A 72089-nucleotide genomic window follows, 5' to 3' on the forward strand; every position below is an offset into this window, starting at 1 on the left:
CATATACACGGCATAGTTAACCAAAAATAAGGTCACCGCCCACCACGAATAGCATAATATATAGTCATGCGATATTTACAATCCAGCGGAGTAAGAGGGAAACAAAGTAGCTATAAAAAGTTCTAAATCGTCTAGTAGCCGATCAAAGTTTTTAGGCATAGAGGGTTTGCAAAGCTGCCAGATCTAAGTCTGCCAAACTTGGATGGTAGGTAATGTATCTAGTAACACCTAACACCACAAAGCGTCATCTACAAAATGACCCCCTTCAACTACTTCATTATGTATTAATCTCAAGTAATAAAAGTAGTCCTGGTAGACTATAACATACTGATTCTGGGTCGAATCTATGTGTCTACCGAGCTCAATAATCTCCTAGAAGACACTGTTATAGTTTTTGAATTCATTCATTACCAACAATGGCCTCTTCTTGATTGGTAGATCCTTAGTCTTGATCTGTTCTGGCTTCACAATCTGGATAGGCACTGCCCTGATGGCACTGGGACCCACCTTGTCAGGATGTGGCTAAGGTCTTGTGGTACTTTAGGCATCCCTTTTCTCTAATCTGATTAGGTCATTAGAGTTCTCTTCTGAAATTATGTCCTCTATCTCCTAGAGAGGTTGGTAGTATCCGAGTGGTGGAGTCAAGTCATCAGGGTCAAAAACATGTGGATGGTACCAATCCGGGTACGTTTCCCCTGGCATCCTTTGGTTTACCGTTTCCTCGGAGTCATCACTACAGCAGGCCATGACTTATCCTGCACTCAACTCAGTCTATAACATACCATTCTACCTAGATATAATCCAACTAGAAGCATTCAGTCAATAATCAAGTAAACAGTTCACAATCAATCAACAATATTCAATTATTGTGCACAATACATAACAGTCAATATAGTGCACAGAAACAAAGCCAGAAGCTTTACTCTGATACCAAAAAGTGTCACACCTCTCTTTATAACCCATTATACATCAATTAGAACTAATATAAGTCGTTTTGTAACATTTCCAGATGAAAAATTAGAAATTTAGGATTTCACTGTTCATCCTGTCCATACATTGTTCATCCGAAAACGGGCTAATTTTGAAAATTCATAACTAAATCCAAAAAAATCAAAGCAAAGTGTTTCCAATTTTCACGTGAGGCTTGCTAAGAGTTCTATGGAGAAAAAAATAATCATTAGGTCCAATTCCATCCAGAATAATTCTAGGAAATTCATCAAAGTATACTGTTCATTTGGTAAATTTTTTAATTTTCAGTATTTTTGTCCAATTTTGGAAGGGCATAACTCTTAGCACACAACTCCAAATTTAATGAATTACCCATTGTTTTAAAGCTAAAAATGAGATCTATTTTCTTGTAAAATTTTATGTCCAAACTCCCACAATTGCTCATTATTTTATGTGCTACAAGTTTGGCACTTTTGAGGGAATTTCTATTCCTTAATTACCGTTTTCTTGATTTATTTCTCCTTTTTCCTTCAACCACATTCCTTCCACAATGCCTCAAGTATAATTCCAACATTGGAACATGGGATAAAAATATAATTTACATCAAAGTGTTATCCATAACTTATTACAAAATCCATGTAAGGTTCATTATACATTGCAAAAGTTTCTAACATAACATAATATTCATAAAGCCATTTCATGCCAAGGCCAATGTCTTCTCTTGATCCATGCTTGGTCCACTTCCTAATTAGGACATAAAATAACATAGAAGGAATGAGATTTCAAAGAAATCTTAGTAGCATATGAATTATAATTGTCATGTAAATCAATGCAAGTTTAATGTGACATGTCATGCAATCCAAACCATTCCCTATTCATAGGAATTTATACAAAATATTATGCAAGGAAAGGAACATTATATTATCCACATTGACATACCACAAAGCATTTAGCCAAAGCATAACCAATGTCAATCAAAAAATCAATATCATCACAAAGTTCCTCCAATCCAAGCAACAACATTCACAACAAACAAGCAAGATAAACAATCAAATTATAATTCAAAGCTACCTTTGCAAAGCTTGTCCACTTAATCCTCCAAGGAGGAATGCTTCTCCTTAGTTCCTCCTCTCAATGCCTATTAAACCAAGCACAATTATAGGCCATATTAATCACAAAACAACCTTAATGCCAATACTTAAACCTTAACTCAACAATTTCCCCCCTTTTTCTTTGATTTTTAACAAATTGATTCCTTCTTTAGAATCAATCATCTCATGACTCAATCCTACACAATTTTTCATGAGGAATCCAATGGTGTAATCAGATTTTTGAAAATCACACTCCTTCCCCATGAACCTGGTTTGGCCGAATAGGGGTCTTTAGTTTTTCAAAAATTCTATTTTTGATTCCAATGATTTTAAACACTTTCCAACATCATATCCCTACACAAAAACATGTTTTAAAGCCATTGGAATCATCAAATCAAGCAAAGTCAATCAGCTCCTGCATGAACAGTGCTGGACGAAAATTCTCCCCTTAAACCCTCACTTTGATTTCATCCAAAAATCAATCCATACACCACTTAATCTTCCTTATTCCACTTTACTATTAAAATTTCTATCCTTTCCTAAGCATCACATATCTCAACCGAGCTTCTCAGAATTTTTCAGCATTTTTCCAGTATTTTCCCAAGCAAAAATCCTTGTCTAATCAATGTAAAACTTAGGAATAGTGATGCTTGGACATACCTTAGTGTTTCCTTGAAGTAAGTTGGATGATTTCTTGCCTAAAAATCCTCAAGAATTTCGTGCAACAGGGCTGGATGAATAGTGTCAGAGTTTCCCCTTATTTTTTCCAATTTTCTAACATTTTCTTTGTATTTTCAAGGGGTATTTATAGACCAAAAATTCTGCCACTCTCTCTCCCAGTTAGCACACCCAAATGACAGATAAGGAGGTGTGTTGGCAGCAATCAAGTGCCCCAAACCTTCAGATTTGAACAAGTGTACATTTGCTAGATTTTTCCAAGCATTTTCCATGATTTTTCACTTTTTATTTAATAAAAATGGTGGAATCTGGAAAGTGCACGAAATTCAGCCTTTAATAGGTCCATTGTGGGCCCTACAAATGGTTTGGAGTGGCTTAAAAATATAGCCCACAAACCACATCACTATCTCAAAACAATTAGAAACTTTATCAGTGACCATTCACTAGTAACATTCCATAATTTTTTTAGACCTCAAAAAATTCATTTCTCTCCATGATAATTCACCTTTTAATATGAGAATATGATCTGAAAATGTTCAGAATTTTTCATCACCTCTAGATATTTATTTTGAATTTTCTCCGATTAGACTTTTATTGGTAAATCTAAGGAAAAATAAATTCTCTAAAATTAATTCCTAAGTTTCCAAGGCCTAAAACCAATTTTATAAATTCAAATAAACATTGAGATGAATTTTTTTATCAATCTTCCAAATTTATTGAGGCCTCTAACTCATTAAAATAATTATTTTCCTTCATTTTCCCAATAATTTTCCGAAAAACCTCTGTTTGCGGGAAATTCCGTAATAATTCATTTTCACCGAAATTCTACCTTTTGGGCCTCAACCAAGTTTCCAAAACCTCTACTCTATATTTTTCCATTTTTCAGGAAATTTCTAGAATTTTTCTCAAATTTTCCTGTTTTACCCTTCCAAGACCGATAATTATGAAAATGTCAGTCCGGACCTTTTCGGGGTTCCATATCAAAAGTTGTTTCATCTCTCCGTCTAGTTTTTACATTGACCATCATTACAATTTTTTATTCTTTATTACTAGATGAAAATTTATGAGATGTGACAGAGCTCACTCAATAGATAATCAGGTTCGCATGCTGCATCAAGTACATGCCAACTGTAAAAGTATGGTTATGGAAGAGACCCGAATGGAGTCGACGGGAAGGTTTCCTACTAACTGTTAGGATTTTAGTTTTCTTTTGATCAAGCTCTAGCTTACCGTTTACATTCCAAGAAAAAAAAAGAATTAAACATTGAATTTCTTTCTCCCTGAATTCCTCTCTTATTCTTTGTTTGTTCGCTATTCTTCCCCCCTCTCCCTTTCCCCTTCACCGTTTTACATCCCTTCTATATGAAAACACTTTGAAAAAAATATGATAGATAGATAAATATTCCCTTCGTCCTTCATGATAAAAAAAAAAACAATTATTAAAATCGATTAATTAGTTCATAAGAGTTAGCTAAATGTAGTTTAAAACAGTAAATATATAAGATGTATATACTTTTTTTTTTCAGTTATATCCTTATTTATAAACAGAGTGTATGAAAAATAATGAGCAAAAATTTGTTGTAAAAAGATAATAAATTGCATATAATTAAGAGTAAAATATATCGATCATCCTTTTATTTTATCTCAATTACAAAAATCTCTCCTCTATTTTGAAAACGCATATAAACCTTCCTTACAATTAAAACATATGTTACACAAACCTTCATTCTATATTTAAGATTCTATTTTCGTCCATCCAAATCATTGGTTGACCATTAAGTTTGACTTTAAATTATTTTGTTGACCAAAATGCTCTTTTTTAACTTAATAATTATCTAGACATTCATATCTTCCAAAAAATATTCTTTATAAAATCAAAAAATAATTCTAATACATATATTTTTAAAATTTGTAATATGCTATAAAAGTTTTTATCTAAATCATAAAAATTTGTAATTTTAATATTTTACCACATTCATTAGAAATTATTTACTTTAATTACTTTTGAATTGTAAAAACATATTTCAAATACATAATTTTTGTTTATAGTAAAATTTAAATGATATAAGTTTGAAAGATTTTATAAATTATTTAAGTTTATAACTCAAAACTTCTAAACACATTTTCTGTTACAAAAATTTATAAACGTATTTAGTCAAGTACATATATTTATTGAAAAAATTAGTAAGTTTTTAATCAATAAAATTCATATAACTGTAAAAATATAATTTAACAATTTATTAGAATGAGGGATAAAATAGTAGATAAAATTTATTTTAATATAAATTTCACTTAAAAATAATATCTATAGAATCTTTTTAGAATATCTCTAACAATGTTAACTGATTGGACTAAACTGTATGTTTTTAAAGTAAAGAAGAGGACTGCATGATTGATGAAAATTAAAAGAGTAGTCAGAGTATTCTACTCTGTAACATCCTAATTTTAATCTCTAAGACTTAAGTAAATTTGTGAGCAATATTTATTGACATCACTTTAATAGTGGTTAATTATATATATAAACAATTAAAATATTTATGATTATATGTGTGTGTGTATATAACTATTTATATATGAACTGATAAATAAAAAAAAAGGTTAAGAAGTCCCACATCGACTAAATGATATGAAGATGGGACTCTATGAGCCTATAAGTAGGTAGTAGTAGGGAAGAATTAAGAATAAGTTAACTATCTTGGCACAAAACTGAGACTGTCTCAGTAAAGTGCCATGTACAAGTCCGTAGACCATTGGATTGGGCCAGAATTTGGTCTTCAAGTTCGAGACATCTATTTTGTCAATTTCAACGGTTGGATTAGTGGTCAAATATCTGAGGTATGAGTTACTAGATATGCATTAAACTCTTTATTTTCAGATTTTATGGATAGGACACTGAGTAGTAAAGTATCATTTTTAAATTTGTTCACTGTTAGATCAAGCCAAAATTTGGAGAATAGACTCAAGACATATAATATTCTAATTTCAATGGTTAGATTAATAATTAAACATCTGTAGTGAGAATAATTTAACTTATATTAAATATGTTTTTCTAAGTTTTTGAAAATAGAACATAGGCTATAAGTTGAAGGTTTTGTACTTCGGTTATGAATAAATTATAATGATATGATTTAGAAATTTAAAGATAATACAAGCTAAAGAAACTTAAGAATTGAATCTAAAGCATAGTATCCATGTTCTTACTCCAGATCTTAGAAAAATTGTAAGAGCTAGAATTCTGAGTAAATTCAGAAACCTTAAAGAGGGAGTTATGGGTTAAAATTTGATACGTAGCTTACCCATAAGATACTGTAGTAATGTATATTTTCTGTTTGTAGATATGATAATTGGTTTGATGATCCTAAGTTCATGGTCTTAATCTTTAACTTGTAAGCACTTGTTAGACACCAGGTAACGTGAATTCTTACTTGTTTTCTCCTATCGGCTCCTCTAAGAGGAGTTTTTAATTAAATTGAACCCTTTAGGATAGGCTTAAATAATATGGAATAGGAAAGCTGTTTTGAAACTATCAGAAAACTTTATAGACATTTGGAAGTTGCTTGATGGGAGTGATTTGTGAAAAATGAATGAATTGCTACAACTTTAGGACTGGATAGGAGCCTGATGAGTGATTTTTGGATGAAATTGTGGACTTGGGATGTACTGTGTAGTCTGTTGTGGCGAAAGGTTATTTGTTGACCAAGGCGATTTATCCAAGTTGCTATTTTATTTGATTGTGTTTTATATGTTAGCATGAGCTTCTGGAATGATATGTTTATGCCCTTGATTATCTAAGAATGCTATTGTATGGTATGATATTAAGTATCTTATATGGTTAATGTATGTTTTGAATCTCTTAAGATACATGTTCTTGAGATACCTGATGAGAATTTAGAACTGTCATGACTGTGATTAATTCGTTTAATATTCGGGAAGAGGTGTGGTGATGGAGCTTGATATACACATATTACCACATGGTTTGCCTCCATAGCACGCACTATGGTTGGCCTATTAGAGAGGGCAGTATCCCCTCATTTGCGACACTCCAGGAGTATCCAGAGGCAGTATCCCCTGAGGGCAGCATCCCCGTTAGGATATTGGGCAGTAAACCCATTGGGGCAGAATCCCCCTTTTCTAGAGGAACCCATGGCTCGCGTGTGCTCTGCCGACTTTGGCCGGTCCGCATCACACGCGTGGGAAGCTTGTCAGAGTCATCAGTCACATGATTAAGACTTAGCCCGTGGGTTCAAGTCGGAGGATATAAGGTAGGAATCGAATGATGAATAATGATAATAAATGACGAGTAAAGCAAGCACATATGTTGATATTTTCTTTTAGCTTATATGTTTATGATATCTGGTATCTGTTATGTGATAGTAACATATTTAATGATTATCTTAATTGTTAGTCCCACTTGGCGCCTCTTAAGGGTGCTGGTAGGTGAGGTAGGTAGGAGTTTTCGTTACTAAGACGGTAGTCTCATTCCGTTACATATACAATTTTTAGGTAAGCGTAACAGAGGAGCCGCGGCAGGGAAGGAATCGGAGGTGTGAGGTCACCTTCATTGGTGATCACACCCCGAACACTGGTTATGTTTAGTTATTAGTTATTGGCCACCTAGGATATCATTATGCATCTCTTTTTATATTATCAATGTTGAAACATTTATAATTATACATTTATGAGGATGTCTTTGAAATGAGTTAAACTTAATTTTGTTAGATTAATTGTGACAAACTGTGTCAATTAGGCATATGAAAGGCTTTTTATAAACATGTTAGGGGTATAATCCTTTCCTAACATGGTTATGCATAATGAGTAAGTATAATCCTTTTATAACCATGATATGTTATATTGGTAACTGTATCTCCCATTCTTTTATATCATGGTTATGACATAATAAGTAAAAAAATTTTGAAATAAAGTTTGTAACCTGTTTTCTTTAATTACCATGGTAATAGTGTTGATATCACACCTTACTTATATAGTACCTTAGCATTCATTTAGAACCATTCCAGACCATGTTGGATGGTCTTACACTTAAAAATTTCAATTTGGACGTTAATTTTCGAAAAATTACTGTTCACTGTCCAGTTTCCAAATTACAGGTCCAACTTTGAAAAATCATAACTAATTCTAGAAAATTGTATGGAGGTGTTCCAAAATTCTATAGAAAGCTCTTTCAATGCTCTTTAAGGGAAAAATATTCAACTGAACTCACCCTCACTGAAAACGTACAATTTATTAGATTAAGATTACTATTCGTTTGGTAAAATCTGGACTTTCCAGATTCTCCGCCTTAATTTTGAAAATTCATACCTCTTCGTATACACATCCAAATGAGATGATTCACCACTCATTTTAAAGCTTGGGATGTGTACTATAAGTATACCAAATTTCGTAGCTTAACTCATTCATATGATAGGTCAAACTGAAGCTCGAAACTAACTGCTCTATGACCTACGTTTTATCCCTTAACATCTCTTTACTTTAAGTCTTTTTATTTCTTTGGCATACCTAACATGGGCTTACTTTTTCCCATTCATGCTCATACATTCCTATACATGCCATAAGCTTTATAATTAAATACATGGCATTCACAACATAATTATAACATAGGAGAATTATACATTGAATATTAGTATCAATCATTAGCATCAATAATTCTCCACTTCTTCTCCTTGCTTCTCATGCCATTAGTGCCCATCATTGATTGACCTAAGTGGTTGGTTACAAAGGGGTGAGATTCGAGGGAATCTCAGTAGCAAACATTACCACATACATGCACAAGATGAATGCTAGTGTATGGTATGTAGTTTTTCATAAACTTAAGTTAACTAATGACATGCCATCATGCTTTATGCTTGGTATAAAAATGCATGGCCATGGGAACATATTAAAAACAGCATTTCCAGCAACAATCATCATGTCACAACATCATTCAAACAACAAATATAAACCAACACATGAGCATACCATGTCAAGCACATAAAGGGTAAGTTCACTACCTTGCACCTCAAGCTTTCCTCTTACTTTTCCTTTGACTCGCTTGACTTTCCAAGCATGTGGGCATTCGGTCAACATCACCAAATATCCTCTTGGATATTCCAAAGGTCCTAAACATAACCATAATGATCACACAATCCTTTAGGATCATTAGATTACATAAAGTTCAAGACTAGCTTTCTTGAACCTCAACCCTTTCTCTTAGTCTTAGGGGTTTCTTTCTAACTTTTCTAATGTAAATCTTATCATTTCCCATTCTTAAGATTCATTTCTTGTCAATTAGGACCACTTTAGATGGTCTTAGATTCAAGAATACCAAATCTGAAAATGTTGGTTCGCGGGTACTGTTCACGCAGAAACTCCAGAATTTTTGCTCAACTTTGAAAATTCATAATTAAATCTATAAAAATACAAATTGAGTGCTTCCAAGTCTCACTGAAAGCTCCTTAAGTTAGCTTTAAATGAAAAATAGTTTTAGGAACCAATTCTATTTCAAACAGTACCGGAATTGTATGGAACTCGAAACTCTTCCAAAAGTTCAACACTGTTTCCAGATTTCAAACCCTAACTTTGAAAAATCACCATAAATAGTACACATATCCAAATGAAGTTTTCTACCCATGGATTTAAATATTATAGAGTGTACTTTAAGCATGAAAAATTTCAGAATTAGATACACACAATAACTAATTCGAAATAGGTATCAAATCAGATGCTACAGCTACCACATACCTTAATCTTGAAGCTTGAACTTAGGTGGACTTTCTCTCACCAGAAATAGCTCTTTCTCTCTCTAGATGCAAGGGCAGCAGAGTTTTCCCTAGTGTTCATCAGCTTGGCTGAATTGGGGGGAAGAAGAGTGCCTATTTATAGTCAAAAAGTTGGTTTGAATGGACCAAAATGCCCTTGGTAGCTAGAAGAAGGAATAAGGGCAATTTTGGAAGTTCAAGTGGACTTTTGCATCATCATTGCATCACCTTATTACATCATCCTTGTATCATGCTTCTAGAAGAGGCCACGTGTCGTAAAAATGGTGGAGGAGAAGGAAGATTAGATCATAACTGTCGGATCTAAACTTAGCCCTTAAGTTTTCTCCTATTTTACTTGGCCCACATTTCTCTGACTCTCTTTATGGCCTTCCAGGGTTTAGAAAATTCTTCTGTCTACTCCATAAATTCCTCTTCATTCTAGAAAGTATCTATGAATTTTCTCAGGCAATAACACTTCCTTTAAGCCTTGTATAAAAATCATGTACTAAAATACCTTTTTATCGGTATAATCTGCTCTTTAATTTATTAAAGCCATTCCACTGGCCTTTTGATTGCGGGACTAATTTTATAAATTAGTATAACCTTTCAACCAATTAATCCTTATTTTTACATACATTTTTGAGGTCTCTTACTGTTTTAAATAATTACCTCAAACAGTGTACTTTTTACTAGCCATAACCTCATAAATTCCATTTAAGCTATCTCAGGGGTATTTTCATCTTTTCTCTTCATGGAAGAGTCTTAGAATATTATTTCCCATTTTCTAGAATTTTCTTGAAATTTTCTGTACACTCTTCCATGTTTGCCCTTGCTGGTCATAACTTTTGAATTTACAGTTTAGTCCCTACTTGGAATTAACTTCATATAATCCTCTCTTTGAGGCTTCTAACTTAACCTTTGGCATATATCTAGTCTCTTTTCTCTCTCTGGGCCTTCGAGACTTTACTGGAGTTTCTGACCTTGATTATACTGAAGCCCCTGAAAAACTTTTACTTTGCAGTTTAGTCCCTGAAACTGTTTTGATTTCCTTTCTCATCTTTGGGACTTCTGTTCAAAAAGGGTTTGGTAGCCTATTCAATTCAAGCTACTTTTGATGCTTCTAGGCCTAAAAGTCTGGATGTTACAGTTGACATTCCTATATTGTATTAGATATGGCAAGTTTCTAAATAGGGTGTTACATACTCTATATTTAATGGGAGTAAAAGTATGAAAAAACAAGTTTAAAATTTTAGACAAAGGTAATTTGTTTCTTATATTTAAAAATACTACCGTGAAAGAAATCGTTTTTTAAATTTAAATTTAAAATCGACATAGTTGCTCTCCAAAGCGTTGGCGAAAGAGGAGGAAATACGGGAAAGCATACCTACTGAATTGTCATCCTTGGAAATTTACTATGCTGTTAACCCTTCGTCATTCGCAAGTTTCAAATTTCATTCTCTTGCTTTCTGTAACTCTTTCATGCCAGTTTGCAGGGACGACCAGATTTTATTATTTGGACTTGATGTACACCTAATTTACATGATATTTCTTGAGGTTTCTCATCACTTAACCCTATCGGATATGGGAAAGGGACTGTTAGCTCCTCTACGGGGGTTAATAGTACTGACAAAACGAAGTTATATTACATTTTATCTTTAATATAAGAGTCAGATGACTAATTTTTTAATATTAAGAAAATTATTTAAATTAATAATTTGTAATAAATGAGAGTTATCTTTATTAAAATAATACTTTTATTAATCATGTGTATTAGAATAAAAACCATTTAATATGTGCAATTACTATAAGAATTACTTTGAAAAAAATAAATAAATATGAAAAACAAAGTAGATTGGGGTTTTATATATAGAACTAAATTGAATTTCCAACTAGTTCTTATATTTAAGACTGAAAGTACCAGTAATTAACAGTGCTAATAGTTTAATTAAAAATGTGAAAATGTACTAAATTAAGAATTAAGGAAAAACTACGTGCACCGCAAAATGGTTTTCCTATCTTCTTTATAACTTGGAAAGGAACTGATTCAACTTCTATGTCACCCCGATGGGCTGATGCCTAATAACTGATCATTAAATCATTTGGACTTTTGCCATAAAAAATCTTGGGGGGTTGTTAGGAACTCGATTTACTTGCTTTTTGTGAGTGCTCAAAAATCAAAGCAAAAGAATTTCATCCAAATTTATAAGACAGTTTTATATAAAGTGTGCGTCTATATGAAGTTAAACTTCTAACCCATCAGATTTTTCAAAAAGATTTAAACACAAACTTGGAATTTCATTTATAAAATATACCTACTTATATTGAGTGTGTCCCTAACAAAAAATCAAGTTATGAACTATATTACTCAATATGTTCGTGAGCTGAAAACTTCCACCAAGCATTAATTAAGTGGGGTCAAAGGAGAAGGCGGCAGAACTAGGTGGGGATGGGGGGGCTGGGGGTGGCGGGACGTAGGTAGGGGGGCTGGTAAAGATGAAGCGTGGGGGTGTAGAGGGTATTCAACTTATCCTATTTTGGTCCCATTTAATTCGGGACTGGACGGAATATAACCCAAAAAAACAAAAAATTCCAGACGGGATGAGATGGAACAGTAATTAGGATGGGACAGGTATTTATTTTAAAAAGAGAAAAATTATTTAATAATAATAATAATTAGATTATTCAATTCACTTAATAATAATGATAATAAATTTTTATAGTGATTTTTAATTCGTAAATTACAGTGTTATCTCAACAAAATTTTCTTTCTCAATAAAATAATTTATAAAACCATTGTATATAAAGTGTTTCTTTTACGGTATCTTTTTACAGTATTGTTTTTACATTTTTTTATATTATATAATTGATTTTTTTGCATAATATTTTTGTATATTTTTTAATCTGTAAAAGCCCAATAAAAAAAACAAACATCATAACATTAAAAGTTTTATACATAAAATTACAATGTTTGTTTTTTTTAAAAAAAAAAACAGAGAATGTGACTTACCAGTCAGGACCGGGACGATCTCGGAGCAAGACATGACACGAGACGAAAATCCCATCCTGTTCCTGTTCAATGGGACAGGTCCAAAACGGACTAGTCCCGATCTCATCTCGTCTCATGAACAACCTTATGTGTAGAGATTGCAGGTTTGGAAAGAAAGGAAAAAGGAGAGAAAACTAAAAGAAAAATGGAGGGTATGGGTTTGGGTACGATTTTAGAAACCCCTCGTGTGGCGTTTCATCAGGAGAGCGCTCTAGGATGCATTTTTAAAGAAGAGATTGAACACTTACAGTGCTTACAAGAGTTCTATTTAACGGAATGCTATAAGATCTCAATTTGTTCAAGGGGAAAAAAGACTCATATGCGTTATTAAAGAAAAAAATGAACACTTATAGCACTTACAAGTTGTAAGAATTCGGTTTAATCTGAGTGAAATGCTATACGATTACAAAAAAGCTATGCAGGTGCTCAATTTTTTCAGGAAAAGAACACATTCATTCTGTAGCGCTTCTCTATTTAAAAGAATCTGAAAAGAAAACAAAACAATTTTTTGTAGACAATTGTAGCAATTTATTCACACAAAAAAATTGAGTAAGCCATTCAGGTCTTTTTTTTTTCCAGAAAAAAAATGCTTCCTGTAGTTCTTTCTAAAGGGATAGTCTCCATTATTTTTTTTGAAAAATAAATCAAATCAAATAAATTAAATGAAAAATTAAATTTATTTTCCAAAAATACCCTTTTATGGAAAAGCTGGCTAGGAAAGAGAATGAGTGGAAAAAGATACGAAAGATAATGAGTGGAAAAAGGAGAAGAGAAAGATTTGTAGTTAAATGAGGGATAAAATGAAAAAATGGTATGAAATGTCTAAACATCTTCAAAGTGTAATTTATCAAAAGGAATATACCCATATACCCACATAGTTGAGGATATGTTGCGCCTAATTGAAGAAAAGTTGCACATGTTGAAGATAGTTGCACTTGTTGAAATTTAAGTCCTTTTAGCTAATAAAATTTTCAACTAGGTACTTTTTACCTATTTTTCCTTCAAAAAGTTATATTACCTCTAGTGTTTAATATAAGAACTACTTAAATAATTTTTATAGGTTAAAGTAAATTAGTTAAATTCTTTGTAACATAGTATTGATTGACTTCAACTACTGTTTATAATCATAACTATCATTGGATAGAAACTCCTCAATATATTTAAACACCAATAATACTTTAGATAATATATTATAAATTTAAAAGACAAAATAAACTAGATCTCATATTTAAAATAAATCTAAATTTCAAGTAACTTTTATATTAAGGGTAAAGGTTGTAGCTCATAAGAAAAGGGAGGGAGTATTTTGTTTGGCGTGGACACCATATACCATACGATATGCATCAAGCACACTAAATGCACCTCGCCTATAATAATCAAGGAGAAAAAAAGGGGACCGGATCGGTCGGTTTAACTGGAAAACCGGTGAACTAGTCTGAGGTCTGGTCTGGTTTAGCTTAAAAACCGGCCTCAAGTCAAACCAAAACAACTCAGAATCGGAATAAACCGATAAAAACCAGGCAAACCGCTAGCTTGACTAGTTTGGCTGATTGCTTTTTTTCCCCTTCTTGCTTGCACTCACCGTTTGTCAGACGTCTCACTGTTTGCAGAGACCATGGACACTGCAGAGAGAATTGGTAGAAGTAGAGGAGATCATTGAGGTGAATGAAGATAGAACTTTGTTTGTGCCATTTTGAAGCACACTTGTAAAAGATTGGAAGGCAAGCAAAAAAAATAATAGAAAGAGTAGGATGAATGAATAAAGTGTAGAGAGGAAAAATGGTGCCAGTGTTCGTTGTTTCTCCATTTGAGAAAGAAAGAGAAGTGAGGAAGGCAGGAAGCACTTTGAGAGAAAGAAAGGAGAAATGAATATGCGTGCTCAAGGAGGCAAGAGGAGCTGCCCACTGCATATTCTACTCTGCTACTCTACTTGTTCAATGTCCAAGGAGGAAAGAGGATAGAAGAATTGCTTGTGACGCCTAACATAGGGAGGAAAATGAAAATGAGGAGTGCACGTGGAGAGGGGAGAAATGGTAAAAACAATTAAAAAAAACGAAAGATTTTGTTGGGTCAAGTGAGAGAAAAGGAAAGAAAAAAAAAAAAGACAAGTAAAAAAATTTCATATACATGAATATTTTGCATGATTACCTATTGAAAAATCAAATATTATTTTTTATAATTTGAATGTGAATATTTTTACTAATTTTAACTAAATTTTATTATTTTAATTATTACCGGTTTGATCTATTCTAATCCTGATCTGAACCATTAATCCTTGGACCAATGTCTCGACCGGTTCATTATCCGGTCCGGTTTTTTGTTCCTTGATAATAATGCTCTCTACCACTCTGCTTTCTAGCTATAAGTGTGGTCACGCCTGGTGATTTGATCGAAAGCTGCTCATATTTAATTAAGTAGATTAAAAGTGTTTCAAGTAATGGTTCCTATTATATTATAAGTTACTTTAAGCTAATTCTCATAAATTAAAAAAAATGATAGTTGAACTCATTAAATATGTCTTAAATTAGAAAACAATTTTCAAGTTGTATTACATTTTCTTCTCTCTCTCTCTGTTTTTTTTATGAGTATTTTCTTCTCTCTCTATACATTCATTCTCACGTCTTTTTTCTCTATCTCTCTTTTCAACATGAATTAAATGAAAATAAAATTAAAAAAATTTATTAATTTTTAATAATATTCTAAATGAATTATATTTGGAATGGAATTTTTTTGTCTGGCAAAAAAAAGAGAAAGGAATAAAATTTTTTTTCTAAGAAACATTTTTCTCCGTCGAATTCAAAGCACCCCCCTTACGCTAGAAAATGGACTTCTCAGTGCATATTGGGACAGGGGTCTCTCTACTTCCCTCTCCCTCTATTTTCCTTCTCTTCCCACTTCCCATCTCAACTGTGAGATTACAATTTGAATGGTCAAAATTTCATATTTTATAAAATTATAAATAAAATGTAAAATTGTTTTAAAAAATAAATAAATAAAATTAAAACTAGTTTTTGTCATGATGATTTAAAACAACAATAAAAAGTATTTTATTTATAAATTTATAAAATATAAAATTTGAACCATTCAATTCATAATTTTAATAATTGAGATAGGAAGTGAATGGAAATGGGGGCCTCTCCCCTTGTATATTAGTTAGGTTCAAGTAGGGTGAAACACGCTTGAATGGCTAGGCGTTCAGGCATTGTACCACTCCGGTCCTAGTAAGTCAGTCTCAATCAGTTAATAAATCGTTAAATATATTTTAATTGATAAATTTTCTAAATTTGTAATTATCAAAATTTTCTCCCACTACATTGACAAATCATTCTGACATAAAATGAATTAAATGGAAATAAAATTCAAAAATAATTATTAATAATCCTCTAAATGACTTATATTTGGGAACAAAATTTTCTTTTTAGAAGCAACCTATAATAGGAATCCACGTGGTATAATCAAATTTTGGTTTGTTAGATATTATTTCTCACACTTTATTAATGCATGTAGTGCACACCTAATTTAAAATAATATGACAGATGCCAACAAGTTAGTCTAATTGATAAGGAATGGACTCATAACTCATGACATCATGAGTTCGAATTCCACTGCTGATGTAAGGATCATGTTGGTGGGTAATCTATAAGTACCTTTGCAAATGCTTTCTGAACCTAGAAGCATGCCTGATCCTTGTGCACTCCCCTGACCCAACTCACATATTTTTTTTTATCCAAAAAATAAAAAATAATATGACAGATGCATAAATAACGATACTGAAACTTAAGCAAGCTCCAGTGAAATGCAATGGAGTGCAGACTGAATTTAGTTTTTTGGTCATAAAAAAGAGTAACGATATTTACAACGTTCAACTTTTATGTGAACTTCAGTTGTTTCTTTTCTTACAAAAAGTCTTATTTGAATTTGTTATATCATACATTATACTACCGTTAACATAAAATACTGAAATGTTAATAATACAATAAAATAAAACCTAGTGTTAGAAATTTTCAGTTCATCCCTTAATTTTAAAGAATACTTTTTCAGTCCTCTCACTAAGACCAAATGATTTGTTTTAACAATCATTTTTATTTTGGGAATTAAAGTTAACATATCAATATTGTTGGGAAAAAAATTTCAACATTTAAAATTTAAATATAAACATGGTTAATATAATTTTTGGTCTCTCAAGTTTGCATAAATTTTGGTTTTAGTCCCTCAACTTTCGAACCATGATTTTGGTTCCTCAAGAGGCAAAATGATTTAATTTTTTATTAAATTATAGAGACTAATGTTTTAAACAGAAAGAAACTCTAAGGACTAAAACCTATACTTTAAAACTTGAAGAACCAAAATCAAAATAAAAGAAAACTTGAGGGACTAAAAATTATATTAACCTATAAGCATTTATTGTTAATCGCTTTAGGGTGAAGAATTGAAATGGCATTTTATGAAATGGATTAATATAATTTTTTATTTCTGAAATCTGACTTCATTGGTTTTCATTCATAAAATTTGAAACCATTGATTTTGGTTACTGAAATTTGATCTTATTTTAATTCACCTAAAGATTTTTTGTCCTAGAGTAGTGTTTCTGGTTTTTGAAAAAAGGTATCAAGAGCCAAAATCACCAGTTTTAAATTTGAATAACCAAAATAAAAATGATGTCAAATTTTAAGGACTAAAGATGATATTAACTGTTATAAAATCAAGGGTATACTTTTTCCCAATAAACTAACACCTAAATCGTTAGAATTTTTCCGAATGAATAAATTTTTTGCGATATCATCACATAGAATCTTAGTCAAACTCTAGCTCTGGCCATTGGTTGTTGTAATGCATTTATTGCTAAAAGGGTTACGGGCAAGTAAGTCAATCAGAAAAATCTCTATATAAAGCTATAAACCCTCTGATCGAATTCATATTTATGCATTATAACCACTCACATTCATAGCTTCCAGATATACATATGGCGACAAAACCAGGCAATCTCTCAGATTGGCCTTGGAAGCCTCTTGGCAGCTTCAAGGTTCTTTTTTATTATTATTATTATTTCTCATTCCTTAATATGATCCTACTTCTTCATTATATTATATATTCTTAATTGTTACTGATATTTCATCTTTATTTATCTTCTTCGCTTGACCTTGACTCAATCAATTGGATTCATTTGTCCTATCAGATTCATGTGTTATATATTCTGACGTCATCTTTCTCATTGCTGCAATGCTTGATTTAACTTGTTTAGTCCGCTTCTTAACCATTTATTTAGCCTGAGTTCGAGATGAGTTCTATTCTTGTATATGTTTTATAAGAGTGATATTGCTGATAAAGGAATTATAGCTCTCAAATAATATTAATTATGTTAGTTCATTATTTAATAATTGATGATTAATAAAAAAGCGATATATCACGAAATTATCTTCACATCTATTAAATTTTAAGGAAATTATCTGCGCTAAAATAAATCTTTGAGCAAGAAACTAGAAAGGGAATATTGCTAAAAAATCCCCCATTACAAAATTTATTACCCCACGGCACTTAAAGACCCTGGTTTTTGAGCAAGTGCAACCCATACGTCGTCGGTGAATCCAACTCTTTTTTCTTTAATGTAACATATTTTCAGTTATGTACACTTGCCATTTCACACACACACACATATAGTTAAAGACATGTTACACATTTAAAAGAGAATTATACCGACGGAAGACAAGTTATACCTAGGTCCTTAAATAAATTTTAAGAATACTTGGGAAATAAATTAGCAATCAGATTTTTCAGCAATTTTCCCCATCGGAAATTAATTATTACTATATTTGGTGCTACACATGCTTGTGCAACTAAAATAACATATTGCATGAAACAAAAACTTGTACAAATTTTGCAGTTAAATATTGATGATTCAAGGTTCCAAGATTATTCATATTATTAAACTGACACATTATTTTGCCTTTTTGTTTTCATGATATGTATGTATGATGATGGATGATGGAATTGCTAAAGTACCTGATATTGGTCCCATGGGTTAGCCATAGCCTATACTCTGTCACGTGCACTGAGCGTGACCCATATTACTTTCTGATATTCCCAATTCTTTTGGTCAGAGTTCTACACATTCTGATCTGGAATTCTGTTTCTCGCTATCAAACTGCTAAAGGCACCAACAAGATCGTTGATAAAGGTCTTGAGTTCGACCAGGTTGACAGAGAAAGCACTGGTACAACTCAAAATATGATTAAAAACACCACTTGAATTCGATTTTTTAAAATCAATAGGAAATATAAGTCTTTTTAGTTTTACCTAATTTTTAATAAAATCCTTGTAATGTTTTTTTTTTAACTCTTTTGATCCATATAGTTTGAACTAATTTTAATCATATAGTTTTTTTATTAGATTCTTATACTTTCCCTTAATTTTTAATCAGGTCCCAGAGTTTGTTTTTTCCTTTTTGTCAATCACTTGAAACTACAAAAACCTCAACCTAATAATAAAAAAATAAAAACAGTAAAGCATGATTAGAACTAGGTGAAACTATAAGGACTTGGTAAAAAAAAAAAAACTATATTAATTTTTCCCTTTCAGTTATTGGGTGGATATTTTCTTTTTACATTTTTGGTATGGTTGTCATTATAAAATGGGAGAATTTCTATGAAGTCCCAAAGAAAGAACAAAATTATTAGAAAGTCCCAATGACAACAGAGCAATTTACAATAACAAGTTCTAGTATAGGAAATGATAATTACTCAATTGTTATTAGGACTTTTTAATAATTATCTTCTTTCTTGGCGACCCCACCAGTGGCTAGTCACCAGAGCTCTGGTGATATGTCACTGGAACTTCGATGACCAATCATTGGAGCTTCGGTGACTATTTTTTCTTATATATTGACTACTCTGTTTAGCTATTAACTACATTTGTTTTTATAACTCCGATGACTACTCTTGTTTACCTACTAACTACTCTAGTATTGTGATTGACTACTTTTATTTTTAAAATTTTGGTGACTATTTTTATTTAGCTATTGACTACTCTAATTTTGGTATTGACTACTTTTATTTCAAAAATTCAAAAAATGCATCAAGTGTTGTGAGAGATCTAGTAACTACTTTTTGTTTAGTTATTTACTATTCTTGTGTAGTCAATAACTATATGAAAATAGTCACCAGAATTTTGAAAGTAGTCATCAAGAATAAGAACAATATTGTCATTTCACATTATTTTAAAATTCCAAAATAGTACAGAGGTTCTAATTTGGAATTTTGAAATTCACTCATCCTAATTTGTCCTTTAACATTTTTAAGGGTATTTCAGTATCTTTTTCCCAAAATATTTTCTCATTGATTTTCTCTCCATTTTTTGCTCATCATCCAAACAAAGCCTAGAGGCGGGTATCCTTAGAAAAAACTGAAGTTGAAACAAGGCTTTGTTATGATTAAAAATATTCAAATTTCATTCTCTTCATTTCTATAACTCTTTCATGTCAATTTGCAGGGATGACCAGATCTTATTATCTGGACTTGTTTTATACCTAATTTACATGTTATTTCCTGGGGCTTCTCATCACTTACCCTATTGGAGAACAAACGGTATAGTTCTTACAGCTTTATTGCATGCTGGTCCAGTGGAGTTTCTTTATTACTGGCTTCACAGAGCTCTTCATCAGCATTTTCTTTATTCTCGCTATCATTCTTCCATTGTCACTGAGCCTATTACTTGTGAGTCCCTTTATCTCATCTTCATATTTCGATATACGTATTGTTTGAAACTTATTAATATTGTACAGTTTGCAGATGATGAGACTAGCCCAATATTCCCAGGAATGTCTTTTCATTTGTGATGTCTTCTGGCACATGTACGTACTACATCCTATTCTTAATTAAAAAAAAAAACCTAGATGACTAATTTGCAAATTAAATATTAAGAAAACTAAGTTATTTATTTGTAACAAATGTACATTGATTTCTTTTAATATGTGCGATTATTAAGAGTACTTTGTAAAAAAAATTATGAATTTAGAAGGAAAAAAGATTGACCTGTTATATTTAGTATTGAACTAAACTCCTTATCTAACTTTTATATCTAAGATTAGAGAGAGTATGTATGTACCTATATGATGCGCCATTGGCTTCAGTAAATGATATTTTGATAAAAGAATGTTACAAATGAGATCATACTTCTAATCGAAAGCTTCTTTCTATATGCATACTTAATTATATATATCAGATTAATTCGCTTCTTCTATTGAGAAATGGTTTGAATAATTTTTTGAATATGAGATCATTTTAAAAGATGATGAATTGAAAAGGTTTTGTTCTAATTTCAAAAACCTTATTCTTTACTGAATATTATAAGATTGCTGGCGTCTTTATGATTTGTTTTCATAATCATATGTATTTATATGAGTGCTAACGGACTAAATTAATACTCTAATAAAAGTATTAAACTGCATCAAAATATTATATTCTTTCAAATGCATGCATTCCTTATAAAATATTATTGACTATAACTCGTATGACGTTTGTTATTGCCAAATATTTGATAATATTTAAAGATAGTAGGAAGATATGCATGGCATTCATACACTTGAAAACGATCATTTCCCATTATGTCTCCAACACATAAACACTTTAACATTTTGAGAATATTATATGTACTATATGACTTCTTTTTTTATAGTGCTATATATATATATATATATATATCTGTGTGATATTTTCTTCACTCACGCTGTCGTGCAAATGAATAATATCATATCTATATATTATTGGAGAAATTAATTTGACGGTTTTTCTTATCTTTATGGCAGTTGTGATTCATCCATTTTCTGAACTCTTCTCATATTTCACGATGTTCTTAATACCAATAGTTACACTACTGTCGACAAGAACAGCCTCCATCGTATCCATATTTGGTTACATATTTTATATCGATTTCATGAACTACATTGGACACTGCAACTTTGAGTTCTTCCCAAAGAAGCTTTTCGCTCTCTTTCCCTGGTTCAAGTATTTCTGCTACACGCCATCGTAAGTCTCTATTCTGGACCAATATTGTAATCTTAATTTATTCTTTTTTTCCAATATATTTTATATAAAAATAAAGGTTGATAAATTCTATATTTTATCATGGATATATAATACTCATCCAATCCTGATTATAAGTAGGAGAGAGAAATTTTTTTATCATATTGATAAATCACATCATTAAATTTTTATATAAATGTTACATTTTTATCTTTTATTTATTATTGTGTAATCTGTTATTTTCTTGAAAAATATAAAATTAATTAAAGATGAGTAAATTTGGTAAGTTATTAAATGTTAATAAAAATTTAATGAGATTTAAAGTTTTTTTTAGTTCCAGTCAAACATACTAAAAGTGACTTATAAAGAGGATTAGAAGATCATGTTGTAAACAATGATATATTTCTATGATCGTTTTAGAAGGGTTGCTCACATCTAGAGTTACCTAGAGTTGAAGTATTCTCTTCGGAATCAATAAAAGTTAGTTGCATCATCAAAGATTTTAGAATATCTTGAATGTTTGTTTTTACACCTAATAAATAGTTAAATACCATAAATTTAAAAACATAACGCCTGTTTGATTATTTTTTAGTTTATTTTTATGTTTTTAAAATGGTTTTTTCAGAATTACTTTTTCTTTTTCCTATACAAAGAATGGGGGGGCAAATGAAACTTTTGTCCGCTGTTTCTTTTCATGGATATAGACTCACAATAATAACAAAGTCAGGATTGGTACAGGTTTCATTCGTTGCATCACACCAAATTTAGGACAAATTACTCTCTATTCTTGCCAATATATGATTACATGTATGGCACAGTGGATGAATCCACGGATGAAACTTTTGAGGCATGTTTGAAGAGACCAAAGGATTCCGCAGATGTGGTTCACTTGACCCACCTGACAACGTCGGACTCTATCTATCATCTTCCATTAGGGTTTGCTTCTTTAGCCTCAAACCCTCAAACCTCAAAATGGTATCTTCGTTTGATGTGGCCCTTCACTTTTGTTATTAACTTAATGGCTTGGATATATGGTCATACCTTTGTCTCCGAAAGGAACAGTTTGGAAAAGCTTAATTTTCAATCATGGGTTGTACCAAGATTTACAAGACAAATAAGAATTTGGCCTTAGTTTAACATAATTAAACATCATATTGTAACTCACTTTACGTTTTATCATGGTCACATTCTCCTTCTGTATGATACAGTATCTCCCAGAAAGGCAAACGAAAAGACTGAACAAGATCATTGAAGGGGTAATTCTTGAGGCTGATTCATCTGGCGTTAAGGTGCTTAGTCTAGGGCTTCTTAATTAGGTTAGTTTACATCATTTTCCATCTGTTAAAATTTTACATTTTTTTTTTGAAATGTTTAAGCCAATTGTGTGATTATATGCAGAAAGAAGAGCTGAATGCATATGGTGAATTATAAATCAAAAAGTTCCCAAAACTAAAGGTAAAGATTGTAGATGGAAGTAGCTTAGCCGCTGCTATTGTTGTGAACAGCATTCCCAAAGGTACAGGTCAGGTGCTTCTGCGTGGCAACTTTGATAATGTTTCCTTCTCTATAGCCAAGTCTTTATGTGAAGCAAATGTGCAGGTAGCCATGTCTTAAACTTCTATTTAATTTTAACTTCATATGACAGAGGAACCATGCAAAGCCCAGTAAACTTTATGAAACTGGTGGGATTAATCTAATTTATTAAGATCTCAAGATTTGGTGAGCAGGTGACTATGTTATATCAAGATGAGTTAACTAACACTACCAGAAAAAAGGCTTTTAACAGTGGTTAAAAGTGGTTTTTCACGGCGGTTTTGAAGACGAGGTTGATAAAGGCGATATTGAAAGGTAAACAAAACATGGCGGTTGAAAACCGCTGTGGAACCGCCATGGAAAATTAAAATTTGATGGCGGTTATTTGTATAACCGCCATTAAAAAAATCTTTTTTTTTTTTTGAATTCTGCTTGATTTTCATTTTTACCACTTTGCAGTTTACAGGTCCAAATACATGTAGGCAGTGCAGAATACGTAGAACAAGATCAATTAGTTAGTTAATATATACATCATTGAAATTTCTTTTACACAAAGCAAAAATAGAGAAACCAATAGAACTAAGGGGAACCTAAGACCAAAGAACACGTATAGGCTAGGAACCAAGAGAACCAGCAATTCTGAAAACAAAAGTAACTACTTCTGTCTGTACAATAGAAATCATGAACATGTATAAGAGGGAACCAAGAGAAAATATCTAACAATGAATTTTTTGGGAAATGACCTAACTATTTGAAAGCTAAGTTTCAATATTTTGTACCAATGTTGTTGACAAAGTGTCCTCATCAAGTTGATATCATCCATGGGATATGGTGCAGTATTTTGAAATACCTGTTAATAAAAAATAACATAGTAAACTTAGTCAAAAATGTAAAATAAATTGAAGAATGTCATGCAACGTAACTCATCTTTACCTTGTCTAATTTCTCAGTCACTCCTATTTCAATGATGTCATTCATGTAGCGGATAACATAATATCCACATTCAACATGTCCTTGTTGACAACGGTACTAACAAAATGAAATATAAAATTGAATATTAGACGTTATTGATTATATACATTAACTTTAATTCATCTAAAAAGGTTTAAAAGTTAGTTCAAAACGACATACCTTTGGAAGAATCCATATTGGTAGTTGTCTATTTTGTTTAATTGCTATAACATTAAAATCATGAAAATCCCTATTAACAGTATAAAAGAAAATGATATTAGAGCATGTTTTAATAAACTTCACAAGTAATAAATATATAAACATAAACTAACATGTCGATGACATCTTTGGTTTTTTCGGATGGACTTCTACAGAGTGAATCGAACTAGTAAACTTCGTTATCAAAAGGAGCACAAACAATTAGAGTCCAATGATAACTGCAAAAGACAAACCATGTTAATTATAATCCTACACATACAACTTGTGTATCTCAAATACAATAATACACTTATCCTTCCACGTAAGGTACAAAATATATTGGCTTTCTGGTCTAAGTCATTGTGGTTATCATGTAGATCGACCTCGCTTCCACAGTATTAAGCTCTTTCTGCACCCTTTGAGGACACATAAAACCATATGTTCCTCCAAGTCCTCTGGTTCGACAGATTTGAGTAAAGTGCCTGTTGTTCAAATAAGAAACATTAGGACATGCATAAAGTATAACATGAAATAAGAAAATGATATTGTAACTTACAAAATAACGAGCTGCATGAAGACTATATCAAGCCCCTCAAAGTTGAGGAACTGAACGAGGTCCTTCTTGTCAACGGTGAAGTCATATGCTATATCTAAACCCACAATCTCCAACGGCATCTTAAAAGTAACAGGCTTATCTATGTTTGGCACTACGGAATGAAGAACCTCCAAACTGGAATACATAAGCGCAACATCACTAGGAAAAGGCAAGAGTACAGGATCTGATGATGCGCTCGCTGTGGCCTTCTTCGCTGCCGCCTTCTTCACCATTGGCTTTACAATAAGTCTCTTTGGCCACAAAATGAAATGTCCTTTAGCTTGGGCTAAGAGTCAAACCTCATCAGTAGGATTGGGCATTGGTGTAACCCCCTAACCATGAACAATTCTCTCTACTGTCATCCTTGCTTGATCGCTCGGAATTGTGTTGCCGTGAATCGTTATGCCCACGAATGCTTGACCACTACCGATATGAATAGGTGAATTTTCATAATCCACATAGAGAGTACATGGCAGCCCATTGTCTTCGACAGGTCAGGGCTAGGGTCAGGGTCAGACACTGTCAATTGCTGTGTCTGATTATTACTGCCCTTCCCGTTTTTTATTACAAGTGAACCCTGAAACATAATATGAAATTAGTTAAGGCACATTAAATAAGTTTAAATGGATCAAATGAACCTTTAGAAGATTTGAAAAGATGTGTGATTATTACTTAGGAAGGTTCAGATACTCGGGGCATCTGGAATCCACTCGTGGCCATCATCATCAGAGTCTATTGAAACTTAGCATCAAATTCGTCACATATCTTTTGCATCTCTACCATGTGTTGTTGACTAAGTTCAGCTCGAACTCTCTTTGTTTCTTCCTGTACTCGTTGGTCGAGCTCCTTTTTGGATACCATGTTAGTAGAGGATGATCTAGTGCTTCTTCGTGAAGCAAAGCCAAAAAATTCTTTAATACCAATCCCTTTAAGGGTCCCTCTGACTCTGCCGGGATGGTCAGCCTTTCCAATGGCAGTAGCCAAGATATCCATCCGTCCTTGAGGGATGAATGTACCTTGGGATAATTGCTCCTCAAGTGTATCCTGTAACATTAAAGCAACAAATTCAATTTAAGATAATTGAAAAAAGCAATTAATGAAACATAATTCTTAAATATTACTTACAATCCTCTCAGCAACAGCAGTAGACTGTGGAGTAATGTATTGACCCTTTTAATCCTCACCGCCTTCCATTTGTCTTGGCGAGAAGGACGCTCAATGGGTGAAATGTAGCCAGTAGGATCTGAAGCAGTAGCCATTTGTGCATTCTTCATCCGTTCCTCCATCATACTTCTTTCCAACCCACCATACCCTGCACAAGACATGGTATGTGGATACACATTCTGCTTAGATATTTGTTTGTTCTTCTGACTCAATGCCTATGACAATGAAACAAATTCGACAAAGTTAGTTTAGTTAAATAAAATATGACCTGATTAAAAACTAAGTTTGAAGAAACCAAACCTGAAATGCAGGGTCTTTATGTTGCTTCACAAAACTCTCCAATGCCTCGTCACTAATAAACGAATATCTTTCCTTAGGATGCTCACCCTTTCTTTTTCCACAAATATAATGTTTTGTAAGCGTGGCTTTAAAATCCCTCCATCATTTATCAAGTTGCTTAAATAGACGGTCTCTCTTTTGCTCAGTGGCAGGAATATCAAATGTCAGCTACAATACAATAATAGCATAGAGTTATAAAGTAAATAAGCAATTATAATTGAAACAAGTAGAGAAAACAATTCATAATATACCAATATATCCTCCCAAATATTTTGCTTCAAATCTTTATCCACCTTCTTCCAGCTAAGAATGTGAATGCCAATCTTACTGCGTGCGACATAACCCACATAACTAGTAAATTGAGCCCCAGCCTTTCCTATAGGCTTCAAATCATCATCAAACTCCACTGTAATCCTCATAGGCTATGTGGTCTTATCATGTAAAGCTAAATGCCTCATACAGGTTGACCCTCTACCCTTTCTCTAGCTAGTAAAAGAGTTGTCATCGCCAAAACCCTGTTGACCGGATCCGTCCATTTCCTGTTTAAAGAACAACAAATTAATAAATGTAAGAATAAGAAATATCAAGTTAATATAAAACATTATTAAGTATATTTAACAAAAAACATCAAATAATTCATTTAAGCCTTACAACGATTATCCTCCCAAATTCCTTCACAATGATCATCTCTAACAGCATAGTCATCATCTACCAAATCTAATTCAACTGTTTTAGGTCGAGTAGCTATGAAAGGCAGGGTTTCATCAAGATTAAGCTCTAAGTCACCATCATCTCCACCAACTCCTTGCTTTTTACCTTGAAGCACGATAGACAATTTCTTTTTTCCTAGATCGGAAACAAAAAACACTTGTTTTGCTTGACTTGCCAAAATAAATGGCTCGTCTCTATATCCAAACCTCTCAAGATCGACCGAAACAAATCTAAATTCTTCATCCACTTGCATAGCATTACTATTAACCCACTTACATTTGACGACGGGAACTTTAAACTTGGTATAGCTAACCACCCATATCTCTTCTATTATTTCATAATAGGATATTGCTGCCAACGTTGGGTTTCTATCTTTAGAACTAGCAAAATACATAGCTTCTGCTACTACCATCACCCCACTATTCTGCATGGTACTCTTATCGTCTTGGGTTTTTGTGTAAAAAGAATAACCATTTATGTCATATCCGCCCCAACACAAAACCTCAAAAGAAGGCCTTGCAGCTAGCCTCTGTTTTGTCTTAGAAGGATTGCTATCTTTTAACACTTCTTGCTTGAACCACTCTACAATGACTTATTATGTTCATTAGTTAGTTGCATATCGTTCTTTCTTGGTTCAAGTTCTTCAGCATATTCTTGTGAGCATTCAAGTAAGGCAAAACTTCATCCGTGTTGTTTAAAATGTATAGATGTGCCTGCATTACAACTTGACATAGACCTCATTATGACACCCCATGTTCCCTTGCTTCTTCTCCCTTGATCATGTTGAGATTGAGGAAGACCAACTGCCTTTACCCTGTCAATATATGCGTTATAAAACTCAACTGCCTCCTTAGCTACATATCTCTCAACAATTAATGCCTCAGGCCGATAAGGATTCTTAGAGTACCCTTTTAGGATTTTCATGTATCTCTTAAAAGGGTACATCCATCTTAAACACACAGGGCCACAAAGTCTTATCTCTTGCACAAGATGAGCTATCAAGTAGACCATAATATCAAAAATGATGGAAGAAAATGCATTTCCAATTGGGAGAGGATCACATAATCTTCATTTTCTAATTCATCCAACTCAGCAGGATCAATGACTTTGCTGTAAATGGCACTAAAAAACATACAAAGTCTTGTAATAGTATTTCTCACATTGGTTTTCATAATGCCTTGAATAGCAAGTGGAAGTAATTGTTGCATCAACACATGACAATCGTGAGACTTCATTCCCGTTATCTTCAAATCTTGCATTGAAACGAGTTTGCTTAAACTAGAAGAATAACCTTGTGGCACCTTAATACTATTGACAAAACCACAGAAGCTTCTTTTCTCTTCTTTTGATAATGTGTGCGCAGCTGGATGTAAATAAGCCCTCTTACCATTTCTTTCTTGTGGGTGGAGGACATTTCTTATTCTAATTTCGACTAAGTCTCGTCTTGCATTGATTTAATCCTTAGTCTTTCCACTTATATACAAAAATGGACCAACAAGGCTCTCACACACATTCTTCTCCACATGCATTACATCTAGACTATGCCTCCCATGAAGACTTTTCCAATATGAAAAATAAAAAAAGATAGATCTTTTTGTCCATATATTCCTCTCACTGGCAGTCTTCTTCTTCTTTTTACTGAAGATCACATTAATTCCCTCCACTCGCTGATAAACTTCTTCTCCAGTTAATGGTCTTGGAGCCATTTTATATTCTTGTGAGCCATTAAATGCCTTTTTCAATTTACGGTAAGGGTGATACTGACTAAGAAACCTTCTGTGACCAAGGTATACTGTCTTCCTGCCATGTTAAAGTTACATATAGTGGGTGCCTTCTTCACATATTGGGCATGCTTTATGCCCCTTAACACTGTATCTTAACAAATTTCCATACGCCAGAAAGTCATTTATCATGGTGAAGATCATGGCATGTATATTGAAGGTCTCTTTTTTATATGCATCAAACACATCAACACCTTCCTCCCATAATTTCTTCAGATCCTCAATCAAAGGTGCCAAATACACATCGATATCGTTTCCCGGCTGTTTTAGCCCTAAGATCAATAAAGATAGCATGATATACTTTCTTTTCATACATAACCAAGGAGGCAAGTTGTAAATTACGAGGAGCACTGGCCAAGCACTATGTGTGCTACTAAGATTACCATATGGGTTAATTCCGTCCATACAAAGCCCTAGCCGAAGGTTTCTTGGCTCGCAACCAAATTGAGGAAATTTTTGATCTATTGTTTTCTATTGAGGAGAATCTGTCGGGTGACAAAGCTTTCCATCACATATTTTCTCATCAAAATGCCATCTCAAGTTCTTTGCATCTATAGCATTAGCAAATAGACGCTTAAATCATGGTATTATTGGAAGATACCACATAACCTTCAAAGGAGAACCTTTGGTCATCTCATTATAATCACCATCATCTTTCTTCATTTTGTATCTTGAAGTCCCACATTCAGGGCACTTATTCAACCCTTCATAATCATTTCTGAATAATATGCAGTTATTAGGACACGCATGTATCTTCTCATATTCCAAACCCATTGGACACAAAATCTTCTTCGCCTCATACATTTCGAAAGTGAATTCCCCTTTTGGAAGAATATCACTCAGCAATTCAAGCAATTCCACAAAACTAGCATCGGTCTAACCATTTCTTGCCTTCAAGTTCATCAGTTTCAACACGGTTGTCAACCTTGTGTAATCATCTTTGCACCCTGGGTATAAAGGCGTCTTTGCATCACTACACAAAGTTTCAAAGGTGGGAGAGAACTGTGTAGAGGATTTAGACTTTATGTCATGAAACATATCCTAAATTCTATCACCAAAGTCTTCATTCACAACCTTCTCCTTTGTAGACAGTGTAATCTTTCTAATTTCTCCATGCCATATCCAATTTGTATACCTCAAATTTATCCAATCACAGATAAGATGCTCTTTTATCTCATAAATACTCCGTCGACTATTGTTTAAACATTTGACACAAGGATAATAGTACAATCCATCTCTTTTACTAGGGGCATTTCTTTCAACAAACTTAAGAAACCTTTCAACCCCATCCTCATATTCCTTGCTAATTCTCTTAATTTTCATCCAACTACGATCCATTGTTCTACAGAGTCAATGAATATAGTTTTCAAGCTCAATTCTAATTCCTTAATTCAAATATTGAAATAATAAAATCATTAAATGTTAGTCAATAAATTAAAATTGACTAACACTTAATTACAAATTAAAGGGAATGTCTCTTTTTTAAAAATAAAAAATTCGACAAAATTTCCCCTTAACAACTATGTACAAATTAAACACCAAATTAGGGAAAAAAACTCAAAATTTTTAATCAACATGAATCCAAAAATATAACAAATAAAACAAAAGTAAAAATAACATATTTTAACAGTGAAACAGTTAAACAAAAATTATTTTAATAAACAAAAAAAACTATTGTTCATAACATATTTCAACATGATAAATTTGAAAAAATATAACAAATTTGAAGAAATATAACAAAAATAAAAATTTAATTTCAAACCAATTCAATTAATAAAGATTCTTAAAGCTAAAACTTTTGAATTCAAAATGGGAACACAAATGATATCCATTTGCAATGAAATTTTAAACAACACTTTACTATCAATCAAAGTTCATAACAAAAAAAAAACACAAAATAACAAACAGATTATTTATTACTAAATTCTCATATTGATTACAAAAAAACTACTAAAAATAGAAATAAATATGAAAAAATTATAAAAAAAATCAAAAACTTCACAACTAGTCAACTTCAAACATTTAAACATGTTTCTAAGAATTAAGTTTTTCTCATATCAAATGCCCACCAATCAACGATTCAAGCACATAAAAAACGCAAAATAAACAATACAAGCCGACCACAATGTAAAACTAACAAACCCATTTGAAATACAACATATTTTCATGGTCAAAACATTCAACAAACTAAGAAAAATTGAAAAGAATGAAAGAAGAGGATACTCACAGAGTAGAGATGATTCAAATGCGAAATGACGGGCATTCGAACGGCGGCTAACGGTGGCAAGACACCACAAGCTAAATAGAGGAGTTTAAACGGTGGGGGAGTGGGGGGCATGGCCGGTAATGGAAGTTTTTTGGTGGTGGGACAGAGGGGGACCACGGCGCACTACTGATGAAATGAGAAAGAAATGACAAAACACGAAGGCACCGTAGGGCTAAATGAAAACTTTCCACGGCGGTTTTCTTAAACACCACTGTGGAAAATCAAAATAATTCAAGTTATTTACAAAAAGGCCACCACCTTTTTTTCCACGTCGTTTTTCTGCTTAACTGCCATTATTTTGCGACATTAAAAGTCTTTTTTCTAGTAGTGTAAGCTTCATCTAGGACTCTGCAAAAAGTCTAAAGAAAGCTTCGTGGAATGTTCTCGATTAAAATAAACAACCATGCAGACAATGAATGTAAAATCTCGATCTATTATACACGTATAACGTCAAAACACAGCAGTAATATATCTAGATACAAGCATTAAAGCCACAAGATAACAGCAAAGTCAGAGAAAGGAAGAAACTTCCAGAGAGGAAAAGAGTAGAATATTCAAAGAGGAGAACGTCTAGATGGAGGGAGAGCAGAGACCTAATTCACATAATCCACACCTCTCTCTTTCTTCTAACAGAATATATCATCACTCCTTCCACATTTCCATGTGAGCTTACGTTCACGAGTGCTGCGTCGTGGTCCCACCTCATCATTCGGCCTACTGTAGCCCACCTCATCCTAGTTCGTGGCTGGGCCCATAACAATACCCCTGGAATGAATTGGACCTTGTCCCCAAGGTCAAAAGCAGAGTATAGTTGCTAGAATTCATGTAGAGGTTCCCAGGTAGCGTGGTCGTTGCCATCCCATTGAACCAGAATTTGAGGGACCCAAGTATCCCTAATTAAAATGGACTGAGAATTGAGAACAACCATAGGTTGAATGATAGGACCTTCAGGTTCAGTCATTAAAGGCAAGGGGACATACGGAGTTGTGAAAGATCCTTCATAAGGTTTCAGCATACAGACATGAAAGACTGGGTGGATTTTTACTGTGTCCGAAAGCTACAATCTGTAGGCGACATAACCCACTTTATGAGTAATAGGAAAAAGACCAAAGTACCGTATTGCAAGCTTTTGATGTTTTCTCAAAGCCACATAATTTTCCCTATACTATTGAAGTTTCACGAAAACAAAATCACCCACTTCAAAATGTGATTCCATGAGGTTTATATCAGTAAATTTCTTCATTCGTAGTTGTGCCCTCCCCAGATTATGCTTTAACTGCAATAAAATAGCATCACAGAGTTGCAGCTACGCCATAACATCTGTGGAAACCTCTGAGGAAAATACAGCAGGAAGAATTGATGGGGGATCTCTGCTGTATAATGCTTTAAACGGTGCCATCCCAATCGCTATATGATCAGAGGTATTATACCAAAATTCGACCCATAGGAGATAGTCCAACCAGTGTCGAGGGTAGTTGAATACATAGCATCTCAAATACATTTCTAAACACTTATTCAAAGCCTCAGATTGGCCATCTGATTGAGGATGGTAAGAAGAACTCATATTCAACTTAGTGCCATGCAAACTAGTCAAATGGTGTCAAAACGTGCTTAAAAAAACCTTGTCCCTATCGAAAACAATAGTCTTTAGGAACCCATATAACTTAACAACAGAATGTATAAAAGCCTCGGCAACATGCTGACTATTATAAGATTGTTTCAAAGGCATAAAGTAGGCATATTTAGAAAGATAATCAATCACCACAAAAATGACAAAATGACCACATACTAGAGGCAAGGCAGTAATAAAATCCATAGCAATGTCATCCCAGACTTGGTCAGGGATAGGCAACAGAGACAAGAGACCAGCAAGATGAGTTTGCAAACCTTTCGCCTGTTAACAGGTGAGGCATTGTTTCATAAAGTCCTGAATATTAGACTTCATGCAAGGCCAGTAGAAAACAGCAGCCATTCTGTGGTAAGTACGCAAGGTACTCGAGTGACTACCAAGGGGAGAGGCATGGAACTCAATCAATAACTTCCTAATAATCTATGTGGCAGTAGCAGGAATCACCAGCCTATGCTTCTTATATAATAAACCATCCTAACACTTGTAATCAGAGTCAAATGAGGGGTTCTACAAATGGTGCTTTATCATCTCCTGCACAATAGGGTAGGACTGCAAATCAGATAAAATGTCATTCATAAGAGAAGAAGAAATCTGCACCATCGCCATACAGTCAACGAGAGATAGAGAGTCAGTGACAATGTTTGATTTGCCTCTCCTATACTCAATGGTATAATCATACCCCATCAGTTTAGGTAGAAATGCCTCCTGCTCTGGAGTTTGGATTACTTGCCCACCCAAATGCTTCAAACTCTCTTGATCAGTCCGAATGACAAAGCGATGCCTAACGAGATAGTGCTGAAACTTTGAGACAGTTTGAGTAATATCATACAGTTCCCTAACATATGTTGATTGAGCTTGTAATCGCGGGGATAGTTGCTTCGAAAAATAAGCAATGGGGTGTTTGCCCTGAAGCAGTATAATGCCAATCCCTTTTCCCTAAGCATTAGTCTCTAGTATGAATGGCTGTGTAAAATCCGGTAGTGCCAATGTAGGGGCTGTAGTCAAGGCCAACTTTAGTTGGTCAAAAGCATGTTGGGCTTCCTCGGTCCAGTGAAAGGAGTTTCTTTGTAACAATTTGGTCAGCGGGCAGGCTAACTCTGCATAATGGTGAATAAAACATCTATAATAACCAGATAGTCCTAAGAAGCCCTTCAACTGGGTAACAGTACAGGGTGGGGCCATTGTTGAATGGCAGAAATTTTGGTGGAATCCATATCAATTCCCTTGGACGATATAACATGTCCCAGATATTCCACAGAGGTGCGGCCAAAAGAACACTTAGATATTTTAGCAAAAAGATGATTGGCAGCCATTAATTTTAGAACCTCTTCCAGATGCTGCAAATGTTATTCCCAACCAGTATTGTAAACCAAGATATTATCAAAGAAGATCAACACAAATTTACGTAGGAATGGTCAAAAAACTAAATTCATAAGAGCTTGAAATGTGGCTGGCACATTTGTTAATCTGAAGGGCATGACAAGCCATTCATATAAACCTTGATGGGTCTGGAAAGCTGTCTTTTCTCTATCATCAGTATGCATCAGTACCTAATGGTACCCAGAGCGTAAGTCCAGTTTAGAATAATAAGTGGAGCCTCCTAATTCATCTAACAATTCATCCACAATGGGTATGGGGAAAGAGTCTTTGATCGTGACCGTATTAAGAGCTGGGTAATCAACATAAAACTGCCACGTACCATCTTTCTTTTTGACTAATATAACAAGGGCAGAGAACGGGCTAGTGCTAGGTTGAATCAACCCATCTTGAAGTAACTCAGTGACCATCCTTTTAATCTCATCCTTCTAGCTAAAAGGATACCGATAAGGGCACACTTTCACCGGCCCCACACCTTCTTGTAATACAATCCTCCTGATAGTTGTGTAACATTATATGGTCTTTAACTAACTACATAACATCTGACCTCTAGTTTCAAGCCACCGGTAAAACAGTCCAACAGTACTTCGTCAGAGACGCCTTTGGTCCGATTGGCTGGGGTTAAGAATTCCTTGCAATACTCATTAGCTGACACTGTCTGCAAGAGCTTAAATAACCAAACCTGAGGCTAATCATATGGAGATGGGCCATATCTATTTTCTTTAGCATGGGTCAAAGAATGCCAACTGGTAATCAACATTGCCTTCTGCTGCATTTGAAACCACGGAACCATCTCACTTTGAAATTCACAGAGGCGATGATGATCTTCTGTATATCGGGCGTATGCTAGTACTCAAAGTACTGTTTGGCGTGAAAAATCCACATAGTCGGGTCCACCCCACTGAACTTTGGAAAGTCGAGTTTAATGGTCTTTGCAGAACCAGAGTGGCCGGCCTAGGAAGAACCTGCACCAATAGGTGAAGTCTCACCCAATATCTCAGATTGACAATTCGGGGAGCTTAGATTCCTGCTCAAGTTCTTGATCGATATTTCCAATTTGTCAAAACGAGGCTAAGTAGTATTCATTATAATATCTAAATTCGATTCTAATCGATCAAACCACGCGTTATTATTAGCATCAATGCCATCCATTCTTTCCTTTGTGGATTTCTCCATCTGATCCATATACTCAGCTAACGCTTTCACCTCAACCTGCACATTTTTCACCTCAGCTTGTATGTCCTTGAAACATGTAGCTTCTGCCATGACAGTCATTGGTCAGTGAAAGCACCAAATGGAATGTTCTTGATTAAAATAAACAACCACACAGACAATGAATGTAAAATCTGGATCTATTATATATGTATAACATCAAAACATAGCAATAATATATCCAGATACAAGCATCAAAGCCACAAGATAACAGAAAAGTCAGAGAAAGGAAGAAACTATTAGAGAGGAAAAGAGTAGAATATTCAGAGAGGAGAACATCCAGACAGAGGGAGAGCAAAGACCTAATTCACATAATCCACACCTCTCTCTTTCTTCTAACAGATATATCGTCACTCCTTCCGTATTTTCCATGTAAGCCTACTTCACGAGTACTGCATCATGGTCCCACCTCATCGTTCAGCCCATTGTAGCCCACCTCATCCTGGTTCGTGGCTGAGCTTATAGTACTTTGCACTTTCAACAGCTTCTTATGAGAAGAAGGCGAATGCATATGGTGAAATTTTAACTTCAATACACTGTTACTACTGATTGATATTGTTGAAGTTTTATTTCACTTTTCCCCCTTTATTAGGATGATATAATAACAATTTGCAGATATGGTTGGTGGGAGATGGATGGAATGAAGATGAACAGATGAAAGCACCAAAAGGCTCATTATTCATTCTATTTTCTCAGTTTTCTCTAAAGAAAATGCGAACAAATTGCTTCTACCACTATACTCCTGCAATGAAGGCTCCTCCTTCAATCAAGAACAAGCATTCTTGTGAGGTCAGTACTAATATGCATCTAGATTCAAACATATAGTTTAATTATGGACACCTCAATATATTCATCAATGCTTAATAATACCTAATGTTTTAATTTTGTATATATGAATCTCATTTTCCAATAATTGAAGAATTGGCTTCCAAGAAGAGCAATGAGTGCTTGGCGTATAGCTGGAATAGTACATGCCTTGGATGGAATGTACATAAATGTGGCTCTGTTACTTTCAGTCTCCATGAAATTTGGGATGCGACTATCCGTTATGGTTTTCAACCTTTGGATGCTCTTCTTTAGTCCAGTAGTTGTTTCAACTTATTTGTGCGTGTGCGTGCATGAGCCGTATGAGATACACACACACACGCTTTATTAATTATTGACGACTTCTATAAGGGTACTTAAATTGTAATATTGTTGTGGTTCTAATCTTTGAGGAGACTCATTTCACGTAAGTCATGTTTGAGTAATCGTTTTATCGTAATCAGTAAGTTGTTTTAAGATTGTCAAGTATCATAAAAGGGTTTTGACTTGAGAGTTTGGTGAACGTGTGTTACATGTTGTACAAATGCAGTGTTCTAAATATATATATATATATATGTTAAGCAAATTAGTGCATTCTTCCCGGTATGATTCTTCTTCTACATAATTCTGTTGTGGCACCTCACATGTGGTATCAAAGATGATAGATCAACTTAAAATGGATAGAAACTTTCTTGAAGGCCACTAGCTAATGCATATAAGCTGAAGCAAGTATTTACAAAAGTATATAGATCAATCTAATTTCACACCTTTAGATGAAAGTGACGATTGGAAGGGGGTCCCTTGTTGGATTCAGTTGAATGATTTGTGGAGGTTTTAGACACGCTGAACTTCATTTTGGATGGTCAGATTATCCATCGGAATCCTCTAAATTTCTCAGAATTTTTGCGAACAGAGATTCATGTTTGCTATTGGTTGTCTGAGCGATTTGATCAAGTTGATGATCAGATGGTGATTTGTGATCCAATTGACCTGAAATTTTTTGGGGTTGTGCAAACCGTACAGATCTTGAATCTGAGTAGTGGGATTGTTAATTCGATCTTCATACCTTCCCTAGATTAGGCATGAAAATTGGAACACATCTTGTACACTACTGCTTGTATTGGTTGTGATCTGCTCGAAAGAAGTTGAGTAGTGATTTGATCTCTGTTTTGGTTGAAATTTTGCATGGGAGATCTACAAAGTCTATTCCTTATTATCTGTGGTCTAATTAAAGTTTGGTAACTCTAGCACAAGCACATTATATCTTTTGCTTGAGAGCTACGCATTTAATATAGCTCCAGCAAGTCATCATATGGTTGAGTTTGATATCAGAGCATTTAAAATTTTAAAGATAGTGGAACTTTTTGCTTTGAACCGTGATCGTCTGCTCTGACTTAGGTTGTTCCTAACTCAACTCAAATTGAGTATGCCTTTAAATACGTAGAACTTGATGTATCCACAAAATGATGTAATGAGTTAGGATATCAAGTAAGTGTGATATAGAGATCTGTATGTAAGAATGTAAATTATATGATCTGGTCCTCAATATAAAATCTAATTGATTAATTAACTAATTTGAAGAGATTAAAAAAGTTACTAAATTAATTAATTATAATATATGTTTCATGATCTCTGTAACACCCTGAATTCTTTTACTTAGAAAGAGTAGAAAAGAAAATTCATTAAAATTATTCAATGCCTAGATGAAAATGGGAAAAATTGTAGAATATTAACTTTGAGGGCTTAAAAATTTTATGGAAAATTTTATTTCTCCAACAGTGGCTTAAATAATTTTAAAGTTATTTTCAATGCAAAAATGGTTTAATTTCTTAGATAATTCTAAGAAAAATACTTAGAGGCTTCTAATTAATTTGGAAATTTGAGGAAAATTATTTTAAGTGATAAAGAATTAACTTGAGGCTTTAAAATGGGTTAAGGATTAATTTCTAGAATTAATGGCTATTTTCTAAGAAAGTTCAAGGAAAAATAGTTAGGAGTTGACTTTTGACCCAAAATTTTTAGAGAAACTATTTTATGGGTCAAAGAAGCTGGGTAAGGAAAATTCATATAAAATATTGTGAAATAATTTCTGGATATATTTTATATCTCAGAAAAAGAGGAGAAAGGGTGGAAATGAAAGAAAGGAAGGAAATGAAGGGTATAATGGTCATTTCTTTCAACTCCCACATATACCACAGGTGTTTCCTCAAATAATAACCCATCAGAACTTACTTCCCCCTCTTCATTTGTGGCCTGTGGGCAACCAGAGAAGGAAAGAGGCGAGACTGAGAGTTAAGAAGCCGGAGAAGCGATCGGAGGCGGTGAAGCATACATGTAGTTGTGATTTTTTATTAAGGTGAGCATTTTGATCACTCTCCTATCCTTCTTTTCTCCATTTTCCTCATGATTGAAGAGTTGATGGAAAATAAAATTTCTGGGTAATGATGAAATGGGGGGAAATCAAATGAAATAATGACAAGAACAAGTATATTAAAGTTTGTGTAAGTAAGTTTCGGTGTTACATGTTAATAGTGGGGGTTGCATGTGGATTTCTTGCTCTGTTTTTGGTTGGCCAAAACAGGGGAAAGAAGGTTGTTTGAATTTATAGCTAAGAGTCTATGAAAATCAAGACACATAACAGTGAAAATCTCATTGCATGTGAGTATGTTGGGTTGCATGTCGTTTTCTTCTTTCGGTGAGCGGATAATGCGACTGAACGGGGAGCAGAATTTGAACTCCTTTCCTCATGCGTGTTGTGATGCTGTTAAAGGGGATTAGAAAGATACTATAATGCTGTATTTGTTTGTTTTTGCTTTAGTTTTCTAGTTCTTGACAGCCAAAACATGGACTTATATTCATGAAGGTGGGTGTTTTGGCTTTTGAACATGGGAACTGAGTTTTTAAAATCTGAAATGAAGGAAGCACATTGTATTTTCATTTCAGTTTAAAAGAGCTGTTGTTGGTGTTTGGGTTTTTGGGAGAATGTTATGTATATATTTATGGAACAAACACAAATGAATAATAATCTGGATGTATTGATAACGATATTCTATCACCAATATGCAGTAAAAGCAATCTAGACACAGAAATGCAGCAACTACAATGGATATGATCTGAAAATAACAAAAGCAAGGAAGCGATGAAGAAATAACCATAAGGGTCCAAACAGAGATAACAGAAAGGAAATTTGGGAATCAGAGAGGGAGAGCCAGAGTGAGATCATGCACAAATATTCCACACCTCCCTCCACTCAGTAACGACTTTTATTCTTGTATCTTCCAGGTGGGAAGCCTGACACATATACTGCCTTAGCACATTTCCCTCCTCATGGATCCTGTTATCTCGGGCCTCTCTCACCATGGCATCTTGGGTCATGACATTGCCCCCCTCTAAGGCCGCAACCTTGTCCTCAAGGTTAAATGTGGGATAAGACTCATGGATATCATCAAAAAATTCCCATGTAGGTTCTGGACACCCATCCCATTAAATCAGAACATGTCGAACCCACTGATCACGGTGCTTGATAGAGTGCTTGTTTAGAACATGGACTGGTTGTAGAAGAGGCCCTTCCAGCTCAGTGAGTAACGGCAGGGGAATATATGGAGCAGATTTAGGATTTTCACAGCGCTTCAACATTGAGACATGAAATACTGGGTGAATTCGAGCAGTCTCTGGGCGTCACAGTTTGTAGGCCACCTCCCTAATCTTCTGTCCAATAGGGAAAGGCCCGAAATATCTTAAGGCTAGCTTATGATGCTTCCTTAACGCAACTGAGTGTTGACGATATGGCTGGAGCTTGACAAAAACCAGATCACCGATAGCGAAATGGACTTCTAAGCGCCTTGAATCAGCAAAACGCTTCATCCTATTATGGGCCTTAAGTAGATTATCTTTCAACTAAGACAGTATATAATCTCGCTGCTGGAGTTGGTGAAATAAATGAGGAGGCAAACCATCCCCTGGCTCTATTGGCAATAAATGAGGTGGGTCGCGACCATAGACTGCCTTAAACGGTGTCATCCCAATTGTTGTGTCATGAGCGGTGTTGTATGAGTATTCTACCCATGGTAAATATTTAACCCACAGTCTTGGGCAATCAAAGACAAAACATCGCAGGTACATTTCAAGAGTCTTGTTAAGAGCCTCTGATTGACTGTTGGTCTAGGGATGGTAAGAGGAACTCATACGAAGTTCGATGCCATGTAGCTTAAACAAATTCTTCCAAAAAGAACTAATAAAGACCCTGTTACGATTAGACACGATAGACTGAAGGAACCCATGTAACTTAACAACAGTCTGAATAAAAACCTCTGCGACTTGCTGGCTCATGAAGTTTGTCTTTAAAGGCATGAAATGAGAAAATTTAGTCAACCTATCAATCACCACAAAAATAACAAAGAAACCTTTAGTGACAGGCAATGAGGTGATGAAATCCATTGCTATATCCTCCCATATATTACTGAGAATGGGCAAAAGAGTGAGAAGAGCGGCAGGATGCGTTTACAAAGGCTTAGCTTGTTGGCACACCAGACAACGTTTGACAAATTGAGCAACATCTTTAGGCACATTAGGCCAGTAATACAATGCCAGAATTCTTTGGAAAGTTCAAAATGCTCCAGCGTGACCTCCTATTATGGATTCATGAAAGTCCTTCAACAGTTTCTAAACCAAATCAATATGTTCATGCAGTATGACCACTCTGTTTTTCTAGAACAGTAGACCATTCTTAACCAAGTGCTCAGGCATGGAAAGGGGATCATTAATGCATTGTGTGATTAATCCCTGAATTCATTCTGAGGAGTGAACCCCCTGAGTGATCTCTATCAACCAGTTTGACTGCACCTGAACCAAAGCCATGCATGTGACACAAGACAAAGCATCTGCTACTTTATTAGTTTTCCCTGGTTTATATTCTATCATAAAATTGTAGCCCATTAGTGTAAGTAAATAAGACTCTTGCTATGGAGTTTGTATGACTTGCCCTTGTAAGTGTTTCAGACTCTCTTGGTCAGTCCTAATTATAAAATACTACCGAATACATAATGACGAAATTTAGCCACTGCCTGAGTGATCTCATATAATTCCTTGACATATGTAGATTGTGCATGAATCCTAGGAGAAATTTGTTTTGGAAAAGTAAGCTATTGGGTGTCCATTCTCACTTAACACAGCCCCAATTCTGCTACCTAACACATTAGTCTCAATCACAAACGTTTTATTGAAATCTGGCAGTGCCAAGATGGGTGTATGGGTCAAAGCTTCTTTAAGCTTCTCAAAAGCCTCTTGCGATTCATTAGTCCATGTAAACCCATCTTTCTAGAACAACCGTGTCAGTGGGCTGGCTATACTCACATACTGTCTTATAAACTGACAGTAATAGCCAGAAAGACCCAAGAAACCCCGTAGTTGAGCAACATTCTCTGGTACTGGTCATTGTAACAGTGCCACCACCTTCAGGGGATCCATTTCCCCCCTAACACTGATATGACATGCCCCAAATATTCAACCTTGGTTCATCCAAATGAAACACTTTGACATCTTAGCAAAAAGCTAATGTATCTCCATCACTCTCAACTTCTTCTATATGTTGCAAATATTGATGCCAATTAAAGCTATAAATCAATATATCATCAAAAAATATCAAAACAAACTTCCTTAAGAAAGGTTTAAAAACTGAATTCATTAAGGCCTAGAAAGTAGCTAGTGCATTGGAGAGACCAAATGGCATTACAAGCCCTTCATAAAGTCCTTGGTGAGTTCAAAACGCAGTCTTGTCTCTGTCCTCAGGCTTCATCAAAATCTGGTGATACCCCAATGTCATATCTAATTTGGAATAAAATACTGAACCACCTAGCTCATCCAACAATTCATCTACAGTAGGCATAGGGAAGGAATCCTTCACCGTCATAGCATTCAAGGCTCTATAGTCAACACGGAACTTCCATGTCCCATCCTTCTTCTTAACCAAAATTACAGGAGCAGAGAAAAGAGCTGTACTGGGTTGTGTCAACCCTTCATGCAGCAATTCCGACACCATCTTTTCTATTTCAACCTTTTGTGAAAAAGGGTACCTGTAAGGACGTACCTTTACTGGGCCCCTACCTTCCCGTAACACTATCTTGTGTTCGTGATCTTGAGTGGGTGGCAGCCCTTGTGGTTTAGCAAATACACGGTCATACCTTTGTAACATCTTTTGTATCTCTGGAGGCAAATTTTCCCCTGCACTTCCTCACCCTGATTCTTGACTCTCTTCCACCTTGTGTAAGTGGAGCATGAAACACTCCTTGACTAAATCAGTGTGAATCATCCTCTGTAGCTAATGAAATCTAGCCTGAGTCACCACAGTGTCGTTAGTACCCCGTAAGGTAATAAAATTATCTTCTATGTAAAACTTGATATACGATTCCCCCATAGTATAATTAGCAATGTGTGGTCTCAGTGTTGTAAGCCAGGAGCTGCCGATGACCAGGTCTGAACTTGCAATTGCCAACACATATGTAGGAAATTTGAGGTATACCCCTAAGTTTGTACTGAAAAATTCCTAATCAGTCCTTCCCCCTTCATAGCATTACCATCCTTTATCATTACTTTAACATTTCAAGTCTACTCTACTGGTAACCTCAAATGTTGGGCTATTCATGGGTGTATGAAACTGTCCGAACTCCCTCCATTAAGCAAAATCTGCACCGTATTAACCTCAATCACCCCTTTAAAATGGATGGTAGCTTTTCCTGGTGATTCCCAATAAGCATGAATGGACAGATGATGAAGCGAAGCCCCCTTACCATCTAACTCGAGCCCTGCTTCCTGAGCGTTCACCAATTCTTCTAAGCCCAGTCCTTCATCTGTCTCATCACTCATGATTCGCATGTATTGTTTCTTTGGGCGGCGATGGCTTGGTGAAAACTTGGCATCACAGTTATAATAAAGTCCTTTCTCTCTTCGGAGCATCATCTCTGCTGGCGACATTTTCTTTACTGCAAATAGCGGCTTCACATTCGGGGTAGGTAATAAGGGCGGCAGATTAGCCTTTGCCGCACTCCCCGCAACTGAAACTCCCAGATTCCTGCTCCCACCCCAATCACCATAGATTGATTCCGTGACCTTGTCACGCTGGCTCTACTATCCTCCCACTGGTACAGCTTGGCCAATTTGATTGTCCTATGCAACGTGTGGGCAACAGGACACCACTTCACACTATATCTCTAGTTTTAGATCGCCCATAAAGTAGTCAATAAGGGCTTCTTTAGAAAGGCCTTCAGTGCGGTTTGCCAAGGTTATGAAGTGTCGACAATACTCCTCCACTGGACCGGTTTGCATCAGTTTAAACAATTTAGTCCTGGGTTGTTCAAGTAGTGAAGGCCCATATTCGGTTTCCACTACCCGCGTCAGAGTAGCCCAATTGTGGATCCCCCTAGTCTTTTGGGGTAGTTGGAACCATAGAATAACATCACCTTCCATATTAATAGCTGCTAACACTAATTGATGCGAATCTGGGGTCCCGTAATAATCAAAGTACTACTCTGCACGGAATATCCAATTTGATGGATCGGTCCCATCAAATTTTAGGAAATCAACCTTTGCCTGTTTAGACAAATTTGATTGGTGGCTCGAGCTCGAGCCCCCGAACTAGACCCTGGGTCCTACCTTATACTACCAGCAAACACCATTTGACTCAAATGTTTGATATTTTAGTTCTATTTTGACGTCTCTGCTCATTCTGATCAGTGTCACCTCGAATTTCTCTAATCGGCCAGCGGGTGCTCAAGTGAAGGCTTCAATGGCAGCCTCAATTCGATCCAACTGTGAATTCTGACTCGCTACCACCTGCTCAATCTTATCTGTAGTGTTCTTCTCCTGTTGCTTTAGTTGGGCGTTCAAGGATACCTCAATATGATAAATCTGCTCATTCAAGCTCTTCACCTCAACTTGTACATCCTTAAATCGAGTTGCTTCAGCCACCGTGACCGCTCTCAATGAAAGCACCAAATGTTATGTATATATTTATCAAACAAACACAAATGGATAATAATCTAGATGTATTGATAATGATATTCTATCACCAATATGCAATAACAGCAATCTAGACACAGAAATGCAGCAACTATAATGGATATGATCTGAAAATAACAGAAGCAAGGAAGCGATAAAGAAATAACCACAAGGGTCCAGACAGAGATAACAGAAAGGAAATTTGGGAATTAGAGAGGGAGAGCCAGAGTTAGATCATGCACAAATATTCCACACCTCCCTCCACTCAATAACAACTTTTATTCTTGTATATTCTAGGTAGGACGCCTGACACGTGTACTGTGCCTTAGCGCATTTCCCTCCTCATGGATCCTGTTATCGTGGCCCTCTCTCACCATGGCGTCTTGGGCCATGATAGAGAATGAGGGGAATGGATTTAAGTATTGGAAGTGAAAAAGTGGTATATACACATACACACACACACACATTGAGGGCAAGAAAGAAACGTATGATGTGTTGAGATGCGCTGAACTTGAGTTTTGAATATTGGATGTGGTTTTTAAAAAATCTGGAAAATATTCCAGAATAAGCATAAAATTTGTAAACACAATATTAGAGATTAGGAAAATGATAATTGGTTGTATGTTGTTGGATATAAATGAAACGAAAACTCTGGAAGTTTAGAAGCTGGGATAGAAGTTTAAGAATATAAAGTTTGAGTTGATTTCTAATTGGAGGAAGATTTAAGAATTAATCTCAACTCTGAAATTTTTTCCAGATTTAACGTTAAGGTTGAATGGGGTTGGAAAAGCTCAAGAGATTTAAGTATGTGTTTAGATATTAAATACTAGAAAGGATATGTGAATAGATTTGAAAATATTGCTAGAGGTTTTATGAGAGGATTAAGTTTTATAAACCATCTTCCCTTGTTTTGTCTGGTCAGCTTTAATCAAACAGGGAAGACACTTCAAATGTCTTTAAACATAATGTTTTTGCTCCTGACCACCAATCATTTGATAAAAGTGTTGTCGGCATAGAAAAGGGACACGACAACATTCTTAGATGTAATAACAAAAATAATATTTTTGACTAAGATGACCAGTTACTAGGTAAAGTAAATGTATGGATTGAGTTAAGGAAGGAAACCCTCTAAAAAGAATGGTTTGAATAAAAAAAATTAGACCAACTATTAAATAAAAAGAATAGAGTTCATTAATAGGTCACGAGAGATTATATTTTGATAATAAAAAATAAATGGATTAAGTATTGACCCATTTATATATGAACCTACATTATAGGATTTGATATTTCTCAAGCCCACCAAGAAAGCCAGTAATGAAGAAATTTAGACAAGGTAAACTAGAAGAAAGGACTCTAGGTAGTGACTCTTTCCCTCTCATATACTTATGCAATAGGTTTGCATGTCTGTTTGTGCCATAGTGCCTATATTTTTTAATAAATATATGGTGGATATGTTCTGTGATGAACTATTGTGAGCTCATAAAGTTGTACTCAGGTATGATTATGTGAAAGTTGCTTTGCATTGAGCTCGTAGAGCTATTCTCAAGTATGAGTATGTGGAAATTGCTTTGCGTTCAGCTCGTAAAGCTGTACTTAGGTTTGGGTATATGGAAGTTACTTTGCGTTGAGCTCGTAGAGCAATACTCAATTATGAGCAAAGTGTGAGATGCATGAGTATCGTTAATTATATCTGTTTGTAAATCGTGAGATGCATGAGCACCGTTGATTATATCTGTATACAAAGCTTATAGTGTTTGAGCATCACTATTTATACTTAGTTGCAAGTGCTATGAATATGGCTTGTTTTGCATGCATTTATGAGCTGTGTATAATTGTATGAGTGATTGTTGCCACTATTAAGATTCCTGGAATCCCCTCCCTTTCATCTATGACATACAGCGAAGGCTAGTGGCTCAAAGGGCAAGAGCATGGTGTTTGCTAAAAATTAAGGAAGTTGGGAAGCTGGAGAAGTTAATTTGTTGGTCATCAAGTTTATTTAGGATGTTCTAGTTATATTCTTATAGTTAAGTAAGGCTATGTTCTTATATATAATTATATGTAATTATGTAAAGTACTTATGGGCTGTATATATCTCTATAAAAAGGGAAATGATGGCTATATAGCTAGCAGGTAAGTGTCATCACCTTTGATGGCTGCATGTTGGTAGATAAATGTTTAGCTATTACTATGACGTTAAATATTAGCGGTTTTTGTAGAACTAGCTCATCGATATTTGAGCCAGGAAATTAATTGGATGTTTGAACCACTGAGCAGGTTGTTTTGTAAGTTATTAAAAAAAATTTTAAAAATTTTCAGAAAAATATCACCCTTGATACATGATCAACCCTTGTGTTTAGGAGAAGTATTAATAAAGAGTTTAAGAAAAATATCCTTTTATCCTACAATCAAACCTGACTTAGTGGTTTAAGAGCTAATTAATTAACCTTTATGGAATAGTTAAAGTAGATGTTACAATCTCTCTAGAATACTTGTGAATCATTAAATTATATATCAATTTATAAGTGAGACAAATTAGTTTATATAAAAACGATAAATATAAATATTTAAAATTATTTAGTAACTTCTTTAATCTTTCTAAATTAGTCAACTGTGTCCTATACTAAGGACTAAAAGTAGTCGTTTATATTCAATCTTTAATTTTTATTAAATATACTGAATTGAATAAAGTAAAATTAGTAAGTGTTGAATAATTTTTTATTTATTTCCTAATGGTATTAGACATCCACCAGTAGGGAAAAAAATCCAGGTTGGCTATTTTTTCTCTCTCTTGCGACCTTTGCTGCTTTTGATTCATTCAATTCACACGTCCAATCTCTCCATTCTGAGTTAAAACGTTGGCATCTTGCAGCAGCGGGGGGCGGCGAACGGGAAAGGCACGGAGACAAGCCGAACCCGTGTATTTTAGTACTAAGATTTAACAATCCATTCATTTTAAATTTTAATTATATACTACAAATAATATTGTGTCAATTGAGATACATTTTATAAATCATCAATTAAACTAGAAGTAAAATATATCTAATAATTTTTTTATTTAAATTTGAATATTCTCCCGTTCAAATATCACTGAATAAATTAGAAAAAAATATTCATCGAGCTCCTTAAATATTAGGATATATACTTGATGTAACTAAAAAAAAATAATATTAGGGTGCTGAATGCACCGTTAAAAAAAAAATCAGAATACTGGAAGTACTTGAGAAATGAGATCTAGGTGGTAGATGCATCTTTACCGAACAAATTATTAACTCTATTTTACATGACACATGAATTCGTGGTTCTTTGCATCCTAGGCCTTGTGGGGAAAATTATACAAAACAAAGCTAGCTCGTAATGTTGGCTTAGGGGCAATATTCTCTTAAGATATTTGTAACTTTTAAGTGGTGATGACAACTTGAAGTGTCACTGATAGTCAATTATGTATTAAAGTATTTATATTTCTATATGTAAAATGTTGAAATGTGGGCTCTTTTCTAAAGTCATGAGAAGCAACATAACAAAATCTATAGTAAGTAGTGCTATCCAAACTCCTGACAAAACAATAGAGCGGTTGTAGTGCATCCCAACCACCCCTTCCATTTAAAAAAGAAGAAGAAAAAAGAATTGCTATAAAATCTTAAGAAAGGAACATAATTACTAAAATGTCCAGGCGACAATAGATCAACTTATAATGACAAGTTTTAGTATACAATAAAATGACAACTTCTCACTTATCATTGAGACTTATTAGTAATTATTTTTTTATTAAGACCTCATTATGATTCTCTCAAAAACAATTTAGTTTCTATAGTTTATTAACTCAAAATAACTCATTCTTTGCAATTTTTTGACTCACATCAATGCTAAAAAAATGTTTTTCTTAGTGGCTTTTTGATACGGATCCCTCTAGGAATCTAAGAAATACAAATTGAAAGAGACTGGAAAATAATAAAAATTGATTAGTTAAAACTTTAGAGAAACTTGTCTCTGGATCCTTGGCTTTAAAAAGGCTTCACAAAGAGTTGATTAAACCCTTGAAACCTAACCCTATTTTATCACAAATACAAAAAACACAAGTAAATACTTGTCGAATAAAATTATCATCCATGACTTTCAATAAAGCTCACATTTGGCAACTCATATTAGGTAATATGAGTTGTCAAATGACATAATAATAAGATATTAGATATTAGATAATATTCTTGAGATTCCTATTTCCCAAATCATATTTCTAAAATAATATATTTAATACATCAAACATTCCTAATAACATATTAAATACAAAAAATGACTATTTTAAATAATATGTTACATAGAAAATAAAAATAAAAAGAATTAATTTGAAGCCTTCTTATACAATATTTTTTTATTTGTCTTCTTTCCCATGTGCTTATTAGAAGTTGAATGCCATGCAAAATATTTGAAATAATTGTCCTCTGGATTTCTATCACTTTTCTACATAAGGGATAGTGCTGTTAACTTTTTACCTCGGCTGCAAAAGTCACCGATGTGTGTCTCTGTGTATAGATATAGAATATGCTTTCTACAAATAATAACAATTAGTGTAGAAAGTGAAGAGGTCTTGTTTTCCTTGTTTTAATTTGGTCAACCTTGCTCAATACTAGTTGGTAAAAATTGGTATATATAGGATTAAGTTCTCTTACACTTTCTATACCAGTTGCAGTTACCTCTTCATTTGCCTCTTCTTTGAAGCTTGATGATGACATTGTAGATATAACACCTTGCGTCAGAGCATCTGAAATTTAAAATAATAAAAAAAGTAACAGTCTATCAATTTTAAAATAAACTCGGACAATAACAACAATGATAATAATAATATCCAATTAATTTTTATTGATTTCGGTTGTTATTAGAAACTAATAATTAAAAAAAGTTTACTGTCCAAAATAATTGCACTGGTTTAACACATATAGCTAAAATAATATTGAACAAAACACTACCTTATTGAGAAAGCCTTCTTCTGGAGTTCTTCAATCACAAAGAGACTTTAGGCACCTTGGTCGTTGGTAATACCATTTTGATGGTTTTGATAGATTTCACTAACGTCATAAACCCTATTATCCCTCCTTTCATAAGAAAAACTAATAATAACAATCACAATAATAGTTTCTGCAACCTAACAAAAATTGGGAAGACGAAGTCCAAGGGGAAAGAGCATGCATGACAACACAAAGGAACAGGATGAAACCATGTGGCCTAACACAATTAGCACTTAGCTGGGTTTTTTAAGCATCTAGTTAAGGGTTTGATCCCTGACAGTGTGTATGAAGAGGGTCTCGTGACCAGCAATAAAGCTCTTTTAAGAAGTTTACAGTGTGGCATGGATATCTTAGGCTCACAACTAAATGTGTGGCAGCTGTAAAGGCCAAACGCATGGTTATAAGAGCCAATATAACGAAATGCCGTGCAAGTAAAAATGCTCGAATTGCTAGGAGTCCATCACCCAGATGCATCCAAAGAAGAATAATAGTACTGATAAAAGTGGAACAATACATAGGGATTGTATTGAAAACCATGAACGTTTTGAAGAGCTTTCGATGATGAGCCAAAACTGCCATGCCTCTTTCTTTATTAGGGACGTTTCTATCATCAGAAAAGTAAAACCCACCTGGTACTGTGAAACCAGTTGCAAATGTCACTGTAGCTATCAGAATGGCCACAACTATGAGTGTGTGTACTGTTGTCTGCGTCCTTGATGTTCAAATCTTTATTTTCTACGGGACGTATCCCTAACATGTTCTTCTTGAAGGGGACACCTGCAGATACTAAAATCACTAGTGCTACAACCTGCGTGATAGTCAAATCAAACAAGATCTATAATGTTTTGAAAGATTTTTGAAGATTTGAAGATCTACAATGTTTTGTATGATTTCTTGTAATCGTTTTACTTATTATTATATTTTTAGGATATTGTTATCTATTTTTAGTCAAGAATATGTCCGAATATGGGCATTTAATTCTTAAAATTTTTACAATATTTTATATTTAATTCCTAAGATTAGGATTGAGGTTATAAATAATTCTCAACACATCATTTTGTATACTTTTTATAAAAGAGAATTGAATATTAAATTGGGAAAATCTTAGAAAAAAAAGTTTGAAATTACTAAATCACAGATAAGAAATTTCTATAGAAATATCTTGTTATTTACAAATACAGTGTTGTCAGAACCTATTAAAGTGTTGGAACTAAACCTAATTTAGGATTTATTAATTTCAAATTTCTTTTTGATAGATTTCCTCTATCGAATTTCTTCTTCTTTGAGTATCTCTCTTATTCTCTCTTCGCCTACTATTCTTCCTCCTCTTCCTTACCCGTTTTACATCACTCTAATATGAACAGAACCAATTTCAATGCTCATCACCTTGATAAATGCCCTAAACTCATCAGATCTATGCCATCTATATCTAATTTGAACAATTCAGATTTAAAACATTTAATTAATTATTTTTAAATAAAAACATATTCTTTGAAAAAAATTATAGTTAATAGATTATTTCTATTTTAGATTCTATACATATTAAAATAATTATTTTGAGCAAATAAAAAATTAAATTCAAACCATCTAAATGAGATATGAATGATCCAGATATGATGAGTTTAGGATGCTCATCAAAATGATAAGTACTGAAAATATTTCCAACATGAACACACTTTGAAAAAAAAAATATGATGGATAGATAAATACCCCCTGTCATTTATTGTAAGAAACAACTAATAATAAAATCATGCTGTTTAAAATGATAGTCAAATTTTAGTTAAAAGCAATAAATGCATAAGATATATACATATTTTTCTAATTATACTCTCATTTGTAAAGAGAGTGCATAAGAGATAACGAGTGAAAATTTATTGTAGAGAGATAATAAGTAACATATATTTAATAGGAGTAAAAGTGAAGAGACTAGTTTAAAATTTTAGACAAAGAAGAATTATTTCTTATATTTAATACCACTATAAAATAAATTGTTTCTTACAAAAAAGGAACAAATGGAGTACGTAAAAGCGTACCCCTTGAATTGTCATCTTTGGAAATTTCTTATGCATCTCAACAATATCGCAAGCTGTTATTAGACCTTCATCATTCACAAGTTTCACATTGATGTTTTTGTCCCGTGAAGATGGAGTAGAGTCCAAAGATGCAGCATCATTTGGATCTGTTTATTTAACTTGTTTTACATATGCCAAGAGAAAACTTCTCTCACGTACATAATTATATTCCTCAAATTATGATTAAAAAGCTACTTATAAACTATTCCAAATCTGAACGTTTGAATAGGAATTTCACCATATTGTTTTGTCCACTCGCTGTTGCAATGTGAAGAATGTTTTGACCTTTATTATTCAGCCAAAATCTGGTATTAGGCTCTTCTACTTGAAGCCATTCTTTTACCGCCTCAACATAGCCCCTTGGACAAGCAACATGTATTGGAAGATTACTATAAGAGTTTCATTTAAAGGCAATTAGGTTTGATTTCTTTCAAAGTTCACGAACACGTTCAACGTAATCCGGATGCCGCGTGATGAAGAGGAGGGTTACCTCGCTCATCTCTAAAGTACATTGGCTCTTCTTTTCTATCTAATATTTCCTTTAAAAGAGCTACATTTAAAAAGAAATATATTTATATATGGAATGAAAGTGGGGCAAACAAAAAAGGCAGCATATTGATTTTTGGGGACTCATGAGCCTCACGTATAACTTGAAAAATTTTTCTCTATTTTTCATGAATTTTTAAGTTTTTTTTTAATTTCGAACATAAATTTTATAACTACCCTTTCGACTCAAATTGTTTCAAAATTACGTGTTGACCCAATTTTGGTCTAACCGCAAAAGTTGTGTCATTTGCATTTCTACTATTTTATTTACTTTGGAGTATGAATACTTTCTTGTAAGTAGGTGGTTATAATTTTAATTTCACTTGTAATTTCAAGTGATTAGTGCTTGTGCCTCTATTAAATAAAACAAAAAGGAGTTCTGATTAGTCTTCTTTCATTATGATGAGGCCATGGAGAATAAATTAAACCAATGTTTTAATTATAATGCTCTTCACCAATCAAATTTGAAAGCACAAAGCATTGTTTGCCTTCCAGCTGTAACAAATAATTGATTAATATAATATAATGTATTTTCTAGTTCGTACTTGAATATTCATGTTCTTGTAGATTTAACTCATAGTAATGAAGGGAGTAAGCGGGATATATAACGCAGAGCCGTTGAAATGAACAGTTTTTTGACATAATGTCGATGAATTTATATTTGGGTTTAGTTATAAATTTGCTCTGGAATTTTCACTCTGAAGTGCTTGGTGTTCAGAATTTTTTTATTCAAATTTATCATGAAAATTTAAAATCATAGCAATTTTATCTTATACTATTAAGAAGTTAACGGTTAAGGGTCAAGAATATTCATAAAAATATACCAAAAGCTCACCTAACACTATGAACTTTCTCTGGGTTCAAATCTACCAATGGAAGTTGAAAAAGAGGTCAATAATGCCAGTACCATTAACATCTATTTTTTTTAGCAGTGGGACCCATTATTTTTTAATAAAAACACTAAAATACCCCCAATAAAAAAGTTAAAAATAAAAAATACCCATGAACTTATACCAAAAGTTTACCTAACACCATATAATTTTAATAAAAGTACAAGAATATCCAAATCTTGAAGGGTTATTCCATTAGAGTGTGTTAGAGATTATTAATTATAATAAATTTTTATTTCCCAATCTTTATAATTAAAAAAGATTATTAATTCTTCTTAATAAATTTTTTTCTTGAGCAACAATTTTTTCTTTTTTTATAAAAATCAGAAAATTGTTATAGTTATTATATTAATTGTTATGGCTCAAAATATTTTAATAGGATAAATTTATACATAATAATTAAATATCTTTTTGTAACTTATCATGTTTTATATTTTAACATCATTATTGCTTATCCCGGAGTGGTTTAACTCCAGAGAATTGTTAAATAAAGTTAAAAAAAATAAATGTTTACATTTTAATCCTTTGATTAGTATTCATTTGATTTTTTTCATATTTTTAATTCAATTTTAAAAAAATTACTTAATTCTACGGGGGAAAAATGAGGGCGCTCTAAAGTTTAATTAAAATAAAGAATATGAATCCATCTTATAAAAAGACGGGCTTTTTACTTAAAAAAAAGATGAGCCAAAAGGAACATCAGCAGGTTAAAAGAAGATGGTGGTTTCTGTTTTTTTTCCCCCTTTACTAGGAATATTTTGGTACTTTTATTAAGAATAATGGGTTTCATTATCAAAAGTGGCTTTAAATTCTCTCAAAGAATTAAATATAAATGTAAAAAAGAATTCAAATTAATCGTTAAATTTGATAACATAGACTAGAGGATAAGCATAACTTCATATGTGGTTGATACAAACAACTTATTTTTAAAAGATACCTATAATGCCTATTAAAAGAAATGATTGGGAATATAAATAACTTATATTCAAAGAGCAATTCAATTTAAGTTTAATTTTTTTCACGAGTTATTTTAATTATAAAAATTTATTATAATTAATAATCTCTAACACATTCTAATGCAATAGCCTTTTGAGATTCGGGGTATTTTCATGCTTTCATTAAAAATTATATGATATTTTGTGAACTTTCAATGCAAGTTCATGGGTATTTTTGACCCTTAACTTTTTTATTTTAATTGGGGGTATTTTAGTAATTTCATTAAAAAAATTGTGGGTCCTACTACTAAAAAAATGAATATTAACGGCAATGATATTATTGACCTCTTTTTAAACTTGGATTGATAGATTTGAATCCAAAAAAATTTTATGGTGTTGGGTGAGCTTTTGGTAATTTTCATAAGCATTTTTGACCCTTAACCCAAAAAATAACATTAACTGTTAAAATAGTAATATTGACTGTTAATATTTTTAACATTAGAAAGTAAAGTTGCTATGATTTAAAATTTTAGAGGCAAATTTGCGCCAAAAAAAAATTCAAATGCTAAGCATTCTTGAACAAAAACTTTCAGGATAAATTTACATCTTAATCCTTTAAATCTTTATCAAAAACTTAACATATTATAATATATTTAATTAAATATATTATATTTTTCACTAAAGAACATTTCTGGCAATGGAGTCAATTTTTATCTTATCCGTTGTTAAAATAAAAAACATTACCAAACAAAGAATAATATTATCTTAGACATATATCAAATACTTTATTTAGTTTCACATCAAAATATTGCATGGTACTAAATATTATTTGGAATCAACCTGGGATATATGTGTGTGTGTGTGTGTGGCCGCGCGCGCGCGCGCGCGCAAGGACATATAATGATGCAACAGTTGCCTTAGTAAATACAAAAATCTACACAACTTTTGAAACCAATTTTTTAGTCTTAAGATGAAGCCAATTTGTTCTCTTGTATGGCATTTCAGCAATTATATTATCACGTGATATTGGTATCTAGTTGATGAAGGTACGAATTAAATACTTAGTTACAGATCATCAATGTGTCTGCTCTCTTTCTTTTTTTCCAAGAAATTAAAGCCAAGTTTATTTTCACAATATGTGTACTTGAGTACATATTTATTTTGCCCTATTTTCTATATTAATATAAATCTATATATTAAAACAATGAATTATCAACCACCAGGAAAACTTCCAAAATTGAAAACGAAGTCTTGCTTATTTTTTATTTCTTAACCAACTAGACATTGAAGAAGTCTTCTCACCCTATTTATGTCAATTTTCATGCTGAGAATTCAGTGTGCACTACTGGACAGGGTTTTGCGAAAAAGCAACAATATATTATATCAAGTTGCAAGCATAACCCCGGAAAATTGTCTTTTCATTTTAATAGTAAACAAATACTCCTCCGGTCCTAAATGTAAGACCCTTATACTAGTGTGTATAAGGGTCTTACATTTAGGACCGGAGGAGTATTTATTTTTTGACTTTATATATATATATATATATATTAATGTTAGGTTTCTTTTATTAACAACATCACCTACGCGAGCAGAAAACTTCCACTAAGCCCTAATAAAAAGACATAAATAATGAAAATTTTTTTTCCTGGGGGGGTGTTGGAGACCGTGGGTGGGAAGAAGATTGTATATGTGATGGGGATTGCACGGTTGGGCAAGAAGAGAAAAGAAAGGGAAAAATAAAGAAAATGGAGAGGATGGGTTCGGCAGTTCCGGCATGATCTTGTCGGGGGAGGTTTTTTTTTTTTTTTTTAATTGGGGGGAATGCCTCCTGTGGCTTTTTTGGGAGAAAGCACTATGTTTTTGTTTGGGTAGAAATTGGGATTGTGATTGAAAAATATTATTAAAGGAGTGTTTATTATGAGGGGATTGTTTGTTATTTGGGATTGAGCAAACCTATAATTGGAGAATATCACCTCCCTCCATGATATTTTTCAATCCCAGCTATATGGGTTTGTCTAATCCTAACTGATAAGCAATCATATATACTAAATATTTTTCAGTGAGTTTTTTTAATCTCAATGTCTACCTCTCATCCTTAATCTGTCATGCCAAACGACATTATAAGATTTCAATTTCTTTTAAGAAAAAGAAACTCCTTATGTAGATTTCCCCTGATGAAGCGCAACAGGATGCGTTTTCAAAGAAATTGAACACTTATAGTGCTTAATAAACGACTACAAGAGGTCTGTTATGAATATTGTGTGGATGTCCATTTACCCCTTCCTCTTCATCTTCTCCAAGTAACTTCCACTACCTCCACCATCCATTACTCCTCCACTACCCATTCACTCTTGTAACTCACCTCCATTCACATTCATGGGATTGATTATCCACTATTTGTCATTTAAGAACAATTGCAACCTATTTGTAAGACTATGCCTATAAATAGGGCATGTCATTTGTGTTGTAATGCAAGTGAAGAAATACAAAAGTTCTCTCATTCTCTTGTCTTCATCTTTCTACTTTTGTGGTTTCATTTTGGTTCTATTTCATAAGACGTTATCAGCACGAAGCGCTCTTGTAATCGGAAGGTGTTGTAGTAAGGCTAATCAACTAGAAGGTAAATTTCTATATCATTCTATAATGGTTTGTTTTATAATTATTCCATTTTCTTATTCACATTGATTTGTTTCATAACTATTCTATTCTCTTAATATTAATTTTCATTTAACTTTTTATATGATAGTATCATCATGTCAAATCTCACGAAACTTGAGTTTGTGGCTCTTGACATTATTGGAAAGAATTATTTATCATGGATATTAGATGCGGAAATCCATCTAAATGCCAATGGTCTAGGAGACACAATCAAGGAAGGCAACCAAGCATCCAACCAAGATAAAGCCAAAGCCATGATCTTTTTACGTCACCATTTGCATGAGGGGCTCAAGACTGAATATTTGACCGTAAAAGATCCACTTGTTCTTTGGAACAATTTAAAGGAGAGGTATGACCATCAGAAAACTGTAATCCTTCCTAAAGCTCGTTATGACTGGATGCATTTACGTTTACAAGACTTTAAATCTGTGATCGAATATAATTCTGCAATGTTTAGAATCAGTTCTCAACTGAAATTATGTGGAGAAAGATCACTGATGAAGATATGTTAGAAAAAACATTTTCCACATTTCATGCATCCAATGTGCTCCTGCAGCAGCAATACCGTGAGAAAGGTTTCAAAAAATATTCTGAATTAATTTCTTGCTTGCTTGTGGCTGAGCAAAATAATGAGCTTTTAATGAGGAATCATGAATCCCGTCCTACTGGCTCCACTCCATTCCCAGAAGCGAATGTAGTGGCAACTGAATCAACCCGTGGCCATGGTCGTGGACGTGGACGGGGTCGTGGTCGTGGCCATGGGCGTAGCCGTGGACGTGGCCGTGGTCGTGGAGGTGGTCGTTCCCACCAGAAGTGGGCAAATAATGATGAGCATCACCAAAAAGAATCTAGTGGAAATAATAATCATGTTGAAAATCTTTGTTATCGTTGTGGTGGCAAGGGTCATTGGTCTCGTACCTGTCGTACGCCAAAGCATTTGGTTGACCTCTATCAAGAATCGCTGAAAAATAAGAATAAGAATAAAAATAAAGGCAAAGAGCCAAAGGTGGAAACAAATTTTGTAGGAGAAGAAGGCGATTCTGATTATGGCAACATGGATGTTACTCATTTGGATGTTGCTGATTTCTTTGACGATCCTGATGGAAGAATTGATCACTTAATTGGTGATGGAAGTGTTAAAAAATGAGTCATCTTGATGTAATTGAGTTTCTATAATTAAGCATATTTTCATGTTTTGCTTATAAGTGTGCTCTTTCACCTACCACAATAAATTCTGTACTTGTAAGGTTATTACCCCCAAAATAAATATAATTATGAGTTTTTATTCATGATAAAATTATATTTTCTTTTATTAATAATGTTTTCTTTTTAATCTTTTCCTATGTTTTTTTTCATGAAGAATGACCATTATTGACATCAATAATGAAGATTTGTGTCTCGTTGATAGTGCAACAACTCACACAATACTCAGAAATGAGAAATATTTCTCTTCTCTGGTAATGCGAGAAGCCAATGTTCAGACTATATCTGGAAGTATAAATCTCATTGAAGGCTCTGGAAGAGCTGATGTATTACTACCTGAAGGAACAAAATTACATATTGATAATGCATTTTACTCTACCAAGTCTAATAGAAATTTATTGAGCTTCAAGGATATCCGCAGAAATGGATATCATGTTGAAACAATAAATGAAGGAAATCAAGAATACTTGGTTATCACAAACTTAATTTCTGATAAGAAATGCATTCTAGAAAAATTACCTGCCTTTTCTTCAGGCTTATACTACACACGTATTAGCACAATTGAAACACATGCTATTGTAAACCAGAAGTTTACAAGTGAGAATAAATTTAACATTTGGCATGACCGGTTAGGCCATCCCGGGACTATTATGATGCGAAAAATAATTGAGAATTCATGTGGACATTCACTGAAAAGTCAACAGATTCCACAATCACATGTTTTCTCATGTGCTGCATGTTCTAAAGGAAAGTTAATCATTCGACCATCACCAGCAAAAATAGAAAGTGAGTCTCTCACATTTCTAGAACGTATACAAGGGGATATTTGTGGACTGATACACCCACCATGTGGACCATTTAGATATTTCATGGTTTTAATTGATGCATCAACAAGGTGGTCACATGTTTGCTTATTATCCTCTCGTAACCTAGCATTTGCAAGGTTGCTTGCTCAACTAATTAGATTAAGAGCACATTTTCCTGATTATCCAATCAAAAGAATACGTTTGGATAATGCTGGTGAATTTACTTCACAAGCTTTCAATGAGTATTGTATGTCTCTTGGAATTGATATTGAACATCCTGTAGCACATGTTCATACACAAAATGGACTTGCAGAATCATTAATTAAACGACTACAATTAATTGCAAGACCATTACTGATGAGATCAAATCTCCCAAATTATGCTTGGGGACATGCAATTTTGCATGCAGCAACATTAATTCGTATCAGGCCAACAAGTTATCTCAAGTCCTCCCCTTTACAATTGGTTTTTGGTCAGGAACCTAATATCTCCCATCTAAGAATTTTTGGAAGTGCAGTATATGTTCCTATTGCTCCACCACAACGTACTAAGATGGGTCCCCAAAGAAGGATGGGAATATATGTTGGATATGAATCTCCTTCTATAATAAAATATCTAGAACCATCAACAGGAGATTTATTTACGGCTCGATTTGCCGATTGTCATTTTGATGAATCAAAATTTCCAACATTAGGGGGAGAAAAGAAGCAGTTGGAAAAAGAGATTAGTTGGAAGGAAGTTTCATTATCTCAACTTGATCCTCGTACAAAACAATGTGAACTAGAAGTTCAAAAGATAATTCATTTACAAAGGTTAGCTAATCAGTTGCCAGACGCATTTACTGACCCAAAGAAAGTGACCAAATCACATGTTCCAGCTGCTAATGCTCCTATCAAAATTGATGTCCCTGTTGGACAACCTGCTATTGTAAATGAATCTAAAGCACGCATGAAGCGTGGCAGGCCCATTGGTTCCAAAGATAAAAATCCTCGAAAGAGAAAAGGAGCTAAAAATGTAGATGGCCAAGTCGAGGATAATCAAGAAAGAATTGCAATTCAAGAGGAGTCATTAGATAATGCTAATGTCTCAATTCCAAAAGAAAATCAACTACCTGAAATGTGCGAAAATGATGAGATCTCAATAAATTATGTTATGAATGGAATACGATGGGATCGAAATGAAGTCAATGTTGACGATATTTTTGCATATAATATAGCGCTTGATGTGATGAATGATGATGAGGATCATGAACCAAAGTCTATTAGTGAATGTAAACAAAGAAAAGATTGGCCAAAATGGAAAGATGCAATTGAGGCTGAATTGAATTCACTGGAAAAGCGAAAAGTGTTTGGACCTGTAGTCCATACACCTGCAGATGTAAAACCAGTCGGATACAAATGGGTTTTTGTGAGAAAAAGAAATGAAAATGGTGAAATTGTAAGACATAAGGCACGGCTTGTTGCCCAAGGATTTACACAAAGACCTGGTATCGATTTTGAAGAAACATACTCACCAGTGGTGGATGCAACTACTTTCCGATATTTAATTAGTCTGGCAGTAAAAGAAGGACTCGATTTGCGTCTGATGGATGTTGTTACAGCCTATTTATACGGCTCACTTGACAATGATATTTATATGAAACTCCCTGAAGGATTCAAGTTGCCGGAAGCATACAATTCAAGTTCTCGAGAGCAATACTCAATTAAGTTAAATAAATCTCTGTATGGATTGAAGCAATCAGGGCGTATGTGGTATAACCGTTTAAGCAAATATCTGTCAGATGAGGGATACAAGAATGATCCAATTTGCCCATGTATTTTTATGAAAAGATCTGGAAATGAGTTTGCGATAATTGCGGTTTATGTTGATGATATAAATATCATTGGAACTCCTGAAGAGCTTGCAAAAGCTATGGGTTGCTTAAAGAAAGAATTTGAAATGAAGGACTTGGGAAGAACAAAATTTTGTCTTGGATTGCAAATTGAATATTCAAGAAATGGGATCTTTTTGTATCAAGAAACCTATACAAGAAAGGTCTTAAAGCGTTTTTATATGGATAAATCACATCCATTATGTACTCCGATGGTTGTAAGGTCTTTGGAGAAAGATAAAGATCCTTTTAGACCTCAAGAAAATGATGAAGAACTACTTGGTCCAGAAGTACCATACCTTAGTGCAATTGGTGCACTCATGTATCTTGCTAGTCACACACGACCTGATATATCATTTGCTGTTAACCTACTAGCAAGGTATAGCTCGTCACCAACACGAAGACATTGGAATGGAGTTAAGCACGTTCTTCGTTACCTCAGGGGTACTATGGACATGGGGTTATTCTACTCAAATGTACCCAAAACTAACCTCATTGGTTATGCAGATGCTGGATTCTTGTCTGATCCACATGTCGGTAGATCACAAACAGGCTATTTGTTCACATATGGTGGTACAGCCATTTCATGGCGTTCTATGAAACAAACCATATCAGCCACATCATCTAATCATGCAGAAATTCTTGCAATACATGAAGCAAGTAGAGAATGTGTATGGTTAAGATCGATAATACATCACATACGAACCACTTGTGGCTTGTCTTCCAGCAAAATGATCCCGACAATTCTATATGAAGATAATACTGCATGTATTGCGCAACTAAAGGAAGGGTACATCAAAGGAGATAGAACAAAACATATTTCGCCAAAATTCTTCTTCACTCATGATCTTCAAAAGGATGGTGAAATCGACGTCCGACAAATCCGTTCCAATGAAAATCTAGCAGATTTGTTCACCAAGTCACTTCCTTGTACAACATTTGAAAAGCTTGTTCATGATATCGGATGTCGTAGACTCAGAGATATCAACTGATATTACCAAGAGGGGGAGTTAACACATGCTGTACTCTTTTTTCCTTGACTATGGTTTTTATCCCATTGGGTTTTTCCTAGTAAGGTTTTTAATGAGGCAGCACTTAATAGCATATCAATAAATGTGTACTCTTTTTCTTCTTCTAGGTTTTTATCCCACAGGGTTTTTCCTAGTTGAAGTTTTTTAACGAGGCACATATTTGTATAATGGACATCCAAGGGGGAGTGTTATGAATATTGTGTGGATGTCCATTTACCCCTTCCTCTTCATCTTCTCCAAGTAACTTCCACTACCTCCATCATCCATTACTCCTCCACTACCCATTCACTCTTGTAACTCACCTCCATTCACATTCATGGGATTGATTATCCACTATTTGTCATTTAAGAACAATTGTAACCTATTTGTAAGACTATGCCTATAAATAGGGCATGTCATTTGTGTTGTAATGCAAGTGAAGAAATACAAAAGTTCTCTCATTCTCTTGTCTTCATCTTTCTACTTTTGTGGTTTCATTTTGGTTCTATTTCATAAGAAGGTCAACCAATTGTTTTGTTTTTTATATTTTTGATATTATCATCCAACTAATCCAGTTCGGAGTCCGTGACTTTCCCTCCTAATAAAAGTGTCTCCTCTGGGACTGAAACTCAATACTCAAAGAAATATAACTGGATTATAAATTTATATAGTGGATTATAAATTTGAGGAAAATTATTTGTTAGTAACCCCTTAATATATTTAAACAAGAGATTATAAATTTGAGGAAAAAATAAATTAAAATTTTATATTTAAAATCAAAATCAAAATTTCAACTGACTTTTATATCATTGCGAGGGGTACCAGCTTGTAAGAAAGTGGGGAGAATATTTTATTTGGCCTAGACGCCATACACCATGCTCTTTCCGTCCTTTATTGTAAGATCTTTTTAATTAAATTGTGTGGTTTAAGAAAACAATTAAAATTAGTTAAAAGCAATTAATATGTAGTAAATACAATTTTTTTTCAAATATACACTTATAAATAAATGGGTAAATCCGAGAGAATAACAATAAGATAAATGAAAAAAGAGAATGTATTAAATGCATTAAATTAAGAGTAAAATAGATAATAATACATTAAATGCTTGGACAAACTCAAAAAAGATCTTATAAAAAAATAGACCCATTTAAAAAATTAGATTTTATAATAAAAAACAGATGAGTACCGTGTACATCAAGCACACTAAATTCAGCTCCACCATAATTAAATGAAGTTTCAGGAAGGTAATGCTCTCTGCTTTCGAGGTATAAATGTGGTCACATCTAGTGATTTGATAAAAAGCTCTTTATATCTAATTTAAGTACTCTTCTACCGATTTATAAGTTAATTCCAACATTTCACACGCACCAAGAAAACTTTAAATTTCATTAACTCTCATTTAAAATTTAATAATTTTTTAACTTTAGTCCTATTTAATATATATTATACCTTATGTAAATAAAATCGACACAATAATACATTGGGGGTAAAATATATATTTATACAAAAAAATTTTCTTATAACCCTATAAATAGGACTAAAAAAGGCCTTCTCTTTATTTTATAAATAAGACTAGAGTAGATTAAAGTGTTTCAAGTCCAATTTTTATTAAGCCTCCTTATCCGTATTTTGTACTTGCCTCTATATATGTAACGGTTGCTGTTATAAGTTACCTTGAAAAATGATGGCTTAAGTTATAAAATACACCTCTGGTCTTATTTATAAGATACTTTCAGCATGTTTCACATATACCAAAAAAAATTCTAAACTTTATTAACTCTCATTTAAAATTTAATAACTTTCTAACTTTATTCTTATTTAATTTACATTATACCTCATGTAAATAAAGTCAACACAATAATAAATGACGGGTAAAATTGTACATCCATACAAAAAAATTTCTCTCAATACCTTATAAATAGGACCAATATGTCTTTAAATTTTTTTTTTTAAAAATTTCAAGTGTGTCTGCATTACATTTTTCTTCTTTTTCTCGACATTATTACCTCACTTTCCTTTATCTCTCTTTTCAACAGGAATTAAATGGGAATAAAATTTTAAAAAAATTTAATAATATTAATAACATTCTAAACGACTTATATTTGGAATGAAATTCTTTTTCCTGGCAAAACGGAAAGGAATAATTTTTTTTTTCCCCCTAGAAACACTTACTCGTATGTAGGAACCAGATTGGAAAGATTCAAGCAAATCTATCAAAAGAGGCAAAGTTTTCCGAAAGTATTTATTTTTCTCCACCAAATTCATAAGTATCCCTATGCTAGAAATAGGACTTCTTAGTGCATACTCCCTCCGGTTCTATATATAAGTTTCATTTTTGGAGATGGGTGTGGTCCAAAGTATAAGCTTCATTTTAAGTTTGTTTGAGTATTTATTACTATTTTGCCACTGCATTTAGCACTCTCTCTCATTAATATTACTCCCATATATTCTCTTTCATCATTTTTTCATTTGTTGCATCTCATTTAGTCTCTTAATAAATAAAGGAAAATTTTTTTAAAAAAATATATTTCTGACTTATTTATTATTTTAATTAATTTTAATTTTTAGTTCGTTAAACATAATTCAATTATTTAAAACTTATATATAGGACCGAGTGAGTATTAGTTAATGGTTCAAAGAAGGTAGGCATTGCACCACCCCGGTCCTAGTAAGTCGGTTTCAAATTTCAATCAGTTAATAAATCGTTAAATATATTTTAGCTGATAAACTTTTCTAAATTTGTGATTATAAAATTTTTTATCTTTATATTTATAAATCATTCTTACATGACGTGAATTGAATAGAAATACAATTTTAAAACAATTATTAATAATTGTTTAAATGACTTATATTTGGGAACAAAAATTTTTTTTATTTTTTTCAGGAGTAACTTCCAATAGGAATCCAAGTGGTATAATCACACAAAATTTGAGATAAGTGATAAATCACAATATTTATGTCTTGTAAATAATAGGGTTTATTAGATAATTACTAGGAGCTCATTTGATTTTTATTTTGATCTTAAATATAAGATCCCAATCTATTTTGTCTCTCATATTTATCCATTTTTTCTTGAGATAGTCTTTGTAATAATGATAGTTTTAGTCAATACACTTGAATAGCAAGGATATTTTTGAAAAAAAAAAAATCTATTTATTACAAATAACTAACAGAACTAACTTCATTAATCTGCTCAAATTATTCAACTAACTCTTATATTAAGGATTGGAGGTAGTATTTCTCATACTTTATTAATGCACATAGTACGCATCTAATTTAAAATGATATGACAGCTGCATCAAACTTAACACATTAGTACCCGAGAAAAAAAAAAATTCAACATTTAAAATTTAAATATGAGTATGAGCTAATATAATTTTTGGTCTCTCAAGTTTATATGAATTTTGGTTTTAATCTATTAACTTTCAAACCATGGGTTTTGGTTTCTTAATGAATAAAATAGTTGAGATTTTTGTTAAATTATAAGGACCAATGTTTTAGACGGAAAGAAATTTGAGAGACTAAAACTTATAATTTGAAACTTGAGGGACTAAAATTAAAATAAAAAAAATTTGAGGGACCAAAAATTGTATTAACTCTTATGACATTAGGGTGAAGAATTGAAAAGGCATTGTATAGAAGGGTTAATATCATTTTTAATCCTAAAATTTGATTTTGTTTTGGTTTATGAAATTTGAAACCGGTGATTTTGTTTCCTGAAATTTGATCTTGCTTTAGTCCACCGAAAAAGTTTTGGTTCTTAAAATAGTGCTTTTGGTTTCTGAAGAACGGTTTCAAGAGTCAAAACCATCAATTTCGAATTTCAAGATAAGGATGAGGTCAAATTTCAGGGATTTGTAACCCTTATAAAATTAAAGAATCAAAATAAAATCTCACGTAAAGTTAAAAGTATACTTTTGCCCAGTAAAATGACGCCTAAATCATTGGAATTTTGCTTGATGAATATTTTTTTTTTTTAATTAAAAGGACATGCATTCATGACGGACCCGCTTTCCCTGCTAAGATCACCCAAATGCATCGTTTTACTAAAGAATAGAGAAATCTTGGCCATTTTTTCTACTAATTACACATATTTCAATAAAATATAGTTATTTTTCAAATATTAATCCCAATACATGCATAATTATGAAACAAATATTATATATGTAATTAAAGAAACAAGTAGAAAGTATAGACAAATTCAAAACCAACCTATGATTGGAATGTCAAACTCTTTCTTCAATCCGAAACTTTTCTTTGCGTTGAAAAAAATTGAAAATTTAGAAAATTCCTGTAGATCTTTCAGTTTGGACACCTTCAATTTGAAAGCTTTTTATTTGATGTCTTCTCCCAACCATCAATTGCAGAAGGTTAGAGACTCTTTTTCCTCCAAAAGTTGGCCCCAGTAGAGACTCTTTAATTAGGTTAATGTTGAGACAGTAAATTTATTTGTTTAATTACATTATCTTTGAGATTTCATTCTCGATATATAATTTTTTTTCCTAATCATAATTTCCTAATGAAAATAAAAGAAGTATTTTTGCCATCAATGATTCGTGATTCCGTATCTGGCCAGGGACCACAATTTTTGAAAAACTACAATTCAATGAATGGAACAATAGGCTATTAATTGAAACAGTGTGTATTGGTTGATGAAAACCAGTGCTAGTTGTTTTAGTGCATTTATTGCAAAATGGGTTACAGACAAATTGGTCAATCAGAACGATCTCTATATAAACCCTTCGAATTCATGTTGATGCATTATAACAACTGACATTCATGGCTTCCAGATATACATATGGCCACAAAACCAGGCATTCTCTCAGATTGGCCTTGGAAGCCTCTTGGCAGATTCAAGGTTCTTTTTTTTGTTATTGTTTCTCATTCCTTACTTCTTCATTATATTATATACTCTTCATTATTAGTGATATTTCATCTTTATTTATCTTCTACACTTGCGCTTGATTCGATCAATTGCATTCATCGTATGCCCCATCAGTTTCATATGTTATTTATATTCCGCCGTTATTTTCCTTATCACTGCACTGCATGGTTTAACTTATTTAATCTGCTTCTTAACCATTTATTTAGCTTGAGTTCGAGATGAGTTCTATTCTCATATATGTTTTATAAGGGTAATATTACTGATAAAAGAAAGAGATAGCTCTCAAATAATATTAGTTATGTTAGTTCATTATTGTAATAATTGATGATCAATAAAAACGTGACATATCACGAAATTATCTTCACATATACTAAATTTTAAGGAAATATTTTAGCAAGAAACTGGAAAGGGAATATTGCTTAAAAAAAAAATCTCCGATTGCAAAATTTATTACCCAAAGGCATACCTAAAGACCCCAGTTTTTGAACGGGTGCATACCATGCATCTTCTCTGATTCAACTCTTCTTGAATTATATGTAACAATTTAGCTATGTACGCTTCTGTTTCCCATATAGTTAAAGATAGGTTACATGTAGTTAAAAAAGAATTATACCGATTGAAGAGGGGTTGTATATAGGTCCTTAATTTTTTTTTTTTGGGGACCTGAGGTCCTTAAATAAATTTTAGGAACATATGGAAAATAAATTATGCAATGTGGGGATTTGTCAGCAATTTTCACCATTAGAAATTTATTATTACTATATTTGGCGCTACACATGCTCATGCAACTAAAATAACACATCGTATGAAACAATAAGTTGTATTTTGTAGTTAAATATTAATGATTCAAAGTTCCAAGATTATTCATATTCTTAAATTGACACATTATTTTGTTTTGATGATATGCATATATGATGAAGGATAATGGAATAACTGAAGTACCTGATATTGGTCCCATGGGTAAGCCACAGCCTGCACCTTGTCACGTGCGGGGAGCGTGACCCATATTATTTTCTGATATTCCCATTTCTTTTGGTGAGAGTGCTACACATTCTGATATGGAGTTCCTTTTGTCGCTATCAAACTGCTAAAGGCACCAACAGGATCGTTGATAAAGGCCTTGAGTTCGACCAAGTTGATAGAGAAAGCGACTGGTACAACTTAAATTATGATGAAAAATATTACTTAAATGTGATTTTTGAAAATCAATATAAAATACAAGTGCTTATAGTTTTACTTGATTTTTGCTTGGTCCATACAGTTTGTCCTAATTATAATGAGGTCTCCGTATAAAGTTTTTTATCAGGTTTTTATACTTTCACTTAATTTTTAATCAGGTCCCTAGAGTTTTTTTTTTTATTTATAAATCACTTGAAACCACGAGAACATAGACCTAAATAGACGAAAAATAAAATAGAGCATAATTAAAATAAGGTGAAACTATAAGGACCTGCTAAAAAAAACTATAGGGACCTAATGAAAACCCAAGTGAAACTATAGGAACTTGGATATTAATTTTCCGTTTAGTTATTGGGCGGATATTTTATTTTTTCCATTTTGGGTATTGTTGTCGTTGTAAAATTTATTACTTCTCTTTCCCGTGATTTTTCTCTTATCTTTCTAATACAAGGTGATAAAACATTTTCTTATGCTTTTCTCTCTCCTCCATTTTCGCTCATCATCTAAACAAATTGAAGCATAAAGGCGGGTATCCTTTGAAAAAACTGTAGTTAAAACAAATGTTTAGTTATGATTAAAAATATTCGAAGTTCAAATCTCATTCTCTTCATTTCTTTAACTCTTTCATGCCAATTTGCAGGGACGACCCCATTTTATTATCTTGACTTGTTTTATACCTAATTTACATGTTATTTCCTGAGGCACCTCATCACTTACCCTATTGGAGAACAAATGGTATAGTTCTTACAGCTTTATTGCGTGCTGGTCCAGTAGAATTTTTTTATTATTGGCTTCACAGAGCTCTTCATCACCATTTCCTCTATTCTCGCTATCATTCTCACCATCATTCTTCCATTGTCACACAGCCTGTAACTGGTAAGATATATATTTTCATCATCTCAAACTATCCATTCATATATAAAAATATCTTTATCCTTCTCTACATAAACAAAGAGGGTGGGTGATATTTTAGTTTAAATTATAAATCTTGATAGTATAATTTAGTTTGATCAGCAAATAATTTATGTAAGTTGATATGCAAAGACGCAAATCCACTATTATTCGTAGAAAATACTTGTTATTCAAAGTGGGGTTGGGAGAGGTGGTAGGTAACTTGTCCCCCTGAGTAGAGGTGCTGGGTTTGATCCTTGAGCATGGAAAAAACCCTAGCTAGGAGACCCCCACCTCCTTTAAGAGACTTGAGTAAACTCAGGCTGGATTAGTCAAGTTCCTTGTAATAGGATCTGGAGAGTGGTGGTTCCATTGTAACGAAGAAGTGACTAATTATTCTAAATTAGTGAAGAATATTAATTCATTTCTCATATAAGGGTTGGGGCATACATGACAACGTTAGTTCCTTTAACAGCTGGCCTAAGTCCGTGTTACATTAATAGTATGTTTTTCGGTGAGTTTTACATTATAATATTTATATCTGAAGAATTTTCTTTAATTTCTTTCTATTGTTTTACCTTTTTACAGCTGTGATTCATCCATTTGCTGAAATTGTGGCATATTTCGTGTTATTCTTGATCCCAATATCTTCAACGATATTCACAAGAACTATCTCCATAGCCTCCATATTTGGTTACATATTTTACATCGATCTCATGAACAACTTGGGTCATTGCAACTTTGAGTTCTTCCCGAAGAAGCTCTTCTCTGTCTTTCCCTTGTTTAAGTATCTCTGCTACACGCCATCGTAAGTCTTTCTTTTTGGTTCTGTCTTATTTTGCATATATATATTTGAAAATTTAAGTAAAAGATAAAGATTACCACACGTAATTCACTAATTGCAAGTTTATAAATTCAAGAAATTTCCGGTAATTTGATTTTAGCGTGTACTGATTTGTAAATTGGTGGCCGCATTGAAGGTTTCACTCATTGCACCACACCAAATTTAGGACAAATTACCCCCTTTTTTTGCCAATATATGACTACATTTACGGCACTGTGGATGAATCCTCAGATGATACTTATGAAATATCTCTGAAGAAGCCAAAGGACTTGCCAGATGTGGTTCACTTGACCCACTAAACAACGCTTGTCTCTATCTATCATCTCCCTTTGGGGTTTGCTTCTTTAGCCTCAAATCCTCAAACCTCCAAATGGTATATTCATTTGCTGTGGCCCTTCACATTTGTTCTTAACCTAATGGCTTGGATCTATGGTCGTACCTTTGTCTCAGAAGGGAACACTTTAGAAAAGCTCAACTTTCAATCATGGGTGGTACCAAGATTTACAAAACAAGTAAGAATTTGGTTAATTCAACATAATTAAACATCATATTGTAACTCACTTTACGTTTTATCATGGTCACATTCTCCTTCTGTATGATACAGTATTTCTCAGAAAGGCAAAGGAAAAGACTGAACAAGATCATCGAAGAGGCTATTCTTGAGGCTGATTCATATGGCGTTAAGGTGCTCAGTCTAGGGCTTCTTAATCAAGTCAGTTTACATCATTTTCCAGCTGTTAAAATTTTACTTTTTTTTTTTTTTTGAAATGTTTAAGGCTGTTGTGTGATTATATGCAGAAAGAAGAGCTGAATGCATACGGTGAATTATATATTCAAAAGTTTCCAAAACGAAAGGTAAAGATTGTAGATGGAAGTAACTTAGCCGCTGCTATTGTCGTGAATAGCACTCCCAAAGGTACAAGTCAGGTGCTTCTACGTGGCAACTTTGATAAGGTTTCCTTCTCTATCGCCAAGTATTTGTGTGAGGCAAATGTGCAGGTAGCCATGTCCTAAACTTCATCTAATTTTAACTTCATTCGACAGTTGAAACAGACAAAGCCTAGTAAACTTTATGAAACCAAAGGGATCAATCTGATTTACTAAGATCTCAAAATTTGGTGAGCAGGTGACCACGTTATATCAAGAAGAGTTAACGAAGATTCTTCTGGACTCAACACAAACCCTAAAGAAAGCTTTGCACTTTCAACAGCTTCTTATGAGAAGGTAGTGAATACATTTGGTGAAATTTTAACTTCAAGACATTGTTACTACTGATTGATGTTGGTGAAGTTTTGTTTCACTTTTTCCCCCTTCATTAGGATGACATAATAACACTTTGCAGATATGGTTGGTGGGAGATGGATGGAATGAAGATGAACAGATGAAAGCACCAAAAGGCTCATTATTCATTCCATTTTCTCAATTCCCTCCAAAGAAAAAGTGAAAAGATTGCTTCTACCACTATACTCCTGCAATGAGGGTCCCTCCTTCAATCAAGAACACGTATTACTGTGAGGTTAGTACTCTGCAAATAGTTTCAAACAAATAGTCTAATTATGGACGCTTCAATATATTCAAAAATGCTTAATACTTAATGCTTCCATTTTGTACATGTGAAATCTCATTTTGCAATAAGTGAAGAATTGGCTTCCAAGAAAGGCAATGAGTGCTTGGCGCATAGCATGCCTTGGAAGGATGGAACGTACATGAGTGTGGCTCTACGACTTTTAGTCTCCATAAAATATGGGATGCAGCTATTCGTCATGGTTTCCAACCTTTGGACACTCCATGTACAAACTGACGAGGCAGTCTTCCCTAATTAAGGAATGAAGAGTCCTGCCTACAATAGTGATGAAATAAAGACTCTATTTTAAACTACTGATATATTACCCTCAGTCCTAAATATAAGATTTGCTAATTGGACAGCAAATTGTACTACAAACTAAATTTTATATTTAGGACTAAATATAGTAGTATTTAGGAAAAGTCCTGCCTACAATATAACAGTGATGAAATAAAGACTATGTTCCGAACTACTTCGAACATAGTATTTATATCGTTATATTGTCATCATATGGTTCTCTCAACCTTTTAAGAGACTATCTTCGATTAAGTCGTCGTGTGTTTGAGTAATCATTTCAATGGGCTTGGATATTATTGAAGAAGTTGTCTCTGAAGCTTTCTAATTAAAAGGGTTATGACTTGGGAGTTTGAACGTGTGCTTACGTATAATATCTGTTGGGTAACGTCGCATGTATATGCATTCTGTAATAGTTCTCTAATAACATTACTCAGTTTGTTTACCAATCAAGATTCAATTAAACCACTAGTCCTACTCCAAAATGACAACAACCAGCAGAAAACAATTTCAATTAATTAATAAATTTCTCAGTGTACAATGCTAATTATTCTTTTTTTATGGCACAAAGACATAAACAAATATAATTAATTATTAAAATGAATTCATTACTGTAGTAGAAGTTGAAGAAAGTGAGTTAACCAATGGATCGGACGTCCTTAATTTATCCTTTTGAGGGAATATATATAATTGATCCTTAGTGTCAAATGTGTAAGTTAAATAACAGGAACAATAAATACTTGAGGAATTTTCTTGAAGAGTAAATACAAAAACACTGAAGTTTTAAACAGATCGAGTAGGTGAGAGAGTTTTAGTGTTATCTCATATAGTGATCTTATGTATGTTACATTCTCACAGAAAACATTTCTACACACAGAAGTTAAATGCTATTTTATTTTCCCGAGAAAATCTGTGAAACTGAAGGGAAATATATATATTCTGTCTCTCTAGTCGTGGTTAGCAAGTGAAACTACTCGCTTGCCAATGTTGAGACCCCCATTCTCAAGTCCTTCAACAATGTCTTCCGCACAAGAAATCTTGCCTTCTCTGATATAAGGCAAGATGAAGTCCAAATACTTGTGATAAAGATGGTAATCATCCACAACGTTGTAACCTTGCATACGAATCCATTTGCGAATAAGAGACGTAATGTTAGTGATTCCTTCAGGCTCATCAAGAGTGTATTTCCTAAGGTTTATGGTATAGTTCTTACAGCTTTATTGCATGCTAGTCCAGCGGAGTTTCTTTATTATTGGCCTCACAAAGCTCTTCATCACCATTTCCCCTATTCTCGCTACCATGCTCACCATCATTCTTCCATTGTCGAGCCCATTACTTGTGAGCCCTTTCATCTCAT

At 33.5% G+C, this 72089-nt stretch overlaps 1 protein-coding gene and 2 pseudogenes across 1 annotated transcript; all 3 read left to right on the plus strand.

The window, feature by feature from the left end:
* Positions 1–17478: 17478 nt before the first annotated feature.
* On the plus strand, positions 17479–36369 carry LOC114751124 (very-long-chain aldehyde decarbonylase CER1-like; annotated as a pseudogene).
* A 19912-nt stretch (positions 36370–56281) lies between these two features.
* LOC114751125 (uncharacterized) lies at positions 56282–57333 on the plus strand. Its single transcript, XM_028939789.1, has 2 exons — positions 56282–56554; positions 56644–57333. Exons 1-2 carry the CDS (start codon positions 56282–56284, stop codon positions 57331–57333), a joined length of 963 nt encoding a protein of 320 aa, XP_028795622.1.
* An 8540-nt stretch (positions 57334–65873) lies between these two features.
* Positions 65874–70675, plus strand: LOC114751127 (very-long-chain aldehyde decarbonylase CER1-like; annotated as a pseudogene).
* The last annotated feature ends 1414 nt before the right edge of the window (positions 70676–72089 follow it).

Source organism: Neltuma alba, unplaced genomic scaffold (genome assembly GCF_004799145.2).
Source record: "Neltuma alba isolate B1F8T4 unplaced genomic scaffold, ASM479914v2 tig00006763_pilon, whole genome shotgun sequence".
Taxonomy (NCBI): Eukaryota; Viridiplantae; Streptophyta; class Magnoliopsida; order Fabales; family Fabaceae; genus Neltuma; species Neltuma alba.

What these genes read in the sequence shown, in the direction of transcription:
- LOC114751125 (XM_028939789.1), top strand. Translation starts at nt 56,282, where the DNA reads ATGTCAAATCTCACGAAACTTGAGTTTGTGGCTCTTGACATTATTGGA. An exon ending in GGTATGACCATCAGAAAACT is followed by an intron (nt 56,555 to 56,643) that starts GTAATCCTTCCT and finishes TGCAATGTTTAG; the next exon opens with AATCAGTTCTCAACTGAAAT.